Source organism: Anopheles marshallii, chromosome X (genome assembly GCF_943734725.1).
Source record: "Anopheles marshallii chromosome X, idAnoMarsDA_429_01, whole genome shotgun sequence".
In the NCBI taxonomy this organism is placed as follows: Eukaryota; Metazoa; Arthropoda; class Insecta; order Diptera; family Culicidae; genus Anopheles; species Anopheles marshallii.
Genome location: NC_071325.1, coordinates 10,901,649 through 10,972,650, shown reverse-complemented (window position 1 = coordinate 10,972,650; position 71,002 = coordinate 10,901,649). Strand labels below are relative to the sequence as shown.

At 44.6% G+C, this 71,002-nt stretch overlaps 7 protein-coding genes across 7 annotated transcripts; 3 read left to right on the top strand and 4 right to left on the bottom strand.

Annotated features, from left to right (window-relative positions):
* Positions 1–11,879: 11,879 nt before the first annotated feature.
* On the top strand, positions 11,880–15,425 carry LOC128714332 (sodium channel protein Nach). Its single transcript, XM_053809211.1, has 3 exons — positions 11,880–12,646; positions 14,187–14,690; positions 14,819–15,425. Exons 1-3 carry the CDS (start codon positions 11,880–11,882, stop codon positions 15,423–15,425), a joined length of 1,878 nt encoding a protein of 625 aa, XP_053665186.1.
* A 2,079-nt stretch (positions 15,426–17,504) lies between these two features.
* Positions 17,505–18,366, bottom strand: LOC128707032 (ras-related protein Rab-40C). The gene is made up of 2 exons (XM_053801981.1): positions 18,240–18,366; positions 17,505–18,166 (listed from the first exon to the last, which is right to left on the bottom strand). The coding sequence occupies exons 1-2, from the start codon at positions 18,364–18,366 to the stop codon at positions 17,505–17,507; spliced, it is 789 nt and encodes a 262-aa protein (XP_053657956.1).
* A 3,574-nt stretch (positions 18,367–21,940) lies between these two features.
* Positions 21,941–23,472, top strand: LOC128708238 (casein kinase I-like). The gene is made up of 2 exons (XM_053803201.1): positions 21,941–22,764; positions 23,301–23,472. Exons 1-2 carry the CDS (start codon positions 21,941–21,943, stop codon positions 23,470–23,472), a joined length of 996 nt encoding a protein of 331 aa, XP_053659176.1.
* A 6,132-nt stretch (positions 23,473–29,604) lies between these two features.
* LOC128707808 (nose resistant to fluoxetine protein 6) lies at positions 29,605–35,780 on the bottom strand. Its single transcript, XM_053802769.1, has 10 exons — positions 35,393–35,780; positions 32,185–32,331; positions 31,866–32,113; positions 31,452–31,740; positions 31,206–31,390; positions 30,621–31,144; positions 30,415–30,541; positions 30,145–30,334; positions 29,919–30,067; positions 29,605–29,835 (listed from the first exon to the last, which is right to left on the bottom strand). Exons 1-10 carry the CDS (start codon positions 35,778–35,780, stop codon positions 29,605–29,607), a joined length of 2,478 nt encoding a protein of 825 aa, XP_053658744.1.
* A 5,503-nt stretch (positions 35,781–41,283) lies between these two features.
* LOC128712208 (MAP kinase-activating death domain protein) lies at positions 41,284–56,984 on the bottom strand. Its single transcript, XM_053807107.1, has 16 exons — positions 56,838–56,984; positions 56,418–56,764; positions 55,485–56,345; positions 55,282–55,408; positions 53,755–55,203; positions 53,484–53,543; positions 52,485–53,267; positions 52,206–52,409; positions 51,887–52,126; positions 51,046–51,180; positions 50,231–50,737; positions 49,886–50,158; positions 49,640–49,807; positions 42,811–42,883; positions 42,695–42,741; positions 41,284–42,057 (listed from the first exon to the last, which is right to left on the bottom strand). Exons 1-16 carry the CDS (start codon positions 56,982–56,984, stop codon positions 41,284–41,286), a joined length of 6,195 nt encoding a protein of 2,064 aa, XP_053663082.1.
* Positions 56,985–60,799: 3,815 nt separating this feature from the next.
* On the bottom strand, positions 60,800–65,266 carry LOC128709556 (integrator complex subunit 6). The gene has a single exon (XM_053804566.1). The coding sequence runs from the start codon at positions 65,264–65,266 to the stop codon at positions 60,800–60,802; it is 4,467 nt and encodes a 1,488-aa protein (XP_053660541.1).
* A 3,718-nt stretch (positions 65,267–68,984) lies between these two features.
* On the top strand, positions 68,985–70,571 carry LOC128712186 (T-complex protein 11-like protein 2). Its single transcript, XM_053807085.1, has 2 exons — positions 68,985–69,001; positions 69,095–70,571. The coding sequence occupies exons 1-2, from the start codon at positions 68,985–68,987 to the stop codon at positions 70,569–70,571; spliced, it is 1,494 nt and encodes a 497-aa protein (XP_053663060.1).
* Positions 70,572–71,002: the final 431 nt, after the last annotated feature.

Below are 71,002 nucleotides of genomic sequence, written 5' to 3'. Positions count from 1 at the left end.
GCACAGCACAGCCGAGTGGGTATAATAAATGCAGCATGGCCCACTCGCATGCTCTGGCAGACGCATTGCAAGAATCGCATCGCAGAATGGTAATTATCGCACTCGGTGCCTGTTGGTGAGCAGGTCGGGAGGGAGGGAAGAGGTAGCGATAGGGTAGAAACATGGAAGGTGTACACGAGACGTGTTTATGGAAAATTATCTGCGACTAATTGAAATAATGAGTCGCTGGTTGGGTTGGGAACTTCCCAAACAGGATTCCCGCCCAGGCCCCGTTGGAAAGAAAAAGCGTTCCGAGAAGCGCACGAAGCGCCCGGATGAAAACAGTGCGCTAACGAGGGAGCGCAAGCAATGACAGGATTAGTATAATAGAAATGCTAACGGATGCTGCAAAAGAAGTAGAATCTGGTGTTGCAAATTAGAGAAGAAACAAACATTCATCAGCGATCGGTGATTATTAAATTGATGGTGCAGATACGTAAGTGGAACACCTAAAGTACACTAATGATAATGAGTTAACGTTTCTTATATGTTGAACAGTTTATAACAATATGAATAATAGCTAAGCCACCAAAAATATTCATCAAAAAAGAGAATGGAAAGAAATAAAGCTGAAGAAATCAATATAATAAATAAACAAAACTAATATTTTTAATTATGAAAATAAATAATCGAATAAAGAAATGTTTTGTTGGTACAAAGGCAATAAGTACTATCAAACATTAAACAATACGAAAAAGTTTATTTTATACATTTTCTGATAATTACAGATTTCTCTGGTTTTTTAGTACAATAGTCATGATTTTTAGTGCAAGTGTCAGGATTTTTGAGTACAAGAGTCAGGATTTTTAGTACAAGAGTCAGGGTTTTTAGTACAAGTATTAGGATTTTTAGTACATGGATTAGAAGTAATAACTTCACAATCAATTAGTTTTATTGAACGTGAAAGCAATAGCTCGATCGTGGTTTTTGTTAAATAATTGACCTTTATTGTTCACTGTTTAACAAAAAAAAAAGAAAGTCTATTAGTACACAGTGACTACACCAACCAAAGATCAAAAATGTTTTATCTTCCGTCTTCCTACCGAATCGATGATTGTGACATAATGTACGGCTTAAACATACTTTACCTCAGCTTCAGGTCGGCTCGGTGCGGCATTGGGTATGTGACGAAATGGATCTAGTGTCGGCATCAAGTGTGAAATCCGGCCCGCTGAAATGGAACTGACGTTTATTATTTTTAACCAAACCGGCCAGTTTTGGTCCCGATTTCCACACATGCCGCCCCGTCATGGTCAGCCTGGCAAGGTATATGTTTTGCAAATTGTTTTATGTTTTGCAAATTGGGTTAATAAACAGGTACGAAAACGGCCACGGTGCAAACGCGACCCCGGCACGGTTACGCGGGAAGCGAAAACGGGTGCAAAAAGGTGTGTGGAGAGAGAACCAATTCTACCAAAACGAAGAGAACGAAAAAAAAAACGAGAGCACGGTTGCTGGGGAGAAGGGAGGGGAAGGGGGGAGAGAGAAAAAAAAACATGGCAAAATAAGCAACCCCAAACACGCCGAGAACCACGGAACCACGGTAGACGGAAGGAGACGCCAACCAACACTTATATTGGATAAATATGCTGATGACAGGCCACCGCCGGTGCCGTGGGAATACGTTGCGTAAGATCACCATCGTCGTCAACGATGCGATCCGCGAGATGCGATATAATGTTACGAAAAGAACATAAAACAACAGCGCAGACACACACATACACACATACGGACACACGGCAATGTCAGCGGGGATCGGAATTGACTTGTTTGCGATCCTAATTAGCGCGGGAGCGGCAGCATGCGCACACCTTTTTGCGAGGACTTTATGAAGCGCTGGACGGTGTTAGCCGCCACCAGACGGATCAGCTGAGATTATACTATCTTGATATCTTTTTTTATTTTTTGTATTGGCCCCGAGGACTTTCGTTGTAACTTGACTACAGAACGCCAAATGAACAGTACAAAATAAAAAAAACGAAAAGAAACCCGGCCCGGAAAAGCTGCACCGATGGGAAGACATGTCAATGTCGGTCACAGCGGTGTTGATGTGGACAATATCAATCAATCATCACAAAGTCTCAAGTGTCCGTTACTGTGTGTTAATAGTTGCCGCTACGTTGGAGGCCTAGCGCATCATGTTGTGAAACAATTTGTAATTAAACCTTTACCCACAATTGCAAGCGAAGCAGTTCCAGTGTGAAAATGTTGCGCTGTGTTCTTGTTCTTTATCGGCACAACAACCTCAACAGGTCTTCTTCTTCTTCTTCTTCATCATCAGCACAACAACTTCAAGAGGGCTCTACTAAAAGCCTGCCAATTTTGGCTTTCGGTGACTTAATTTACCTCGAAGCTTGATAGTTAGTCCTGCGCACGGGAGATTGGTCCGGATGGGATTTTGGTCCGATCCGTTCGTGTGAAGACCGGCGACGCTATCATCATGCCACCGGGCCGATTCAACGATCCCGCTACTAAAAATGAATAGTTCAAAATAAGTGACTCTTATGAATAACTTGTACGACACATAGTCCAAATCGAACAAGACAGCCTTAAGCTCGGAACTGGACCTCTAGAACTCGGTACTGGAAATCGGAGCAGAAATCCATTAAAAATGGAGATACAAATGGTAAAATATTTCATTGAGAAACTAGAATTCTAGAATATAGATTATACTATACGCAGATACCGGAGATTAGCTGAAGTTTCAATGTTTATATTCAATTTCTGGTAAGAGTCACTGAAAGAACCGACGCGATACCTGCAGCACTCTAGATGTAATTCCACGAATATTTCCAACGGCATCCCGGCTGGGTGTTGCTCAATGAATACTGTTTTCTACCATCATCTACACAATTTACCACCGCTTGTTGACGCCATGGCAACAGTTGGAAGGAAGCGTAAATACAGCTGCTCCGACTGTTGTTACCTCCCATACCCCAACCACCAAAACGAACTGATTGTTTCCAGCGGCAGATGAAGTTGTTCTCCCACGCAATACGATGCCACATCAGGACGAATTGAAACAAATGCCGCCTGCCAGCCAAAAAAAAAAGAAGGCAACGGAATGCAGACACCGAACAAAAGGACTTTCGCATCCATTCATAAAAAAAGGAAAACCAAAGCACCTCACATTCCAGAGCCGTAATCGACTGTAAAGGACCTGCCCGGGGGAAATAACACACAAGCCGGGCGGGATCAAGGATTGCTCGCAGCGTCCAATTCCTGGAGCTCGCTGGGTGATTTTCCGTCCAAGGCACCTTCGGCCGATCGATTGATCAGATGATGTCGATTGTGCGAAAACGTCAGAGATAGGGAATGTGCGTTTGGTCCCACTGGAGAGCCGTTAAAGCCATATCATCCAGCAACACCGCGTATGGTCTAGCCCGGTTTCGGGACACTGTGTAACAATGCCGGTCGGCCGAAGATGTTTAGCCGCACCGTGTGGAACTGCGCAGGACACTTTCGTTTCGGGTGGTGCCGTATTGTGCGGTGGTTGTGTTCTTGCTGTTCTTTGCCTATTCATAAATCGTCTGATGTTTCACTCGAGGTGTTCCCGTCCGGTGCGGCGGGATTGACCCAGTACAACAATTAACTTCCAGGTGCCCGGTCACCTCACGCACGCATTGTTCTCGTAAGTGGCTCACAATCTCAGCAAGGAAATCGCATTCCAAAAACAACACAAAGGGAGGTTAGGTTGCTGCAGTCCGTAAACCGGCCCCGGATCACAAATAAAACGTCTCATAAAAGTGAAATAAACGCGTTCGCCGCTGCTGCGCCCGGTACTGAGCTCCATGAGAAGAGGTGACCAAGAACAGCGGATAGAATGATAGTGAAGAAGATGTTGTGGAGAAATCGGTATATAACGATCCAACATACAAATAGAATGCAGAGATTACCGCTTTTAGTTGGGACTCAGATTGCACTTTAGACGTGGTGTGAATAAATTGTTGAAGCACACAGAAAAGGATAACTTTCTTAAAACTCTCACGCAACTGGCTAAATATTCCAATCACGCCAGACTATAGTTCTTTACAGCTGGTGGAATTCGTAGTGTAATTGATGTACTTAAACATTGCCCAAAGACTCACAGTGCTCAACAATTCTTCTGTAACGAGCCTCGCGTTCGACGGATCTCAATGCGGTAGAGAACACAAAGCGAATTCGACTGTCGACGTATTTCTGCCGAACAAAGGCAACAAAACTTCAATAAAGATCTAGAGCAACGAAGTTAGTATAACATCTGACGGATTAATGCCATACTACATGCACCAAGATGGGTTTAGTTGGAATATGATTTTGCTTCAAAACAAGTTATATTATTACCCTGGACAACTTCAAGACTTTAGACGTCGGACATCAAGAAGCGGAGTTGAAGGCGAGATACAGCTGATACGTTCGATTGATTTGCATTCGAAACCGATGATGTTGGTGGTATATGCACATTCATAAGTACGTCCCATCAGCACATACATGCTCACCTCTCCAGATCGCCATAATCGTTCCTTTTTTTCCATGTTCTCCCTTTATTGCAAAGCCTCTTCACACCTTTGGCCTGGGAACGCCAGGAGGAAGGAATGTAAAACAAAATTCAACAGCAATTTACCAAAAAAAAAAAAGGAACTATTTCCCATATGAAGGAAGAACACTCATGCAACACAATCGTGCAGCAAAGCAAAACAAAAATCAAATCTCCGCTCGCTGGACCACGCAAGCTAAGGTTTTTGTACACCTTTTTCGGTGCCTTTTTTTTCTCTTCTGGTTTTTTTCGGGTGTTGTCTTTTTGGGTGGTTAGTGTAGTGTTGTTTTGTAGTTGTTATTTCGTTACCTTTTTCGCTTCTTATCTTCGCCGGTGTGACACCGGTGCCTGGGCGAGCGCTCCGAAAGCATAAAGGGCCCAACACGATGGGCCCAACGAATAAAATAAGTCACCGAAAGTGGCCGGCAGTGCGCATCTTCTACGGGGTTCGCAGCCCAAAATGTCTATTTAGAGGCACGAGATGTTGAGACGGTGCGAGAGGTGGAAGCTAAAACGATGTACGCATGTATGCTTTGGTGACGAAAAGCGAGGGACGCGGGAAGCGAACGAACAAAACAATGCACACTGCCGTACGGATCCAGCAGGTCCGCGAAGGCGCTAGAACCTAGACGAACCTAGCTATGAGAGATGACCCGCGCATTGCGAGGGACCGATCGACGCTTTTCTTTTAATTTATTTTCTTTCCCACCCACCAACCCCCCTCCCCCCCCCCGACTGGCCGCTTGGTGGGTGCGATTCAAACCGCCGTGCGGACAGGTCGCTCGGTGGAGTTCGGCGCACGAACTCCGTAACTCCCAGCTTCTCACAGCATTCCACCAAGTGGACCGGAAACAAAAGCATTCTTGAATGGTGGTTCTCGTACCCTAACGACGTTTTAGCCCTCATCGTCTGTGTAGTGCCATGTGTACCCTTCTCCTGCCTATGCAGTGTGTTCTGAAGTTTGTAGATCAAAGATTAGCGGTCTCGAACCAACCAAACAACAAAAAAAAGACAAAACGATCTGTTGTAGCCTAACTAAACTAGTTTGCTTCTCTTATATACCTGCGCCACCGAAAGTGTCGCAGTTTGTTCATTTGCTTTAATGTGTGCGTACGTGTATTTCGGGCTCCACTCCCCCGGGTACGAGGAGAGCTGCGGCAAGTCACCAGCGCAGCGCCACAGGATACGCCCGGCCTGATGGGAGGCTACCGGGACGAGTCATCTCTCGGTCCGTGCGTTCTGCCCACGTCTTCGTCGTCGTCTAGAGATACCCCCCGGGGATTCTATCAACAGCGCGCTGATTTATGAATCACCCAAGCTGGGTCAGCGTGCGAAGGGGTGGGGGCGAGATGGGGCCCGTGCGGGGGTGCCAAGACAGGCTCGCAACACCACATCAACCACCCGGGCACGTCGGAATCTGCATCTGCAACAGGACGTTCGGGGCACACAGAAAGCTCCGGGACGAACCGAATACAAAAAAAAAAGGGACGCGAAGGCCTCTTACAGCCTGACGCAGGCCACTGCCAAGCCACCGTATGCTACCGGGAGACTGGACTGGACGAAAAGGATCGTCCGGATGGGTCGTGATGAGCAGTGTTGGCTGCAGCAACAGGCAAACCGGACGTCAAACGTCTACCGCTGACACCGCAGCCGGGTTTTTGGCGTGGATCCCTGAGGAGCTTCTGGGGCCGAAAATACGACCCTTGCAGCAAATGTTATCCTACACGGTACAGCAACGGTACTAACGAGTTCTGCTGCCCGGGCGCAAGATAGGTGGTCAGATAAATCCTTGGTGTTGAATACGCTCTGCACGGTGCTCGGCACCTCGCGCCGAAATGCTCTCACGTACCGCCCTTCCCCCAGGGGCGTGCGTGTGTGTTTGTATGTGTTTTATCAGATATGGCGACTTTTGCCTTTTGTGGCTATCTTCGCCGTCGTGTTGCTCGGGTGTACGTCACACCCCGTTCCCCACCAGGCCCCGAAAAGACCCCTTTGCCGGCAGGGCTCGGAGGTGGAAAATGAGAAGTAGATAGATTATCGTATTACCTACCACAAACCAGACACTTCATTACGTACCCGCAAACAGACAGAGTGCTGTGCGCGTCATATAGGCTGGTGAGGCTGTACCTGTCACAACGGCAACCAGCAAAGCGACCGAGAGAGATAGGAAGCACGGAGGAAAAAATACCAGGGCGTAAACGCAGAAGAGAAGGAGTCTATTTGAACACTTTCAAACGTCAAAAAGCGATGAATCAACTTGTAGTGTGCTAGATTGGGTGATTGAAGATGGACCTTACGTACAACGCTACTCGCCAACAAGCACAAACTACTAATATTTAAGTCACTTTAATCGACCAGGCAAGACAACTACCGCTCGTAATGCCGTAGTGCTAACTAAAAGGTTGCCAAGGGGTTGGGAAATGTTCGAGAAAAGCTGAAAACTGCGAGTCGAAACAACGTGTTCGTACAACTTGACGCTGGGTGAAAGACGGGGAAAGGGTTTTGGGCAGGCAGTGAGACAAGTTGGACACCAAACAAGGCCACCGTCGTCCGATCCAGTTACCCGTGGCTGATCCCAACGATCCGTTCCGTCTATGAATATTAATAACCACCCCGAATCGGTACTATTTCATAAACATCTCCTACCGCCCCGAAAACACCAGGGCCGAAACAAATGGAGGAGGCGGGAACGGTACAGACACGAAGCTCTCACAGCAGCGGTGGCAAGATGTGTGCGATGGGGGCTTAAGATATTCACGCGTCTCGTACCTACTCCAGGCACATCGCAGTGCCGGGTGTTATGTGTCAAGCGTGTGGAAGATGGGGTAGAATTACCGTCTGCCTTTCCGGTGGAAGTGCTGACGTCTGGAGATGCGTCAGATCCGTTGGGTCAATATACCGCGGCACCGGCTTGCGACAATTATCCGGCACTGCCGGTGCGGAGGTTCGGCAGGTGTGATCCAATTCATCGAACCCCAGCCGCTAGGGTGGAACTGAAGCGCGCCGAGCCTTCAAAGCGGCACAACTGTTTACCCGGAGCACCGTGGTGCCGCAATTGCGTCACGCGCGAAGTGCAATTTGCGCAAATGGTCAGTACTCCCGGCTGGGATTTGGTACGATGTGGTTCGGCACTGCCATGCGTTCCGTGACCGGGACGGAGGGGGCCCGTCTGCAAACAGACGCACGACCTAGAGACAACATCCTCCATGTTTGGAGGTACCTCATTGCGCGCATGACATTCTCGCTGCGTGGGGCATCGCGGAATGTCCGATGGTCTAGATCACTCGTGAGGAGCATTCCGGCGTAAAAACAAAAGATGATATTTGCCTTCATTCCACATTCCACGGTCCCCGGAACACCAGAATTCGTTTGCCGAATGTAAGTCATTCTGTCGACTTCAAAAACACCTCCTGCGCTGCACTCAGTCATGCTCCGGTGCATGATAAATTTAAGCATTTTATTACACTTAATATACCGTTGTGCTGTGCCTATTGGTTGCCCGGTATCAGCCCGAGCCGAAAATCAATCGCAGCAGACATAAATTTTGCGCTGCCTAGTCCTTTATTTCGGCGGCTTCGGCCGTGCTTTTGAAGGACGGCCGGTGCCAGTTGGCGTGCGAAACGCAACCGGCAAACGCTTACCAGCCCGAAATTGGCGCCGAAAAATATGGGGCCCTACCGTCTTTACGACCGTAACCAACAAAAAAAAACACCAAACGCTTCTATACCCGACCACGACGCATTCGGGTTCGTCGCCAGCATTCGCCAAGCGATGATTCACCGTGGTGGAGAATTTGCTTGTGGCCCCAACACGTTGTCGTTTTGCCACAAATTCCCTCCGGGCAGCGCAACCGAACGACCGAGCGGGAAGGTGCAATCCTTAAAGGGTTAGGTTGTCTTAGTAAGCACGTCATGGCGAAAAAAAAAATCCTTACCTTTCAGATTTGGAGCTCTGGGGTTTTCGTTTCTTTTTTTCCCCCTCTCCACCGCGATCAGTAAAGAACGGCATCTTCTAATGAATGGTTTCGTTCAAGGTTCGACAAACCGCAGCAGTGGCAGCTTTTTCGTTTTGCTGTTTTACTTCCATTTCCTCTTGATCCAACACCTAACTATAACCATTTTGAGCGTGCCTTTGGGTGCCTTTTCTTGCTATTTTGCATGGCTTTTTGCTGTTTAAAGACACCAGTGACTGCTCCTTCGGAAGCGACCAGTTTCGTTTAGGCAGCAATCGGTTCCTGTCTTTATGTTGCGTTTTTCTTTTGTTTGTTTTATGTTGAATATCTTATGTGCTCGAGCCCTGGATGATGGTCAAATCGTTCTTCAGCGCGTTCTAATTTAATAGTGATTCTTATTTTGAACCATCTTGTCCTTGCACGTCCTTTTTTGTGCACGGAATCGTCAATTTCTCTCAAAACTATACGGATGGTGGTTAATATTGGGCCCCAAAACAGAAGAGCCCCATGCACATAATTACTTGCAACAGGTCAGAAAGTCTAAACTAATAGCTTAAAACGCTCTTTATTGAGTTTTCTGCCGATAGCTTAGAAGATTTCAATAGTGTTGGCTGGACGTGAGTTTTTTGTGAATGATTTTTTTCACATTATAGAGTCCAAACACTCATTATAAAAATTGACCACCTGGTTACGCTAAAGCAAAAACTATCATATCTGTATCAGTATCAATGCGAAAAGATTACTAATCGAACATTACTCTAAATTTCCACTGTGATGTCACATCAAGCAATTGTACAATAAAGACAATAAAGAAATACTTAACTAACTAACTCAATAGCGTTAGCACGATTCACGTACCATGCGGAAACTGTTTGTAAACAAAATAAGTGTCATGTACTTGTCATGAGCCAGCCGAACTAGATGTCACCTAGTGTTGCTGAATATAGTGGTTTAGGTTAGCGGACCGCACACTAGGTGGCGCTAGAAGCGAAATTGGGTTAGCGATTCCAAGCAGCGATCAGGACCAGCAGAGTGGGGAATGGAAATCGACCAGGACAGGACCAGTTTTTGAGCCACACCCACTACTTCTAAATTTTTTAGTAATTTTTTATACCTAATTTTAAACAAATAGTTTTGCAGCTTTGCTTATAATTGAAAATAATCCGCCAAGTGCTGAACACCTTCCAATGATCATGTGAAACGAATCTCTCTTGGATCGGCAATCTACAGCCAAGATTAATTACCTACATTTCGTACTTGGGGTACGTCATTACGACCGAAGACTCATAGGAAAAATACGACAATAACTTTAATGAATCACGCATTGAATCACCGCTGTACAAGGCCAACTGCGTTTAGTTCAATTTCTTGTCAGCATGTGGACACTGAACTGCTAAACTTAGCTTGGGTTAAAGCTATTTCAAAACATGATTTAAAATTTTAACATTGTGAAAACGAAGGTTGTGAAGATGGAAACGAACATACCTTCCTGCAGATCTATACGGTCAACATTGATGTCACGTTGCGTACCGGTCTGTTTGCTCTTCGTACAGATGCAGAAGTACCGCTAGGGTTGTAGATTGAAGATGAACAGTGATCAGCAGTACTACTACCGTCGGCGAGCGAATGACTAATAAACATTGGGAAATCCATCGAATTACTCAGCCACCAACGGCTCGGTGCGTAACCGGTTGGTCCGTACCGTGCACTGGCACTGACAGCCTGATAGAATCGTGACAATTGTCCGATTCTGTTGCACCGTGTTGCGTTGCATTGGCTAGCCACCCGTCTAATAAAGCTTACCGGTGGCAAGACCAATAAAACCATTAAGGCTATGTACCGTTCTGGTGCGTGTGAGTCGTTCAGGGAAGGAGTCCTGCTTCAACAAAACAGTTGTGTTCGATTTTCGATTAAAACAGTTCCCTACCGTTCAAGGTTATTCCATTCATGTTTAGTTTGTTTTCCATTGTAGAGAATATATCTACCAAAGTTTAAGAAATTTCAGCATCGATACAGATCTTCAAATTCGTTTGTATGTTAGATCCGGTCACGCAGTGTAGTTGATAAAGCACGAGGAAATAACAACGCAGGATCCGAGTTCAAATCTCGAATGCGGTTAAGAGGAAACTCTTTTTATAGACAATAATAACTTTTCAACTATCTCGATGGCTCAAATCAAAAGCAAAATCTCAAAGAGATTTACGAAGCTATTAGTGTAAAAGAAAAGAATAGAAATTCCTGATGTCCACCAGAGGGGTTCAAATAGCTTTCCATCCATCAACGCCTAAAGGTATGCTATTCTCATTGCACTTGGATGTATGTACGGTGGATATCGGAACTAAATATCACACAAAGCGCTCATAATTTAGATGACTGTTGATGAAACTAATACCCAACGATACATTTCGTTTAATAGTGAATAAATCATGAAGAAAAGTCAAAGCGGAAGACCGATTGCGATTCTTGTACTAGCTCCACTAAGAGATATTTAGTAGGAGTTGCGAGATGTGACGACATATGTATGTTTCCAGTCAATGAAGACCTTGGCCGCCATGGACAATTTATAAAAAAAAGTAATATTTTATGTTATATAAAAATGAATAGATAAGTTAAGAATGAAGTTTGAGTCAACTCATGCTGGAAAATGAGTATGACCTACAGGTACTGGGCGTCTCCACGCATGTCAACCAGTAAAGCTTTTACCACCTGTTAGTACAGGAAGAAGTAGTAGTGGCGATACATGTGCACAGAACATTTTAATAAGGTCAAATCGATCGTAATCCACCAGATTGTAACTCATTTACGATACGATCCATGAAGTTTATGTATGACATGTATTCTATGCACGTCAACTGGGAGGTCGCAGGACCCAACGTCAAGGCTAGCTCGGTGAGAAAGGAAGCTTATTAAAGCTTCTACCTTTACCCTTTTTGGGAATAGATGAATTCTGGGAGAAATACGAGAGCGCTAAGAGAGTTATTTGTTCCACCAACTTTAAAAACATGGTTGCGAGAGAATCGAGTTTGAAGTTTGGATCTCTACTCTACAACATTTCGGAACTCGCGAAAGCGTTTGTCACCAAACGTTTAGATAGCTTTTCCCTCACTATTAAAGTTACCAATTCTGCCATTGAATCGAATAATTTCTCCACACGTATTGTGGTGAGTGTAATGTATTGATTTTGTCGGAAGTTTGCCAGCACATTCTGTCACCTGCGGGTGCACGTACGTGACTAATTGGATCCGATAAGCCGACGGATAGCTTCAATTAGCCATCCTCACTAATGACACACAATCACGCCAGACGTTGTGTTAGAATCACGACGCCGTATGTCCGTGCGCAACGCTAGTATCAGCTCGTCCGTCCGTCGGTATGGAGCAAACCAAGCACAGCAATCAACCGCCGGTTCCGGACCATGGCCGTCCCCACGGCAAGCGGCTCACCAAGACGATGAAAGCGATCAAGAAGGGCAAATCGAGGACGGCGCCGAACGGTAAGTCGAAAGCGACCTTCAACACGTTGCGCCTGTTCCGGCGCAGCTTCATATTCCAAACGAAGGAGTTCTTCGACAACTCGACGCTGCACGGTGTCCGGTACATCGCCGAGGAGGGCCGCCCGTTCTTTGAGCGATTCATGTGGTTTTGCTTCGTTGCGTTCGGCTTCATCGCGGCGGTGGTGATCATCTTCAGCTTGTGGGAAAAGTTTCAAACGAATCCCACCATCACCGGGCTGGATACGGACTTTCACAACCAGCAGGTCATCTTTCCGACCGTGCTGGTGTGTCCGACCGCACCGTACGACGAGGAAGCGGTACGGAGGGAGGCGTACCAGACGCTCGGCGGGTACGAGGAGGGCAGTGAAGTGTACGAACCGTTCCTGAAGCTGCTGACCCAGCTGTCGTACGACAACATACGCGAGGTTGCCGCAATGCTGAGCGACATGCCGTCCACGCCGGCGCTCCGCACAACCAACCTGCGTGAGCTGGTGTTCCGGGTGGCGGTACGCTGTAACGATACGTTCGCGTCCTGTCGCTACAAGGACGAGGATATTGAATGCTGCGAAATGTTCAAACCGATGTACACCGAGCACGGGTTCTGTTATGCGTTCAACGCACGCTACACCAATAACAAGCAGGTGGAGTAAGTAGTCCTCATACGCTAATGCTGGTGTCAATGTATGTAACGCCTGAAAGGCTGCAGTTGTTAAATTTACATCATCCATTGATGTCAAGCTCTATTCGGCTGTAGCGTCATTTTTTCACGTAACATCTTCATTTTAACACCTGCTCCGAAGGTCGAAGTAAAGAACTTCACTTACTTACTTATCCGGCGTTACAACCTTGCTTCGCGGTCTTGGCCTGCTGCAGGAGTCCTCTAAAATGGTCACGGTCAAGTGCCGTCGTCTGCCCATCCATAATCCCGGTCTTCCTGGTGGACTCCTTTTCCATTTAGGTCTACCACGCTCCTCTGTCCATGTGGACTAAAAGGACTTTATGGGCTGGGTCGTCCGGTGTTATTCTCATAACATGAACAGCCTACTGGAACCTGGAGAGTCTAATCCGCTGTATGACAGTAATTGTGCCGTAAAGCTTATAGAGCTCGTCATTGCAGTGGCTCCTCCATTGTCCTTCCACACATACGGGGCCAAAAATCCTTCTGAGCATCTTCCTCTCGAACTAAGGCTAAGAGGGTTTTGTCAGGTTTGAACGAAGGCCATGTCTCCGAGGGGTATGTGAGTACTTGAACTATATAAGTTCTATATAAACCCAGCTTTGTCCGTCGCGAAAGGTGTTTTGAGAAGAGAAGTTTTCTCAGGCTGTAAAAAGACCTAGAGGCAGTCAGCATCCTAGCACGTACCTCAACACCAGTGGTTTGGTGTTTGCCTCGTTAACTTCCAACCCGAGGTTTTCTACCGTCTGCTCAATCCTTTGCGAAACATCGGCGTAGATGAGACGTAAACCAATGATGTAGATGCCATCAGGATGTGGATTAACTTATAGAAGATGGTCCCCGAAGTTTCCACCTCCAAGTCGCGGATGGCCCTCTCTAGCGCTAGTTTAAAGAGTAGACAAGCTAACCCATCTCCTAGGCACAGACCCGTTGGTTGTAGCAAAGAGTCCTGAGAGTTTTCCATCCACCATCACCTGGCATGTGACGTAGATCATTGTCATTCGTACTAGTCTGGTAAGTTTGTCCGGGATGCCAAAAGAGCTCTTTAAAAGTAAAGATCTTTAATAGAGTCAAAATTGATATACACCTCTATCAAAGACAGATAAAACCCCTTCAGAACCCTGAGCGATATTTGGAGGTTGGATATCATCAAAATCTTATCTTCAAAAAGGTTTAGTGGCTTATCCACCCCTCTAATGACGAGGTCTCTTAAATAAATCTTCGAGGCACTAGAGTCATAGCGCAGGAGGTCAACACCACAAAAATTAGAATTGAGGCTTTTTCTCAAAGTTTTCGCTCTTTCTTAGCGGGTCTCTCAACATTAAGAAGTCTTGTCGAAGAAATGGATAATATATCCCAAAATTATTAATTACTTTGTTTCTAACCATGTGTTACCCAGTTTTCCCAGTGTGAATAACCTCATTGCATACATCAGCGACATCCTCACCTTGCTGAGTGTTTCTTCTCCACTGCAGTCAACTAATCCCAAATTTTACTGCACCCTGCCCAGAATACTCAACACCGAGGTGTACGTGCTGTTCGAGACGGACAAGAAATGGGCGCTAACGTTCGAACCGCTCCGGGAGAGCAACATCTTTGTGCACTCGTACAACGAAATATCCGGCTGGGACTTTCAGCCCCAGGTCATGTGGGACATCGACTCGAAGGTGGAGTTTCTGATCTCGATGAAGCAAACGTACACGACCGAGGACGCGCAGCAGCTATCGATCGGCCAGCGGAAGTGTATCTTTCCCGAGGAGGAGAAGCTCCAGTACTACCAGGATGCGTACACGTTTTCCGGCTGCATGAAGGAGTGTCGGATATCGAAAAGCTTGAAGCACTGCAAGTGTGTGCCACCGTTCTATGCACCGGTGCGTTCGATACCGAGCTGCCTTTCCGGTAGCTTCCAGTGTTTGAGCGAGTACACGGAGAACATTACCAGCATCTTCAGCTGTCAGGATTGTGAGCTCGGTTGCTTGAACACCGTGTACGATATTGAGAAGTACTCGAAGATGTGAGTAGCACCGCGTAGTACACCGTAACTCTTTCACTTTCTCTCTCTCTCTCTTTTCTCCCCCTTTCTCCTTCTATCTCTCTTTTCCCCTTTCTCATTCTCTCTCTCTCTCTCTCTTAATCCTACAGCATGAAAACGGAAGAGGAGCAGCAGGAAGCACAGGTAACGATCGAGTATCTCACCTGGCCGATCATCCGGTACAAACGAGAAGTACTGTTCGGTTGGGTCGATCTCCTGGTGTCGTTCGGTGGTATTGCCGGTCTCTTTTTAGGCTTCAGCTTACTGTCCGGTGTAGAGATCCTGTACTTCTTCACCATGCGCGCATTCTGTATGCTGTACAAAAACCGGGACGAGCTGGAAGCGATCGAGAAGGAACAGCTCATCAAGTCGATGAGTCGCCACGAGTTGGGTCTCAAACCGATCGCTGCTCCATCGACGCCCACCGTGCCGGTATATGACACCCTGGACGTGCCACCGTCAGCCGACAAGCAGCAGGTGTTTGTGAAACTCATCACCAACGATTACAAAGCGGCCCAGCAGTATCTCACCGCGGATGCTTCCTACCCGGGGTTGAACCGACACCGACTCAACCAGCTGAACGGTCAAAGCCAACGGAAGCAGAACATGTTTCTGCTCGGTCACGGCAACTACGCAAACCATGCCAAGCACGCGGAGAAAAAGACAATCCACTACAGTGACGGTAGCAACTACATCTACGATGGATATTTACCATAAAAACACTGGCGCTTTCCAGCGTGTGTGCGTGCTGTCTGCTTCTTTCAAAACACGAGCGCAAACTTATTCGCTACTTGAGTTTTTTTGTTTGTTTTTTAATAATTCATTCACAAGTTTTGTATTGTACATTGCTACTTAAAGAAATAAAAACACCTCATAAATAAATTGAAATCATAGCTCTTACGCTCGAATCTCGATCGTATTATGCGTGTTCCGTCTTCCAGTGTTCCGATACCCCTTCAAGGGTTATCAAGGGTTACCACACTAGGGTGATTATTTGTTTTTATCTTTTGTATATTCCGTTTCCTGTTTTTATCGTCTCCTTTTTCAATTCTACTTTGCTGACGTTTGTGCGTCGATTCATTTTTACGTTTTGTTTTGCACTCCTCAATTAGGCAGAATAAAAAACCATATTAGATTGTACTTGTTTCTTAGCTTTACATGAGTACTTGTAGTTTTGTTATTAACCATCGTGGGTTGTATTATCAGTTGGTTGTTGTTATTTCATTTCTTCTCTTTTCCAAGTTTTGTGTCATATTTTTCACTGTACCTAACACTTTTTTCCAAATATATACGATATTTAATACTAGCAGAAAGAAAAAACACTTATTTGCGGTGGTTGGCTTGGTTTTAATCCCTTCGTTTTCGCTTTGTGATTTTGGTTTTTGTTATTTTTGTTCCTTTAGATTCATATACAACATTTTGAATGTTGCACGGATTCTAGGGAATATGTTTTTACTCATGGAATCTAACCAACACACATACAACTAGTATGATGCAACCATTTTCTATCCCTTTTCTATAAAGTAAAAAGTTCGTAGAAAAAGAGTTACACACCACGTTCACGTTCTACCACATTCTCGCAAATTCTACCAATCCCGTTTTTTTTCGCTTTCACACTTTTTGCGCATCTTTGCATTGTGCTGACGACTTTAGCGACTGTTACTAAAGCTAGTTAATATCTGAACGCCATTTGCAAACGAATATATACGTTAAGTGACGATGTACACGAGCTTCCATTTCGTGTTCTCGCGGTTGTTTGCTTATCCCATTTTCCTTTTGCTCATATTGAAATAGATGATTTAGTTCCGTAACCTAAAACTCAAATGACTCGGTGTGGGGTTAACTCGTAAAAAAACAACAACAAAAAAGCACAATGTCTAAACTCTTTTGCATTCCGTATCATGCCAGAAACGCTTGTGACATCAGTCTATAGTAGATCTGGCGCGCATTTCCACGTAATCACACATTAAACATTTATCGGTAATCACACATTTCCTGCTGCTGCGTCCGAAGAGGTCCTCAACAAATCGGTCACCCGAAAACGTCTGACGTCTCTTAAGTGTGTGCGGGTCATATCTTTTACTCATGCACTTTTAATCATATCATACGTATTTGTAATTATTAGGTTAATAAAATTAGTATTTGGTTCATTTGCTTGTCTTGAGCCCACAGATCGCACTAGAAGAGTACGGTGAGGGGGATTGAAGGGCGTTGAGGATGTGTTGTACGTTTAATCTATATATGAGAATTTCCGTGTCACACTTAGTAATCAGTTTTTAATTAAATACATATACACATACACATTACCTTCATCCGACTTGAGGGAAGATAATGGTACTACCACTGCCCCTGCACTGTACTCATCCGTTTTGACCATTTGGGGGAAGATTTTTAGATAGCGTAATGACGGTGATGATAGGTGGTTACAGAGTTTCGGGCAGCTTATTGTTGCACTGATCCGCGCAACCGATTAGTTTTTAGTTAATTCGCTTCGTCGTTAGAGACAAAACAAAAAAAACCACGCGAATGTGTGTATGTGGCAGCATCACTTTTGCGTGTGAGGTAATTAGTGTTAGTTTGAAATACTTCTGAGACTATCGTGCCGAATGTTTAAAATAAAAAACAATACAAACGGAGGACCTTTTACAATCTACGAAAAAATAAACAAAAACGATATTGTGCTCTCTGACTCTGTTGCGGCCCCATCTCTCGCTCCTACCGAGCTCGACCGTGTAGGGGCAAAATGAATCCACCGACCGAAACCCAACGCGCGCGCGGCGGGCTTAAGAATGACAATCAAGAAATTACGCACCCGTTACGGACGTTATGCTTCAGATGGTATGTGGTGGTGGATTTGCTTTTGAGATTCTTCGCGATCGACGCGGAATTGTTCAGCACCGTGTTCAAGCACTGGGACGAGGTGAGCGCGTACGATCGCAGATACGACTTTACGGACGGTGGCAGCGGAAGGCTATCGATGGTATATACATTCGTCCGCCGGCAGATACTCCTGCAGCACAGCTCCTGCAACGAAAGTACTTTGTTCGTGCGCCAGATCCGCTCCATCCCGTTGCGATGCAACGCCATCCGGGCGAGCTCGCAGAACGATTCGCGTATGTTGAAATCGCACAGGGGTGATATCTCGAAGCAGGCCATCTTGTTGCGCGATGCGTACAGTTCCGCCTGTTTCGCGGCGACCTGTCGCTTGAAGGCGAGATGTAACCGGTTCCCGACCAGCACCTTCGGTACACCCGGTGCGTGTTCTTCGACCTCCTTTAGCCACCGGTTCAGTCCGTCGAAGCTCCACTTGTTCGTGATGTCGTACACGAGTATAATGCCCTGAGCGCCACGGGAATAGGAGCGAATGATTGTACAGAACCGTCCCTGACCGGATGTGTCCCATATCTGTAGCTTCACGCGTTTACCATCCAGCAGGATAGTGGTCGTTTTATGTGCCGCTGTTGTGGCGAAAGAAAGCAATAAAAACAACCATCAATTTGAATTGAAATGAAGAATCGTGGGCAAACTTACTGCCACTTCCGCTGCAGAATGGGCTTTCCGTGGAGCCATCGTCTAGCCCAGAAAGAATCTCCTGCTTGCCAACGTCACTATCACCGACAAGGAGTACCTTCAGCAGATAATCGTATTCCTTCGCCATCGTTTCCACGTAGATTCGTGATTTATGGGGAGGGATGTCTGAAGTGAAATGAAAGTTTGCTAGGAAAAATGGTTCACGAGCTTGTAAGCAGGATACTTACCAAACAAACCTTTCCGCACGTAAAACCACCATCGTTCTTCGCCTACCAACTATTAAGTCATACTGAAGGTGATAGAAGACGCGTTTCGGGGGAGGTTAATAATCGTCCGACTGTCTGTTTACCTTCTGGCCGGATGTCATTGACCGATGCGCTTTTACTACCGTACTCCAACCTCACAGATGCGCCTCACAATTTAGCCTTTCCGGAAGGTCACGCACACACTATGAACCAACTTTGCCTTGTCCGTGTGGAACGATACGTTGTCTTTCATATCCGTGGATCGCCCTGCCACTCACTGTCCTCCATCAACTCTGCCCTGGACAAGCACGCTAACCCTCGGAAAATAAAAGTGAAAGGACACTCCAGATGCAGGACGCGTCACAAGTATCGTTAATGTTTTTTTGCACGTTTCTTTCTTTACTCCATCTTTTCACCACATACTACGCTGATTATACTTCCTTCTTTTTTTACTGTTTGTTTTAACCCACCAAAGCCTAGTCAGCTAAAATTTATAATTTCGTCCAATAATTGCAGAGTGCAGAAGCATTTAAGATGGTTTTTGTGTCAAAATTACACGGGCTGCATTTTGTTTACTGCAGTCTGTTTTTAATAGACACCACAGGGATGCGCATAATACGGAACACATGAAGGAACGACACATCGTTTTTTTTATTATTTGCGAAATGCTGAACATGAACAAAGGAAAATGAAAATAACACGAGCCGTCATTGAGGTTTGAGTCAAAACGTCAAATTGTACGATGGTTCCGTTTTGCTTTTTGCTGCTGTTTACAGTGCCGTTGACGAGCGAAAACGGTTTTTCTTAAATTTTATATGAAAATCACTGCTATTGAAAAACTTCAGGTGAACAAACTACAACGTTTTCATAGAATTTTTAATTTGTAAACTAATCGTTCATCACAAAATATAATATTTTTTTGATAAAAACGGGGAAATTATGAGTGCAAACAAGCTGCTTAAAGGACAGGTAGTGATTTTGATCTAGATCAATTTTCAACTTGAGCCAAGGTGAATAGGGCGCAAAATGGTCGAGCACGAACCAAACGTTAATTCCTCATTATAAGTTATTCTACGAATGTGCAACCACATGCTAGGCACTCAAAGCAGAGGCACAAGAAGTAAATTCAAAACATATCGCAATAATTCTATTAGAAAAACGAAAATTACGATTTTATTTAGGGCGCATCTATCCACTGTATATCTCGAAAATTATCGCATGTATCAAGAAAATTTTCACACGCTTTTTTTGATATGCTATAAAAGTTGTGACATTTCATGCGAAGCCATAAAGGTGTGCCTGCAGTAAAGAGAAGGACAAAAAACATCTAAGCGAAATACCTTCGCACAAACGCATACGAAGATTCTCAAAGTAATCGAAGTTTTATAGGGTCGCCATATTGACACTTCGCCAATGTGGGTATTTGTCGTTTAATTTTTCGCTAGATGTACAACTCGGTTAGGCTGTTCGTGTGTCCGTTTTGATGCCGTGAACCATGAACCAGTTTGAATAATGAATAATTTCAGTGTCCGATAACGTACCTCGAGTGTTCGTCCATTTCCTATAGCGCATAGGAAAACGGACTGCTGTGTCGCTAAAGTGTGGGAGCCATCGAAAGCAAAGCAAAAGAAAAAGATTGCTACACACATTACTTCTCTATTTTATGTTCGTTAGCGACGAATGGTAGAGTGAGAACACGCAAATAGATCGGTGGTCAAACGAACAAACAAACGACTGTATTATGAAAAGTTAGTTAAAGGAGGATTTACAGTGCTCCCCGTTGGCTTGTGTTTTGCCTGTAAAAAAAGTAAGTTCACCAATGGTCCTGTGCAAAGAAATATCCAAATGCTACCAGCAGCGGACTGTTCTTCAGATGGAAATCAATGAGCGATATTGAGGCAGGGTTGTCAAACTCGGTTTAGCAAATCAAGTATATTTTCTAACCATCTAGAAAAATACACACAACTGGAACGAACAAAAAAGTTACTGTTGGCACTAGAGTTGGGTCGCGAATGAACTAAACCTGTACAGTTCGACCAATTCTGTTCTGTGCCGTAAGTTCATGACTTTTTAGTAAACAGACGTAAATCGTTTTTTTTTTACATAGAATTAAATACAGCATAGCAGGCAAATATATTCTTTATTCATTGACTGTAGACCAAAAACGACTACAAAAACATGACAATGAATGTGCTGTTAGGTTCAATTTATATGTACTTTAGTTTAGAATCTTCTATTACTCCAGGTTGCCGCATTTCTCCTCGTATTTCTGTTTGTTAAAATACTTTTGCATACCGAAATTAAAGACTATTATACTACTCAATGCGCAGTTTGACAGACCTGATTTCGATGAAGCACTATTCATTCATTCATTCATTCTAGGGGCTTAAAGAGATTTTGAAAGAAGCACCACATTACAAAGAAAACTGCTAAAAAGGGTACGAATAGATGTCTGCTTGGCAAAGGCGTAGTGACATCGCCAACCTCACGTCCCGATGTGTATGCATGTGTTAGGTGTGTGAACACGTTTGACCCGATTGTCATGGTAGCTTGGAACATAGCATAGAGAAGGAATAGAGCAGGAATTATGGTGTGTTTCATCAATTAACAACTGTGTATCGATTTGTGCATTAATTGTTGTAAGAAAATCTTCACTGCTAAAGCGTAGATATATTGCGCACGGGTATTTATTTGTGCATCAAACTCTACACGAACGGTACACTGTGGATTGTGTGTATATGTGTGAGTGAAATACGGTCGTAGCAATGAGAAAGGTTCCTCTGTAGTGGTGTAGATAATGTTGGTATGAGAAAATGGCAACGCTGACGGAAAAAGACTGACGATACGGTGGAAAATATTTCTAAAACTTGTTTTTTTGCCATCCAGTAACCACATCGCAAGACATGAAGATTACGCGTACTTTAGTTAGTTTCTTTCAACAAGCAGTATAGTGTCAAAATTCAGTGTTTATGCAGAAGGGCTGCAAATTTAATAACATTCGTGGTAGGAAGTGATGTTGAAATTTATAAAACTGTGTCAATAAATTTTCATTCCAACTTGTAGCTTCATCTAAAGTATCTATATTCTAACACTATCTATCTAACATTCTTCTACAGCATTGAACTGTACGTTAAACGATACAGCAGCGTTTCTCGTGGAGCCACCAATCAATCAGTTTCGCAGCCTCGACCGTCGGATCACATCTACAACTATAGACCAACCCCAAGGGTAGATCGTCTTATAGGGACTTCATCCTAGAAACATTACTCGCCAGCAATCAAATCCGCATCAATCCATACAATCAAGTGTATCGAGGTATAGAACACTGTATTCTACTGCTCCGTTGCGCTTTACCCTGTAAGGAAGACCGTTCAAAGCACATCTGCAGTTCTTTCCCACCATACTTCCTACGTTGTTTGAGAGAGTGAAACAGGAAACGGAACTTAACATTGCAAAATGAATGATTTCATCGTAGCGGGCAAGTATCGCATCATCCGCAAGATCGGATCGGGCTCCTTCGGTGATATCTATCTCGGTATCAACATCACGAATGGCGAGGAGGTGGCACTGAAGGTGGAGAGTATACTGGCTCGCCATCCGCAGCTCACATATGAGTACAAACTGTACAAAGTGCTCACCGGTGGTGTGGGCATACCACACATCCGTTACTTCGGCCAGGAACGCAGCTACCACGTACTGGTAATGGATTTGCTCGGTCCCTCGCTGGAAGATTTGTTCAACTTCTGCAGTCGACATTTCACAATCAAGACCGTGCTGATGCTGGTGGACCAGATGATCGGACGGCTTGAGTACCTGCACATGAAAAACTTCATCCACCGCGATATTAAGCCGGACAACTTCCTGATGGGTATCGGACGACATTGCAACAAGCTGTTCCTGATCGACTTCGGTCTGGCGAAGAAATATCGGGATTTCCGTTCCCGCATCCACATCACGTACCGGGAGGACAAGAACCTGACCGGTACCGCACGTTACGCGTCAATCAACGCGCATCTTGGCATCGAGCAGAGCCGCCGCGACGATATGGAGTCGCTTGGGTACGTGATGATGTACTTCAACCGGGGTTCGTTGCCGTGGCAGGGGCTCAAAGCGACCAACAAGAAGCAGAAGTATGAGAAGATCTCGGAGAAAAAGATGTCCACCCCGATCGAGGTGCTGTGCAAGGGCTTTCCGGCGGAGTTCGCTATGTATCTGAACTACTGTCGCAGTTTGCGCTTTGAGGAAGGTCCTGACTACATGTATCTGAGGCAGCTCTTCAGGTTAGTCGATTGTTTGGTTTTGCATGCAATAGGCTGTGGTCGACCCTGTAGCAGATACGGTTTCTCACTAGAACTGATTATATGGTCAATTTTAATTACATCTAGTAGGCCAGTGATGGCAGACATAATCTCATCTTAGTAGGCCATTACACCAAGAAGAATATTTTGCGTGTCCATTAGTTTGCTGCCTTGTAGTGTTCTAATTTCTCTGTATATCCTTCATCACTTCCTTTGGATTTAGTTTCAAATTTAATTTCAGTATGATCTTAACTGTCTACATCACGTAGATGCCTTCGTGTTATATTATTTTTTCTGGTCGTCTAATTAGAATCACTCGGTTTTCGCGGTAATATATGAACTTTCTGTATCCTATACTTGGTGCCGACATTACAGTCTAGTATGGCCAATATTACTAATATTTATCAAGAAAACATAGAAAATAATTCAACTTCTCAAATGGAAATCATGTTCAGCAAACCTTCTTGACCGGACAACTTGTCCCTCGTTTTTTCTTTGGTTTTGTGTCTTCATTTCAGAATTCTGTTCCGCACCCTTAACCATCAGTACGACTACACATTTGACTGGACAATAATGAAACAGCGGGCGATGCAGCAAGGCAGCAACAACCCGCCTGCAGTTACATCCGGCGAAAACAAACGAGAGGAGCGGCGTGATAAAGATAAACTGTCCAGCGATACGGATGAATAGGAATTTTGAATGATTGGAAGTGGGTAAGTATCATCATCGTTGCGGAACTCCCCTTGCCCCCTCCCACGCCCCTTCCCACACTCCTCATCTACCCCCGCAACATGTATAGGGTGAGAAGATGCAATTTGTTTCTAAACGCAAAAGACGTACGCATGATACGTGATTCAGTCACGGTGGAATAGAAGGCGCATTAGTAACAGAGAGAAAGAGAGAGAGAGAGGGCGAGTGCATGCGAAAAAGAGGGAGAAAAAAGAAGTTAGTTTATACGGAGAAAACTCGATTAGGTAAGGTGTCACAACTAGTGTTAGAGAGTTAAATTACTTCCCAACTAGGTATGTAACAACCCTTTGATGAAGTGTAGGGTGATATGAACTGAAGTGTGGAGGGGAGGGGGACGAAAACAAAATATTGAAAATTCAACCCACATTAACACGAGAAGAAAACACACAAAAACAAGCGGGGAAGAGGAAGTGCCGGGTGAGACAGGGCAAGAAATGGCATAGGACATATCGGCCTTTAGTATCTCGTTCCGTAAACTGTTAGTGGAATAGTGGAATCCATCCACAACACTACGGAGTATACCTGTCGGCAAACACAAGCAGAAGAACGCATGTAATGGGCGACGAGGTTCATTTGTCTGATTGTTGCTACTAACTCGCTAACTATTTCCGGTACTTGTCCGCGGGTTAAACTTGGTCAATATTGTTTGGTGAAGCAAGGACATACTTACAACTCGCAAAACTCCCTCAAATTGACAAGAATGATCTAGTTTTGCATATTAGATTTAGTTACAACTTTAGAAAGCTCTGGACGTCCTGGCAACGTCATTATGGTAGCTTTTTTTTATAGTTTTTTTTTGTGTTCGAATGAACTTTATGTGGTACATTGTGAAAAGAAAGAACGAGAAAGTCATCAACATTTGTAATCTTTAGGGTTCTTTCGCGCTAGTTCAGTGGGATAAGTTAACAACAGTGAGAAAACAATGTGAAGTTCAGGCAATAGTTAATTTAAGCATATTGTCATCTATGTTGTATGATTTTTGTAACGTTTATGTATTTTTGCTAAATACTATGCACTGATGGGAAGATTGGGCCCAAGGTTACAGTAAAATATTGTCAAGTGTACAGTAAAAAAATTGTCATATGTTATTCAATGGTATGCTAAATTCCGTACGCTGCGATTGCTCAGCGTTGTGTCCATTTTATCCATTTTCCCCTCTATGGATACTTACTAGATATGTTTGGAGCACGCCCGCATTGTACACTTGGGGCACGACCGCGCAATCCGAATACAATTATGTGTTGAAAATTGTTTAACCCTGTTCCTGGCAACCGGCTACCCGTGTAGCCCAGGCGTTGTTATTCGCTTATAACTTTTTTTCTACGAATCGTTGCTATTCAAAACTTGGAATATATATGAAATTCGTGGTAGTTTTCAAGGAAATGTATGTGTTGCATTTTTATAAAATTATTTAATCACTGTTTTTTTGGTTGCCAATGATAAGGTGTAGAAGAACAGAACCACATTTCAATCGGACCGAAATGTTTCACATAAACAGAAATACATTTCACTAACAAAGGTGTAGTTTTAAAATTTAAAAATATAATTTTGTCAATTTATTTAATCACAATTTTTTTCATAAAAAAAACATGTGGATGCTTCAATATGAAGGCAGACATGTGGATCTAACAGAGCGCAGCCATGTTGATAGGCCAGAATAAAAAGAAAACGAAACGGCCAAATGAGGTATTAACGGTGATCGTTTGAAAGCTCTCAACGACATTTCAATTCAACGCAAGACAAAAGTAGGCCGAAGAGAGATAACAACAGGGAAGGAGAAAGTGAAGTTGATGAGTTTATGAAAAGGCCTACTATGATCAAAACCGTTGTTACAGCCAAACTACACACACAGTTTGGCAAGTCGACAGATTATGGCACAGTCTGCGCCTGTTGTCAATCCCATACAAAAATTTGTCTGATGCGATTTGACGCGGTTTGGTACGTGTAGTTTGAACAGCGTCAGGCTCAGATCAAAACAATGTTACGAATGATGTGTTAATAAATGTTTAAAGAGTAGATTGCACCAAACTTTGACTAATTTGGAGTACCAATGTATAATGAATATAAAACATCAACAAGCTCAACGTCAAAGCCATTTCAACGGATGATATCAAGCTGTTTGACGCGGTTTGTCCAGACACGATTGGGTTGTCTGGGAACCAAAGATTATAGCGACGCCTGCTGTCAAACTGTGGGTGTAGTTTGGCTGTTATACGTTCATTCCTAAGCCAGCGACGTACAACTGTCCCTGCAGCGCACGAATTTCAGCATACCTTTGATCGTCCGAAGTAAAGCAGCTAATCCTTTTTAAGGGACTGCAAGGATCGGTTTAACCGTTCTATAAAACGCCCCATGATTTGTATCTGTGTATAAGCTGTTGACGATTTTTGATGCGTTCTGGTTTTTGTTTAGAATCGAAATAAAAAGCTACGCATGCAAACGGTCGTACGAAGAGTCTTTCTTAGATTAAACCCTAATTATGCAGCAATAGCGAATTTTGTCAATTAATGCCATTTATTCCTACTTGTCTTATATTTTTCTTCATTCTATAAATTTTTGGTTCGAGGTTGCATATGTCAAGGTTAGAGTCCGTTTATGGTTATTTTGAGCTTTGTCTTGCTGAATCGTAAAACGGTTCCACTTAACCGATCAAAATTTTGAAACAGAGTGGGGTTGGTTTTTGAGAAGTTTTGTAAGATTATGCGGAATAGCACCAACGCATAATGTTAGTGATCTCGATTGCTCTCCAAACATTTTCCCCATTACTGTTTCGTTACATTTACAAACCAACACGTCAAGGGGTTGTAAGTGCAAGGGAGATAAACCCCTGATATAGCTTTACACGGCTTCGACACGACATACAAATGAAATATTTCAAAACAACATCGACTTGCAGAAAGCAGTACGGCCAGGCCGTCCTTCTTGAAAAAAAAACAACAACAACAACAAATCTTACCTTAGCTTTACTGGCCCGAAATGCGACTTATGTTTGCGAAACCAAACGAAAAGCGATCAGTACAGTCTCATTACATCCAATGTACAAGACAACGTAAACACCGCCACACAACGCGACGAGCAAACAATGAACCTCTGAGTCATGCCCTTATTCCTCTTCCCTGGGGACCGTAACGTAGTGAGCGCGACCGTCATAAGGCAGAGTAGGGTTAGGAAACGTTAAAAAGGGGGGTCGCAAAACAGCAACAAAGCAAATTAAACACAGCACATAACAGTACTACCATTGACCCTAGCCGAGTGTTAGCAGAATGTCCTAGGCAATCAAGATTCGATATGACAAGCAAAGATAGAGCGTATATAACACAAGCAAAGAAGCTAGTTAGCGAACCCGTCTACACATGGCCTCACGGAAAGCGAAAGTATCGAAGTTATTCTGGATATGTGTGTTTCAGAAGTTTCCATTGTGCGTTGGACGGACCGAACGATGTTTTTAGTTGGAAGGATAAACAGAATTTTGCATGGCGGATGCTGAACCTTTTTTTTTTTTGCTATTATACTTTGTAGTTTATATATTTTACAACCGTTAAGAGGAGCGAGAGAGAGAGAGAGAGAGAGAGAGTAAAAACAAAGCAAAACTTGCTGCACGGAAAGCGCAAATAGTGAAACCAATAATAAATCCCAACTCATTTCGCCGGGAGAGGAAGTCGAAACATGTTAAGGCGATGTGGGGAAGCACTTACAGTAAGAACGTTAGCGCGGTTGTGCTTAAGAAGAAGAGTGGGTGAGATCGAATAGATCCAAAAGAGCCCGCGACCGTATAGGGAATGGAAACAGAACAGTATGATGAGGGAACATTGTCCGGTGGACGTGATCGGATTAATGCACGAGAACAGATGTCTAGATGCAGAAAAATTCCATCGGTTTCACATCCGATTTTGTTTGCCCTTTGGTGTAGCCGTGTCGTGTGTCGAACACGCACGCCTGCCTCTAATAATCTAATCTACCCAGCTTCTAGCCCATTTGTTGAACGCGAAACGCACCGTTGCGTTGCGACAGTATCATCCACCCTCTCTTTCCTCGACTATATTTTGTCTCTCATTCGTTCTATGTTCACTATGACAACTTTGGTCAGGCCTTTTCATGGCTGGCTATTCTGTGGCCCGAGGTCGGGGTCCAGTCGCATTAAGAAATGAGACCGACTTTACCCGGAAAACCTAATGCGCTCATTACTTTTTTGTTGTTGTCATCTACATTTTGTACATCTTAAAAGATTATCACGTGACAAAATCGATCAAAGAAGCGAAAATGAGTGATTAAAATGCTTAGATCAATAAAGCTTACAGGAAGCAATTGAAGTAAACAGTAACTATGAATTTGAAACCTTTTTTCCCCAACATACACAAACACACACAATATAAAATCCCTTTCTGTTTTATTTTTGTTCAATTTCCTTCCAAATTTATCGTATCAGTTTGCCAAAAAAAAAAATATGAATTTGTAAATGACAAAACAAAATAAAACACAAAATCATCCAACACATACCTAAGGTTATATACTTAGATTTATTGCGAAAAAAAACACAAAACGATAGCCAGGAGCCAACAGGAGACGAGATCGACAAACACGCGATTATGCATGTAAATGTTTTCGCGAGAAACAAAAATAAATTCAATTCAATTATGCATGACGGATTTATATAAAATATAAAGATTACAAAAAAAAACTAAACTCACAGGCTCCGATGTGTTACAATCTGTTATTGATTTTGTCGTTAACGTACTGTGCTCTCTTTAATATTGTTTTACAGCGAAGCAACAACGGAAAATAGCTAAATATTCACTGTGAATGTGATAAAGCAGTGGTATCACCCGACGGGGAGTTTGAGGGAGATGAAGAACGCTTGCCGTTCCATCTATTTCACTTGCACTAGCAATCGTTCTCATGGATTTGATAGTGTGCGTTTGCGATACCCACTGTATTAGAAGCTCTGCTATCACGCTCAATGATAACATCCGAAAGCGGGGCTATATGCACGCTGGTGGGGATTTAATTGGTCTAGGACAGGGGCCGGCACACCTGTCACGAATATTGCTAGATAGTAGACACAATTTTTGAAGCTGCGGGCCAGACACTCCAAACGAGGTTTTGTAAACATGAAGTAGGTGATGTCGTAAAGCCTTCGCTAACATTTTCTTATAAATTAACCAAGCGTATTGGTTCTACTAGGGTGCGCTTACGGCACTTTTGTTTTTTGTAAATTATGATTGCAAATTGTCCGCAATGCTTTTATCATGTTTTATACTGTTTTCACATTCCTTTTTTGCTTGATTCGTCAACAAAAATTGTCTCCTTTATCGCATGCGTTCTGGTCTTCACACTGAGGCAACCATAAGCTGTCAGACCGGCCAAGAAATAATTGGAAATGAAGAAATGAAAATATTAGAAAATAATTAGAAATGAAGAAATAATTGGAAAAATTGGAGATGAAAAAAAAGACACATTTGATGCCGATGATGTGTCACAGATATGTTTTGTTATTAGTATCGTGGTGGCGATATGTTGTGATATTTTTGAGGTCTTTTAAACCTTTCTACAGGAACAGGTAATATGTTCATCCCACCACTCCTCCTCTTCTGACGGTGGTCGGATTGTGAAATTTATCGTATGACCCACCACTAATTGGACGCTCGCATCCTAGTGTAAGATACGCAGAATGGGCCAGTACGATGCGAGCTCTCAAGGCTGTTTATCGGGTTTTTGCAACAGAACTAGAGTTTGGGTTTTCCATTCGGGTAGGAAAATTCCTGTTGTCGTCGGAAAATTCATCACGATATTTAGGGTGGTATCCTCTCTAGCAGCACATTTGAGGTTAAGTGCCTTGAGGATTTCGATAAGCATTGTAACTGCTATCGGATCGGAATGAAAGGTTCCGTCCCATTCCATAGCAAAATGTGCGGAAAATAACTAATCAATATTTTATCAGTTTTTCGGAGATCAAGTAAAGAAAAGAAAGGCCACAGAAGCTCACCAGTGGAGGCGCCTAATACCTGACGAAGGTGTATAGTACGGTATTTGTCATCGAGAAAGTAAGAAGATCATTTGCAACATAAATATCACCTAACCATTTAATTTACTATTGTCACACGCAAAACGATTAGACCTACTGTTTTCATTCTCGTCCATCGTACCTGCCTTTAGCGGTTCGTCGACGCTGGCAGTCTTTGCCGCACACTTCGCGTGTCTGTTGCTGCTAAACAGCATCTTCTTTACGTTGATGAACGGTGTCTCAAACAGAACCGTCAGCAGGAACGACGACAAAAACACGACCAGATACTCGTTGGTGTTAAACTGCAAGTAGAAGAGCAAAGGCCAATGAGCTGGTTTAGGTCGGTTACGAATCGCGAATGCTATGTGTTTCCCCCTCAACATACGATAACTGCCGGCCAGAACTCGAAAAACTGTGGCGTCCGTGTGCGTCCAACGTTGTAGAAGAAGATGGGAAACTGTGTCAGGTAGATGGCGTACGATATTTTGGTGGTGATGCGGAAACCACGCCACGAGAACATATCTATCACCCAGTCTGGAACAAGAAACGGAAAAGCGTGTGTGAAAGGAACGCGTGCTAGCTTGATGGCGTTAGCGGCAATGGTAACATACTGCGGTAGCCTAGATGTGCGGTGAAGACGGTCCAAGCGAAGAAGAGACACCATGCTATCGGGGAGAATGCGGCATAGCTGGCCGCATGCAGCGGGTTGTAAACGTAATGCATCGAGCCCATCGGCGCCGGTCCGAAAAAGGCGATTGCAATCGAAAGCGTACTGACGTACCATCCAATTTTCATTTGTTTCTTGGGGTGGAAGAGGGGGGAAAAAAGCATAACGTTGCAACCGTGAAACAGACATCAGCTGTCAGAGAACAATGACTTACCTCGGTAAGTTTCATCGTTTTGTACTTGGAGCAAGCGTATCCTAGCATCACACCCATAAGATAGACGGTAACGCGATAGTACGGCAGTGTGTACATAAAGTCTGCAGTTTCAAACAGTTGCTTCACCCTAGAACGAGCGACAGAACAGCATGCGAACGATCAGATCAAACTAGCTGATATGGGGCTATTAGCAACACGACACCTACGACGTTCCAAAGTAGACGTAGTTAGCCAACCGTAAGCTGTACGTCACGTAGAACCGATGGACGGTGGTGACGAGGGCGATCGCCAGCAGACCAATCATGCCACGCCGGGGCCACCTCCACACGCAGTAGATGAACAGCGGTGCGACGAAAAACAGCTCCGTGTCAATGCCGACGTGGTGCGTGTGCGTCAGGCACATGTTCTTGAAGCCGAAGTAGTTGTGGATGAAGAGCATGTTGCGCCACCAGTACTGCTTGCAGATGTCCCCATGGTTCGTCACGACCAGGTTCCAGAGCGGACCGTTGCTCAGAAACGGTAGGATGAATGTGCAGAACAGGATGAGGGCACCGAGCGGCGGTACGATGCGCAACAATCGTCCGACGTACTCCCGGTGCAGCCGCACCTTCTGACCCTTCTGCAGCCGCTCGATGAAGGAGAACGTGGTCAGGAAGCCGCTGAACATGATGAACGGATCGGTGAAGATGGCTGCCGCCCGTCCAATAACGGTCCACGGTTGGCCCAACACCTGGAAACAAATCAATAACTAAGCAACTGCTGCACCAGTGCCAGGGGTCCGGGACGCTTACCTCGCTCATTTCAGTCCGATTGACGTACGGGTTGAAGAAGAGTGCCATCGATTTGTGGGCAATCAGCAGTAACATCGCGTTCAGGAAACGGATTCCGTGGACACAGGCGATATCGTTTCGCTCCTCCTTGAAGCTCAGTATCGATCGGGTGTTTTTGATGAGCGAAAACACCGTGAACCATTCCACTGTAGAGAAATGAATCGATTAGCAACGGGGATGATACCGACCGTACAATGGTAAACTCACCTTTGTTCTGGAACTTTACATCGTACAGAGTTGATGCGAGCACTAGCAACCCGTACAGCAGGAAGCCGTACCATACGAGCATAGTCCGGTCGGTGAAATACTCGCGCCAGATGTAGTGCTTCGTCTGGCAGAGGGCCGGATGCACCTTCACCTCCGTCTCGAGCCCGGTATCGCTGACGTACTGGCGCAGAAATTCTCCGAGCGATAGCTGGATGTCCTGAGCGGTACAACCGGCAGGTACACAGAGTGCCCAGTGTACCGTCGAGAACCGGGGAACACGGTGACCAGGCTACGGCGAGTAAACATCCATTAGTCGAACACTCGATTCCCGCGAGCCTCACCATCAGCTCATTAGGTAGCTCTGCGCTTCCTGACATAAAAGTACATCCAGCGTCCAGAAGAGATCTTACTTACATCATTCAAATTGCTCTTCAGCATACCGTGCGCCTGGACCAAATCGAACAGATGCTTCAGCACCTGGGTGTTGGGCTTTATCGTCGGCTGTACCTCTGCCATGCAATAGCGGCCTCGGATCGTCTCACTTGGCACGCTACCATCGGTGTGCAGTGTTTGCTGAATGTTGAGACACTGGTCGAAGTCACCGTACTGGTTGATATTGCCATTCAGTATGCCCTGCCCTACCTTAGCGCTAGCATCGTGCACTGGACGAGAGCAGGAAGACAAACGGTAACGGGGCAAGCATTTATCGGACATTTGGATAGGTTCTACTTACTTCGAAGCGCCCACAGATGGGATGCTGCATACGAGCGAAAAAACAACGCTGCTTGACGCTTGCACTGCTCAGACACTCGGTCACTGTAGGCAGGGTTAAAGGGCACATTGATGCTAAACATCTTCCTGTTCAATGAGGTGATGTAACCTGGTAGATGGCAATAGATATATTTTTAGGGCAGCAGTACGATTAGCATTCTGGAGAAGAATGCGAGAGAGTCAAAGCCAAGAGTTCCAGGCCAATTCTCTAGGTAATGTCGTATATCTTAATTGTGACATTTCATTTGAGCTTTGCGAACTACGATAAATCGGCAGCTAGAGCAGACACCTCATTAGAGAATATCTCCTAGACAAGATATCTTCAAGGTTTTTACCCCCTAGACATAAGGCATAAGACTTCTGTTCGGTTGACAACCTAAAGTACAACTTTGGACATCGTGTAACGAAATTTGTAACTCCAGCAGACAATTTCACTTCTATACGATATCTCGAAACAAACATCACCTACTCGCTGTGTGTGTGGGTCTTATACCTACATTACGCCAGTGCGTAAAACGTTCGATTCGCACGGTGTTGGTGTTGGTCCCGGTATTGGTTCATTTATTTGGGGATCGCACGGGAACGAACGCATCGGCTCGTCCGATCGGCTGGGCGAGCTTCGGCAATCGTAACACGCACACGGTATGCATTTTAATATCGTTATTGTCCTCGTGATCGTTTCGCTATCGCGGGTATCAAATCAGAATGTGTATGCATGGTGTTGTGCCCACGCGACGTTACACAGGCGGCCACCGACACCAACAGCGCAATTACATAAAAAAACGACACCGTAGTAATCCTCCCGGCTTTTAGCACGCGTGCAGTTTGCAGGTTACATCATGTACGCCAAAAGTGCGATCGAAGCCAATCGCAATAGCAGTACAGTGAGGCGACGTTTCCACCTCCATTGCGATCGTCTTTAGCCCGGGGTTTGCAAAACATTATGTTCCCGGTGGTAAACAGGTGCGCTTTTTGTTGTTGTTGGTTTAATACGTCCAATAGCCCTGACAAATGTTGGGTTACAATCTGGGCATGGGTGTTAGCAGCGAAACGGATAGTCCATAAAATTTCTAGATTACTAACCACCCTTCCCTCCGTCCCCCAAACACCCCACTCCACCTGTCATCTGGCATACAACACACGAATCTAGAAAGGAGTTCCACTAACGAAAAATTAGATTCAGATCCGGATGCCATCTCATCTAGGCCTCATTAAAACGGCACGTTACAGCGCCAATACATCGTGTGGGATATTTTTTCCACATCCGTTAAATTTGCTTCGTTTTCCTCCACCGTTAGACCCCAGGGTCAAGATATCGGTTTGATGTACGCCACACGTACGCACCCACCACATGCAGCAATGGTCGCAACGATGGCTTCCCTTACCCGGGCGCTAGCACCGCAGTTAATCGCAAACGGAGCTCGCTCGCTTACAGTGTCACGGCCGCGCGTTAATAAGCCTAAGAAAAATTTAGTGCGTGTACTTGATCTTTAGCGTTTAGCGCGTACTTGAGGCACTGTGCGCGCGCAGGCCGTACCGAAGGTCAGACACGATACGGCTATCTGCTGCGTTAGCGGCGTGGGAAGATTACGTCTAAACTGCGAACTATGGTATGGTACGATAGGCTGATTAATAGCTTTGATCTCACTGCCCAGCATCCTCATGAACGAAGAACAGAAGAAGAAGGTAGGCGAAAGCCAAGCTCCAGGCTGTCTGGACTGTTCCGGTATAATACACGCATGCTACTAAGTCTTCTTCTAACACCGGTGACGTATCGTCACGTTTCAACTACCCCACGCGAGAGAGAGAGAGGTCAAGATCTTTAATGTACGTTCCAGATTATATATCACGTGCATTGCCGCTTGTGAAGAAGTAAGCACGAGACTCGAAAAACTTGGAGCTCTGGCAGTAAAAGATGACATTTTGGGCCGTATGTAAACGAAACACCTTCTCTGCTACCATAAATTCGCTGCCTTTTTGCCTGCATACATCCTAATCAAACACCTTAAAAAACTTTATTACTCTACAGCACACTCTGTCGCCCGGATGGAATTCGAACTACGGCCTTCGGCGTATCAGTCCGCGCAACGTAGCACGAGACCGTGCGGCCTATCCGCCTGCAGTAAGATCTGGTTAATATACATTCTTGCGTGTTGCATCAGGCTCTCGAAAACGAGCGCCAAAGCACTGCTGCCATCATCAAACGTACAGAGCGACAGAAAAAAAACAAGGTATGTACCTTCGTTCACAGTACTTCAGTAGGCTTTTTACTTCATGCAAACGTTTTGCTGCATAGGAGCAACCGCATAGCTTTATAGAGCCAGGGCAACCCGATGCTATCATAACACCACCAATCGTGTCACCACGCGTTTGATGCACTTTTCATTTTTACTTCAGGGCGAACGTGACATTGCCCCCCACCCTTTTCCACGACATAATCTGCCCTTTCCTCACACACGGCCTGGAAAAGGAAAAATGGACTGTGCGGAATGTGTTGGTACGTTAGGGTGACGCGTGAAAGGGGGGGGGGGGTACAAACAACTTCTTTTAGCTGACACCTGCTACGGGGAACCTGCAGTTTGCATGAAGTGTGCCGCAGTATCCTCCCTGCGTACAGTATTGTTATCATAACGTTTCGCTTATGTTTTGCTGCTAGCTTATGTTGATGGCAACGATAAAAAAAAAAACTTCCGCTCAAACGAGAATTGGGTGAAAGACACACACACACACACGGTTGTCTTGTTGCAATTGTTTGCAAGTCAGTAACGGTACCATCTTGCACAAATGTTTTTCGTCGACTTATTATTATGATATAACTCTGCAACCTCTTGGTCGGTTTTGGTCTACGATGGTCTAATAGCCTCTTCCGTGACTTAAATATGACACACTTTTGACAAGATGTTAGAAGTTAAGATGTTGCACCTCAATCGGTTTTGCGGAAAGATCAACTTCAGATTCCTTTTTTTTTGAGGAGATGTTGATTTCCGGTTCCTAGCAGCTGTGATTGAACATTGTTGATGGGATGGAAAATCGGTTGATTGATCGAAGAGAATGGCACACTACCTCTTCGGCATTGGAGTATGCTATCTACCGCGCATCGTTACAATAAGACCAAAGTACTCCCAATTAATTTGTGCATGGTTGGTTTGCCGCGCAACGTTATCGCTCACCTGCCTCCGTAGCACTTATCTCCTCTCTGGTTGGTATACCGTCATCCAGTGAGCGGTCTGCCAGATCCAACATATAATCCGCCATGTCGGTCAGATTAGACTGGAGCGTAGGAGCGCTATCGTTTGCAGAGATCAGCAGTCTGTCCCAGTCAACCGGTAGATGTTCGTCGATCGGTGCCTGATCGTCTGTTTTCGCCACGGTTCGATCGCGCAACAGACATCCCTCCGTCCAGGATGGGTAGATCGTGTCAAGCAGGGTTGCCATTTTTAGCCGGTGGCTTACACCGGCCAGACAGTGCCCATCACTGCCCGCTGGGCACAGTAATAATATCCACTGGGCAAGTAAGGCTATCTGCCATCTGGAGGATCTTGGACCAGCGCAGGACATTCTTGAAACGAACAAACACTTTCACCCGCGCGCACACACACACGCACTCACTTACGCTTCTTGCACGTGGTATAAACACTTTCCCTGCTAGGCGTTTGTAGTTATTATGGACGTGAGGGTTTTGTTGCACCTTGCTTGCCGCGGCACATTGCAGATAGATCGTACCTAAACGCCCGGTAGTTTGTTTGTTTGTTTGCTTGCGAATGACCCACTTAGGCACCGACTTGCAGACGTACTGATCGTGTTCTCGCCACTAGAATATCGTGGTCACCTCGTGCTCTGCAACAGAACCGCCCGCGTGTGAACGTTACCGGATGAAGGTTACTTTGCGACTGGCACCTCGCACATGGATACCATGTGACTACATAGTACTAGTGCGTGTGTATTTTTTTGTTTTTTGCACTGCACTCGCACGGTGTATTACCTTGCTGCTCCCTCGATTAAAGCACTACCTGCCGCCTCTTAGTCACTCTCTCGCTCTCTTTTACATTCCGTTTCCCTTTCTTTTTGACTTTTTGGCTAAAGGTGTGATGCAGGCTGGTCGCATGTGAGCAAGCGGAAGGTAGCAGCGAATGCGTGAAAGAGAATCAAACTTACAGTTTGCCGTTCTTACAGCTTAGCCGTTCAACATAAAGTGTCCATTGCAACTTTCACATTGGCGTAACATAGAATAAGTTGTTCAGATGGCTAAATTATTGATGATTCTATACCCATCTCGATGAAAGACTTCGAACTATTGATTTGGAATTAGGGAAAAAGAATTTTAAGTATGCAGGTGAAACGGCGGCGAAATATGGAACGATATAACATTCGATGGATTCCCCGTAGTTTCGGATTATATTGACCCAAGTTCCTCCGAGTTATCGTTTGATTCCATACTTAGCAGCTATTTCGATACAATGCCAACACAATTTATGTCTGATCCGATTCGCATCAACCAAACTGCAGGTGGAATTAAAGCCGTGTACCCAAGCTTGTGGATCGTTTGTTTCACTCTTCCTTAATAACTCGATAACACTGCAAAGATCCTACCTAAATCTCTTCCATCATACAAAGAGCTGCCATATAACCTTTATTGCCCTTCATTACAAAAGGCGTTACAAAGCAGTCAGTGTCCAAACACGACGTAAATAAAAGTAAACAGAAGGTGATTACGATCAAGGATCAGGAGGATATATGGTTGGGTTCAGATGATGAAGATTTGGGACACGTTGTAAACGATGATGCTATCCCAATCGTCAGCATTGACCAACATATGCAGCCAGTTTGGCAAAACTTGTAATCTAAAAGTAAAATGCTTAAAAATCTGTAGCTTGCTGTTTTTTTTTCTTTATTAAGTTCAAAAGAAAAATGGAAGTTAAAATGTTGTAGTTTTTTTTTTGCAAAATAAAAAAATTAACTGGTTATTGAAGGGGGGGGGGGGGGGGGGGGGGGGGGGGGGTTTAACAAAATGTTACGTAATAAATTGAGGGGGGTTCATTCCAGCGTTACGTTTTGTTACAATGAGGGGGGGGTTCCAAAATTCTCAATTTTTGCGTTACGTAATAATTGAATGGTCCCTTATGATTATGTAATTATGTAATGTGAAAGTTGTTTTATTGAAATGGACATGTAGAGGCGCCGGGTTGCCTCTTGGTGGGTTTTCTTTTGTCGAATAATTTGAAGGTTTTGAAGGTAACACCTTTCTTTCGTTACTTCACTAGTAACTTTATTTACTTGACAATCACCTGAGCTGTAGCGAACAGGACACTTTATCTTGAACGGCTAAGCTTGTGTTCAAGTCGTGGACTGTTGTGTAGTTCAAACAGAGCATTGTGTTGCAGATGGAAACGCTTGTTTTCTACACTGTTAAACCCTGTATTACCAGGTATCATAAATCACAACCGGTGCGAAACGATGCGTCAAGAAGCCTGTTTAAATAAACAGTTCAATAGGGCCTGGTGGCGAATCAGCCCCGTTTGTCCACTAACTACGAGATCAAATGTTTGCTTTGTTCGTTATTCCCTCGTTTGTTTGAGAAGATTCCCTAATTAAGCTTCAACACCCATTAAAGGTACAACAGGTAATGGGCAGGCTGATTTTGGACAAATTTCACACCCTGTTTGGCATTCTAGTTTATGTGTCTGGGTAACTATGTGCAGAGTCAATTAATATCTTCACTAAATATATATAAAGGTTAGAATCTTAGGTGTGTCCGCTGAGTTCTTGAAATTTTGGGGCAATTAGTATGGGTAAACGTTTGGTCGGAGCAAGTGCGTCAAGACACTATTTGTTGCTTACATTTTTCTTTCCACAAACAAAACCCACCAACCCCACCATTAGTTGCCTTGGATTGCTTAGTTTGACGGCGGACAAAGGCGGTGATCAGGTCTGCAATCTATGCTTAAAACTCTGCTCACGTATCTGCGGCATGGATGTGCCAGCGTCCACTAGCAAAGTGTGTGTGTGTGTGTGCGTATTGGCTAAACCCTTTGGAGTTAACTTGGACGTGCAACGAACGTGGAAACGGAACTTCGTAGTGCCATAAATTTGTATGATAAACAAATCGTCACTTCTACCCTATCCCTAAATACTTTGAAGCGTTTCTTTGACAGTTTTTTTTTCTTCTCTTCCCCCCTGTTTTGTCGTGTGATTAACGTCACTGGGCATGCCGTTGGTTTGGATGATAGATTCTGGACATTCGTATTCTCCGGGCATACCCGCAAAGAAGGGGAAATACTGTTCTCGGCCCCAAGTTCAGAACCGAATACCCAAATACGAACGAGCAAGAGCACATGCATCGCATGACTGTTGAAAGATCGGCAAAGATCGCACTAAGGTTCAACACAATGTAACAAGTGTGAATGTACGATTGTACTACGCATTACACAGAGAATTTGAACGCTTTATATCGAGAGATTGTTGCCAAAAAGACATTCAAATGGTTTAAAATCCTAATCCTAACCATGTTTCCAAACTACACCACATTCCCAGAAACGATCCAGCTGCTGCTAACAAACAGCAACATCAGAAGTGTTCTTTCCCTGGAGAACTTGATGGGGATCGAAGTGAAGAGTACGGATTTCCTGCCGAGAGTTTTCGCCTTTGGCAAGAAGTACTTCGAGAAAAAGAGTCTTTAATGCATTCCAGATTGGCTAAAGATAAACACTGTACTAAACAAGACTGAATCTCTGAATGTTCCTCACATGTGAACTTAGCAGGTAAATTCTTAAGATGGAAGAGTCCTTGTTGTAGGATGTTTTGGTAACCATGTTTGAATAATGTTATAGTCAATACGCAGGGCATTGCAATTCTTCTTCTTCTTCTTCTTCTTGGCTTACTGAGGGCTGAGCACGTCGTGTAGACATGTCCAGGTTGACGAGCACCTTTCTGGTAGGGCATGAGTCCGGCATCCTCATCACGTGTCCCAACCATCGTATCCTTCCGGCTTTGACTACCGTCAGGATATCAGCTCCGCCAAATAGCATTCTTCTTCTCCACACGCCCTGCTCGCACACACCGCCAAAGATAGTCGGTAGCTCCTGCGGTTCGAAAATAGCGAGTGCATTGGCGTCCTGCGTCAGCATAGTCCAGGACTCGTACCCGTAAAAGACTACCGGATCAGTGTGCGATATATCGTGCATTTCGTGTGTTGCTGGAGTCTTCTGCATCGTAGGAGTTTGTGGAGGCTGTAGTTGATACGATTTCTCTGAACAATGCGCCTTCGGAATTATTTCGGTCTGTTTAGGTTGTTGTTCGAAGTTACGATCGTACCAAGGTAGCAGAACTCCTCTTCCACCTCGAGATCGTCGCCGTCAACTGATACTCTACTTCCGACTCGGGCTCTATCACGATCAGAGCCTCCGGCAAACAGGTACTTCGTCTTCGTCGCATTGATTGCAATCAAATCCTATCAGCCTCGCGCTTCAGTTGGGAGTACGCCTGGCACACCGCCGCAGATATTCATCGATGTCATCCGCGAAGTATAGGAATTTGAGAGATCGGATGAAAATCGTGCCCAGGATATCAAAGACCACGCTTCGCATGACCGCTTCCAGAGTGTTATTAAGCAGTAAACATGAGCGTTCATCCCCTTGCCTTAGACCCCGGTGAGATTCAAAAGATTCTTACAGCATGTTCGATACCCTCACCTTGCTCTGCACCCCGTCCATAGTGGCCCTCAACAGCCGTACCAGCTTTCCAGGGAATCTGTACTGCTGCATGGTGTTCCATAGCTCGGTCCAATCTATGGCATCGTAACATCAAAATTCTATAAACTTGAGTAAATAAATTCTGAAACGGTAACACAAGAAGTTGAAGAAACCGTAAGCTTGTTTAAAGCACCTACGACTCCCTTGGGGTCTTATCTGCTACGTCTAATCGTTCCTGTCCAGTGCGTTGTTCAGATACTTCCTGGGTGGCAACAACAAGTGTCTCACCTGCCGAAGGTAACAGTTAGCAGCAGTTCGGTGTTACATGCATCGAAAAGATAGTATCGGGTAGTAAGTCATATGCACACTGGAAGCGGCAGGTCTATGCGTCCCCATATATTGGATGCCTTTATTGTTGATTTTCCCTTCCCCAACCATCGGTTTTTTCATTTGGGTTTTGCTTCACCTGTGACTCCTGAAGGTATGTATTGCTCTTGTGGTCGCTAACGCGTACAGGGTTTGCTATCACACTGGCGGATCTACTACGCTACTGCGCCTACGGGGCACACACCTTTATCCGGGCGAACTATTACAGGATATTCATATTGAGGGCGGGGTTTACGATACCAGGCGCCGCACATGATATATTGTTTAAAGCTATAAGATTCAACATAAACGCAACTGATGTGTCTCTGGGTCCTTGTGTTTACATTGGCGATATTATGCGTCATTTAAATAGAAGAACGTCCTACGGGGTATTTTTTTCGTTTTATATGCTTTGTTTTTAACCTGAGGCGAAATTAGGGTATACGAATTTATCGTACTAGCTGCTGTCTGCTGTGCTATATACAGGTCGCACGCTGTGTGTATAGTTCAGACTGAGATGCCAACCTGACCATCCGTACATTCTATGTTACTATCACCGCTAGTGCTAACTTACCCTATCCGGGGCCCAACCAAATCTGTCTGCTTAACATTTGTGCACAAACAAAGCGCTTCGTAAATGGAACGAAATGTAGTCGACAACATTAACAATTAAACATATGCGACAATTCAGCGCGTACAGGCGAAAATGCTGAACTAATTCACCTTGAAGCGAGACCCGCTCGTTATCCTACCTGAAGATGTGTATTAATTAAAGCTTATTTTAACAGCACGCGACACCTTTTCAGTTTAACTATATAGATCTCTCTCTCTTCTCTTAAGTTTTTCCTTGCACCAATAGAAGACACAGTGTATATTTGGGTTTTCTTGCCGTACTGGTCTTAATCGTTGTATTGTGGTGCGTTGCATTAGACAACACACATTTTTTGTGAGCCATTAAGCCATCAGATGGAGCCATCGAGGCATCCGCAATTTGCTAAACTACTGCTTTAATGCTCGAACGGTACATTACCACCTGCGTCCGTCGACTGCTTCTGCAGCGAACGGAAGGGAAACGGTTTGGTGGCAGCCTGTCGGGCGGAGGCGGAAGGTTCGATTGCGGAGTACTGCCGCTGCAGCGGTTGCTGGTGACCGGACGCGCTGCTGACCGAATCGGATCGCTGAGAAAGGCTAGTGCGCGGTGGAATTGCTGGCGGTGGACCCCGGTTCGGCACTAGCACCGGTGCCTTGGTCAACGGTGGACTACTAGAAACGGAACTGGATGTGGTGACCTTTGGGCGGGCTGGAATCGAGGGCGGCTTCACCGTCCCGGGGATCGACGGTGCCTTGTCCACGCCCGCTACGTCCTGCTGGGATGTGTTGGAGTGTTTGCGCTGATTCTGGGGTTGGTTCGGTTGCGATTGGAACGTTGGCGGTGGGTGCGACGGAGGCTGCTGTACCGGCTGCTGGATGGTCGGTGCCGTTTGCTTCGGGCTGATCGGTTTACCGACCACGGTTTTCAGCTTCGGCGAGCTTTGTTGCGGAAGATGTATCTGCTGAATTTTTTGCGATTGATGCTGTTGTTGCAGCTGCTGCTGGGGCTGTGACTGCGGCTGAACAGCTTTCCCCGATGGTGATAATCCCACGCTAGCTGGTACCGCGGGTCCGGACGACATTCCCTTTCCAGATGCCGATCCCTGCGTGCCGTGCTGTTGCTTGGTTTGCTCCTGACCGGCGGCGATGTATGAGAATACGCACAGCACAGCATAGCATATTTGATCCGCCTGCAATGAATGTTCGGGGAGGGGTGTAGTCATTAGTTTAGTTTACCCAGAACAGTGGGCATACTGGATCACAAAAGATGCGTGCCATAGGCTAAAGGTGTAATAGCAGGTAGTCAACTCGTTGTTGTATTACATCATACCGATAAGGCTTTCAACCCATCACAACAACGAGTTGACATTAGACTGCCTCTTAATAATTGGACATTAGCATTGATGTTTTATGACCTAATCAGCGCGTAGAACCGGATTGTGGTGGCGCGGATGCAGTCAAGATGTGCTTCGGATCACCCGCTTATTAAACAGGTTCCATAATAGTTTGCTGCACTGTCTAATATATGACTTTTTTTTCTGCAGTATCTAAACCAGCTCAGCCACCTTTTTGTTACGCATCATTCGTTGCGTGTTCATTGAGTGGACAAAGCTATTACTCATCTATCACATTTGATACCTAGTTTCTAGCTACAAGTAGTACCAGGCGATGGCCTACACATTAGCAGTAAAAGTTAAATTTGCAATAAGGTGAAGCAGTTGCTTCTCCTAATGTATAATACCCGGCATCGCATCATTTGACAACAAGCTCAGTTGAAGCTCAAACCTGAGAATAAATAACCCAAAGCACAGCAGCAGCAATACTTACCATCGCAGATTTGTATTTACGCTGAATGATAAGTCTCGTTTTGGGATCTACAATAGGACAGAAACAGATGTTGCTATTAGTTGGAAGATATACGACGAACAAACTAAATTTCTTACTGTATTCCTCCAAAATAAACACTCCTCCTTTCTGCGTGAAGCACTTCCGTATGTGGTTCAGTCGGATGAAGAACTATTACCAATTTCGACAAAAGGTATTTTGGAAGGTGCGGTGGCGGCAAACCGTTAACAACGTCAAACGGATCAAGAGCAGGTTCCGTTGAATGGAGAGAACGGGAAAAGCATATTAACAACACATGTTAATCCGATACGAGCAGGTGCTTCTGCTGATAACTGGTATGTAGCTGTGTGTGTGTTTGTATGTGTGTGTAAGTGTGTGAAGGTTCGTATGTGGTGTGGTGAGTGTAATGTATTGTGCGCTATCTAACTTCAATCGGGTAGAGTAGTAAGTTCGGTACAGTGCAGTCAGTCATAAACGTCCAATCGATTGCATTTGAATTGTTACCGGTCTAGTGATGGGCCAATTTTGAGATTAGCCAAAGGTAAGTTGCAGAGCTATCATTGCGCAACATTTCAAACACAACCTGATGTCCCCATGGGGAACAGTGAACGGAGATTTTCTGTATGGTGTGTATGTATGTATGCGTTGTATGTAAAGGCAAACATGTACATATGGGGAGAAAAGAACGATATCAATTTGTAGATAAAGGAAAAAGCATTGTTATCGGCAGCGTATTTGCATTATCCGCTAATAAAGACTATATCTTTGGAGGAACAAAACAAAGAGTCTAATGATTGGCTCTGTTGTAATACGACACGGTTTTTACTCAAAAACAAAAACGATAAAAACAAAGCATACAACTACCAAAACTGCTACCATCAGCATTCTAGTTTCTAAAACTTGGAAGCAAAATATTGAACCACGAGCACGAGAGAGAAACGAAAAACACACGAAACCAATATCGCCAAATCGAAACAAAACGAAAACATAAACTAAAAGAAAGGAAACGCAACTGCGATCGTAACAAGGTCGGAGATATCCTCCGATTTGGCCTACGGAACTACCGGCAAAATGAGCGTTGTAGTGAATTGGTAATGGAGCTGAGTTGTTGTGTGTATGGTTCGTAACATAACTAGCTTTATGCTACCAGTGTGAGGTAATGGAAACGAATAAAAGCTTCATACAAGACCAAGATGTACAACGAAAAAGAAAAAAACGATGAAAAGAACGAACCGAAAACAAACAACAAGAAATTGGCATGAAACAGAAATTGCGCTTAAAACCAAAGGTACCAAAACGTAACTTCCAATTGTTGTTTGCGTTGTTTTTGTGTTTTTTTTTATAGGAGAGTGGCGACGCACATTAAAGCGCGTCTAATAGCGATGAAGGTGATAACGCTAAGTGTCTATGTATACATCTATGCATATATCGAACATATTTATGAGCAAAAGAAGATGCGCTTTTTTATATTAAATTTGCCTACGAACATAAAGATCAATTACACCATTCGATAAAACACATGTCCATATTGCGAAACTGGGAACATATTATCATATACAAACAAATTTACTTGTGAGATGGTCTTCGAAAACGATCGGCACTAGAAAATTAAAAGCTTTTGTGTGTGTGTGTATGTTTTTTTTTCTTTATTTTCTTTTAGCTGTTTAGCTCGAAAACACTAAACATAAAATGTTGGCACATATTAAGATATACGGACCGATAGTAATAAAAAAATATTGGCACACTCATTTTCGGTTTTCTAACTTAGTAAACAAGAACGACAAAATAAAACGTTAGAGAGAAACAAACAAAAGCTGCTTTAAACGAATAAACTGCACTGTAGAGATGTTTTACAAACGGAAAAAAACACAATTTCTGCATGGATAAGATGACATTACACTGATGAGCTAAGATAATAAAACGAAATGGCATTATAATTTTTTTCTTTCACCCTTTACTGCGTGAAAAATATACAGATTTTTTGTTCCAAAACAAATAGAAAAAAAGTAACCGAAACCGATAAAACACTAATTTGCAAATGTTACAATCGTAAACCAACCAATTCGCATTCGTTTTAATAGGGAGAGCAAACACTTGTAACAGGATTTATTGCATGTTTAGGAAAAAAATATCGGGATGTGCATGCGATAATACCATTACCAGAAACGCAAGATAAAAAACGGAAACAATAGTGTTTTTTTTTGTTTATGTGAGTGTGTGGTTCTAATGAAACTTAATATAAAAGGCTCTATTTTAAACCAGATTTACTTGCTAGGCTTACTAAGCTCGTTTCATAATGCAACTAGTAGAGAAACGGTGTAGAGGGGGAGGAAATTCAGGGTTGTGAAGGGTGGGGTGAGGGGAAGGAGGAAAAGCTGACTAAGAATGTAAAAGAAAACCACCTCGTAAAGAAACAAATCGTCCTTAAACATCAAACAGTTGTAACAATGTAGCGCTCGGCGGTTGAACGTTTTTGGTGGTGCCGAAACAAGTAAATTTTTATTATTATTTTTTGTTGTGTTTTCGCACTGTCAATTTTCTAGAAAGATGATTTTGGATTAAAATGTAAGTTGTGGCGGAAATATTTTGAGGGAACGGTATAAATTTACCATAATAATTGTTACATCGACGTTCAAAAAAAATAACCGTGAGCAACAGAAGCAAAGTAATACAGAAATGCATGGTTTTCGGAAAATTCCACGTTTCGGGGAACAATGGGAGTGAAAACTCGGTATAATAAATAAAATAAAACAATAAAACAAAACGCATACGTATGAAATGCACTAATCAAATCGAGTGTGGAGCTGATAGGGGGATAAGATAACAGCAAAGTAAAGCTTCTTAAGTAAGCTTTATGTAGTAGTAGTAGTAGTAGTAGTAGTGGTAGTAGCTTATTCGACAGGTGGTCAATGTATCATCCAGCATAATATACTGTGACAGACGTGTGTCATGTGTGTTATTTTTTAATTTCTATAGGAACAGCCAGGCCGTATTGCTAGATGTGTGTCGTGTGTTAGTTGAAGAACAAAACTAAAGAAGGAAAAAAACACAAAAAAAACGTTTGAGCTAGTCTCGTGGTGTGAAAGAGAAATAGTGTGGTTAAGGGGGGTAGGGAAGAATCTGGGAAAAGAAAAAGTAGAGGAATCAAACTTATAAATAATGAAGCAGTAACAGAAAATGAATATACATCGTACATATAAACAGCAACAATCAGATAATTGCCTACATCGTTAATTTTGGGTGAAGAGGGAAGGGGCGGGGGAGGGGGGTTTGGGACAAGGAATTTAAGTTTTGGAGAGTATTTTCCTTTTTTTGTTGCTTTTGGCGTGTACATTGTGAGTGAATAGTGTAGCGAAGGGTTTGTTTTTTTTTTTTGTAGCAAATGTCTCACTTATTACATAATTAGGTTAAAATAGAAAAAAATGTAACTGTACCTCAAAATCCTTTCCAGCAAATGAGTATTAGTAAATGTTTGAAAATGATCCGGATTTTTTTTTGTTTTTTTTTGCAACGTGTTTCATGTTTTTTTAGTTGTACGTATGACATTTCATTTTATTTGTACGATGACGATCAAGGTTTTCAGTATTTTTTTTAAATGTTTCAAACATTGTTCGTTTCATTTCATAGTTATCGAAATCATCATTAAATGATTCGACAGAGGTAAAAAAGGGGTAGGAATAAAAGAGAAAGGTAAGAAAATCATGATTAGTGAAGTTCGACAATAATTGCTCTAGTTTGGTTGTTTTTAATGTATTATTTCAGTTATTCGGTTTGTTTAAACAAGGGCAATATGTACTCTATGATGATGATAAACTATAAAAAAAAACCTATTGCTGTTTTGGGGAGAGAGGAAGAAAATCAGTACAACTGTACTGTTCTGCTACTATGCTAGCTACTGGTCCTCTTGTATTTTTTTTCCTGTCTGCAGTAGTTCAAGCTAAATCGTTCGTCCAATAGAGCAGGAGAGCAGGGGGACAGAAATGATATTCATGAAAAATGCAGTTTTATTCAACCGAAGATACTCTTTGAAACAGTTGGACAGCGGTTTAAAGGCAAAACGATTAAAGAACAGATGGAAAAAGGACAATGAAACAGAAATAAATTAGAAAACAAACGCAAAGGTTACGCAACAAAAACACAGTAGAGATTCATGTAACTAAAAAAAAAACGAATCCGCATACACTCAAGGACCATCTCAAAAGTCTTTGTAATTTGTATTCCTCTCATTTTTAGCGTAAACAAATGACTCTAATGCTTTGGTACGTTTTGCATTTTTTTGTTGTTGTTGGGAACGCAGAGGAAAAACGTGTTATTTCGATAAACAAATAATGCGGAAAAACAAGGTGCTAAAGGGCAGAGAATAATTCGCGCGTAAGAAGAACCTTCCGAAATATTGGCAAAATTTTCTATCCATCGTTTATCGAACTCCGGTGTCGTGAAGTGTTTTGTGGCGCGGGTAGCTTCGTATGAAAAAAAAAAGATTATAACCAATATCCAAAACCAAAGTATCAAGAAAAAGACAAACGGACAACCAGAAAACCGTACTCCAAACGTTTGTTCAAACTTTTGAGAGAAAAAAAAAACACAGCGAGAGATAAAAAAATGGCGATTATTACAGCGACAGATGGAGACGATGCAATGACCAATGACCAAAAACAAACTTCAAGAAATGTCTTTCATGCGTGTTATTGTTAAACACGGTTAAGAATAGTGAATGCTGAACAATGTTTTCATAGCTCTGAAGCAAAAGGAACTCTGAATTCTGAAATCTCTCGAAGTCCACACAAAACTGTCCGGACCAGTTGAATGTAATTGTCTTAAAATTGTATCCCAACAAAGCATTAGGGCGATACAAGATTGTTTAACAGAACCAAATAAAAACACCACTGTATGTTATATTATCTTGCAGATCTCGTTTGTAGCATTCCAGTTTGCGATGAACCGAAAAGATTTAATAGCAAAGTTGCAGATTGTAAAAGAAAAAATACTTGACCGCTAAAATCAATCAATCCAAATATCAACAAAAATAGATACCCAATAAACATATCTTGTAAGGATCTTAAACAAAGACAAACGAGATCAGACATACCAAAAAAAAAAAGAAAAGGTTAACGAATCACAATTATCTTGGTTGAGTGTGCGTGCTTAGTAAGAGTAGCCCAAAATGCACTAGCTGTCATAAACAAATGCAAGTAAGCGGCGAGTAAGAGACTGGTGATGCGTATATATAAGTAAATGTAAGCAAAACAATATGATCAGTTCTCTCTCTCTCTCTCTCTCTCTCTATCTCCTCCTGCCATCTCCTGTCACGCTTTCTGCACCTTCTGCGCTTCACATCTGCTCCTTTACTTTAGAGAAATAGGACGCCACTCCTGGGGGGATGGAGGAAATACTTGGGATATACACATTAGCACACAACTAGTGTGGAGAGAGACCATAAATGACTACCTCGATACTGAGACTGCCGTCCAAGGTACAGTTGTGATAGATACTAAGGATAGTAGAGCACAAATGAAGGGTCTGTAAAGTTTGGCATTAACCGTCACACGGAACGATTGGAAACACACACACAGCTTGGGCGCAGCGACTGACTAAAAGCTATAGTATAACATCCGAATGTTCATTCGTCTCACACAAGTGAAGATCTGGTTTTGTAGTATAGTTACATGGAGGAATTCTCATGGTAGTAAGTGAACTAGATTAATGGTAAAGAACGTAAAACATGCGCAATAAGAGTTGGAATATCAATGCTATAGTTATATGGAACCGAAAATGAAAGAGGGAAAACAAATCAAGTCGGTAAAACATAGAATATATAACGTTAACATCTACACGCAAGTTTTGTGCTTATTATATCGTTCGAGTTATGGGAGAATAGATAAACTTGTTTGTCAAGAAAATTATACGCAATAAGGTACACACGAGCATGGGTGAATGGTACTGGAGTAGTTCGTAACACGTAGTTACTTCATTTGGTTCGCACCGCGACGTGAGGGGTATGCACAAGACGTTTCTGATTCGCCTTGCCAGAGAGACGGTCCTTTGATACGTCAGACAGTAGATCAACTTTTATCGCTTAAGATCCGTACCTGGGCGTAGAAACGTAAACTCATAACCGAACGGATAACCGAAATCCAAAACCAAAACCGTGTCAGTACGCAAGCAAACTCAATCGAAACTCAACCAGTAAATGAAACTCTAAAACCAAAAACCAATGAGACAGCGAAAAACTGAACTTAAATGAAACGTAACAAGTGAAGAATTTTTGCATATTTTGGGAAACCTTTAGTTTTACTGCACGCTTTTGCAATGTTCCTATCTCCAGGCTTTATCCAGTCCAAGTGTGCAGTCCCTTGTGAGGTTCAACTTCAACTTCTGAATAATCCCACCGAAATGAGATGACGCTTGAAACAGTCCTAAACCTATTTGCTTTATGTGATATCAAGGTCTGACTCGCAAGACCTCGAGATGTCAACATTCGTCAAGCTCCTGGGCGATCCCTCTAGTACTATTCTAATGCATAGAGCTGTTTATTCCAATACCAGTACAGGTGATCAAGTACAGATGTTGCACAACGTATATAGCAATGTACTGCTTCGGTAAGGTTCGCGGGATGTTTCGGGTGTGTTATGATGGATGTTACTAATCATACTGTTTTGGATAACAAGCGACACTAGCTGTCGGCTATCGGTTGGGGGTTTCCTCAGCGATAAACACAACACTCGACATTCACAAAACGACGGATCTGACGATCCGTTTCATTTTGCATGGTACGAGTACGGGTATGATGCATGTAATTGGTATACATTTATAAAAAAGAGAATGGATGAACGGAAACGAGATCAAACGAAACGGTACAAGCTAAGAAAGAACATACAATTCGGGTGTGGCTAACAGGTTGAACTATGCGAGCAACATTCGGCTTACCTTGCTATTGGCAAACAGCAGTCCGACGCCCTCAAGGCACACCTGCAGCAAACCTCCCTCGCCAGTCGTCATGTCCTGTACCGGGAACTCACCTCCCAACTCTGGCGCCTGGCCAGCGCAGCCGCTGCGTTCCATCGACTCCTTGATACAATTGTACAACTCCTTGCACTGTGCGCCCCCCGCATGTGGAATAATTCGAAGTTAATTCGAGGAACGTCCGGTACGTCACCAGGGCGCCGAACTTACCTTCCGGGTGTAGTACTTGTGGAGCTGGGTTTGGCCACCGTTACGCTGCCACAGGCAGAGTACCTTCGTTTTCGGCGAATACGTCATGTTGACGAGCCGTTCGAACCACCATCGTTCGGTGATGCTGCCATTGACCGAACGCAGCACCAGTCCGTCGTCACGCACTTCAATAAACCGGAGCGAACCGCTCGCATCGATACCCTGATGTACGGTGAAACTTTGTCGATGCAGTAACCGGGATCCGAGCGGCTTCAGGTCGATGTCGTTACCATGCTGGCAATGGAACGGAGCAGTTAAAGTACGCCACACACTGTTTGAGTGGTCATTTATAACGCTTCTACCTACCAGATTATTGATCTGATCCAGCAGCAGGTTCACTTCCTGCGAGTAGATGAAGCCTATATGGCTTTTGCCGAGCAACCGACGCACTTTCTTCTTTATTTCCAGCTTGTGCACATTCAGCATGACCAGAATTGCGGTAAGATTGTACAGCATTGTTGATAGAAGCCGATCCTCGTCGTGCTCTAGCCGCTTGCGTTCGGACTCGGACAATGCCTTGTAACGCTCCATCATCTCTCCAGGGCCTTGGTCCATCCCGATCATGTCGCGCTCCTGACTCACCGCGTCCAGGAACGCATCCTCCCAGAACTGCATCTGATCCCAAATGCTGGACCGATCCTTTCCCAGCAGACCCTCGAACAGATACACCCGGGGCGCATCCGGTGAAGGTGACCCGGACGAGGGAATCAAACTACCACCGGTGTAGCGGAAGCCGGCACTTAGTGACGACTTGCCGGAGAATATACCGCCGGCCATCTTTTTCGCGTCTTTCAGTGTGGAACTTTTCGGAAACTGTAAGTAAAATAAGCGAGATGCCCGTGAATAAAGTAGTCTGTAGGTGGGCCTCAAGACCCTCAACCTCAAGAGCCTGAAATTCCCCGATTTCCTGGTAATTTTTAAAATAGTTTTTTAACCAAATTAGTTCGTTTTGTTTTTCGCTTAGTAGACATGCATTTCCACAAGACACGCACACACACGCACACGCTCACGAAGATAACAAACACAAACACGCAAAAGAGTTGGTTGGAACGGAAGATAGCAAATGAAAACTGTGAAGAATTGCCCGTCTCGCCACGAACACGTCCACAATCGATACTTACCTTCTCGTACTCGGTATCCGACACAGTCGACCGGCAAGAAATGGAGGTGGCCAAAAAGTCACCGGATTGCTGTTGCGGCAAAACGTCACTAGCGACAGATAATGTCCCAGATGAATCTTGCATCGCAATGCTACCCTGTGGTGTAGAGGTGAGGAGACATAGATTTCAAGCGTACACATATAGATGTAGAGAACTTAAGGTTAGACCAACGGTTAGTGAGCAACAGGGACCAATCGGACCATAGTAGTATTGGGTTTTTTTCTGGTCTAAAACAAAACAAAAAAACTTTACACAGAGCGTAATGAAACAGAAAATTAACTATCCAAAACACACACAAACGTACTTTCAGGGCATTCGTTTCAAATCGGTTTATACAATAATACAATAAAAAAAAAATACAACAACAGTTAATGCTTCTTGAAAAAACCAAGATGTACTACGCTTCGTTCACTAAGGCAAGTACGGCTAAATACTGCGGTTGCGAGCCGCACTTCTCACACTGCTGAGCTGAGGTTGCGCCATCTCACCAAAACCTCCAGAACACTTTAATTAGCATGGTGTCAGTTTTCGACAGACAAGATCAGATCCTACAGCAAAACTTAAACAGGAAAAAAACTGCAGTTGGAATCTTGTTCTGAATATCTTTTACACAGCAATAGCAAACTATTTGTACAGCATCTTGTTGTATCAGTCGAATGCTACGCCAGATGCGTGTTCACATTGTTTAGCCAATGTACAACTAAAACCAAAAGTGTTGTGTCGATAACAAATAGATAAAACGAACGTAGTGAGCAGTGAAGGAAAACATAGTAGCGAATTGCCTTGCCAATGTTCTACCCACCTCAGAGTCAAACGACGTCAACTTGTTAAACAGCACGTTGCGTTTAAGCGACAGCATGTCTTTGAACATCTCGGACGTCGATTGATTATCCTGTTCGTTCTCCGACGGATGCCGTGTTAAGGTGACGTGGTCCGTGTTTGCGTTGGAGCTTTTGCGCGAACTACCCAACATCCAGTCGGACAGCTCCGAAGGGCTTTGCGGTGACCGGAGATTCTCTCGACTGCCCATCGGGCTGACGCTCTGGTGCAGAAAAATAAAGCAAGGGTGAAATAGGCGTGTTGCACGACTGGTGCAATTGCTAACGCATCGCTCCGCATACCTGGCTGGATAGTAAACTGGCGGACATATCAGAACCTGCACCTTCGGTTAGGTCCTTGCTCCAGTAATGCGTGTGTGCGATTTCCATCATCTGAAAGACGGACGCCATCCCGCCGAGACCAAAGTTGCCTATCGTGTGCTCCAAACCGTGCGTGATGGCCACTAAACACTTTAGCGTTCCCTTGTACACCGCTTTCGAGACACACTGATAAGATGGAGATCATTGATTTAACCACGTGAAAGCAGCGGTGGAAGGTTTTGCTGGGAAACCCATACTTACGACATCGTCTATGTGATCATCAGGTCCGATTTTTCGCTCGAGCGTCCTGTTGAGTTTCCCCAACACCAGCATACGATACGATTCATCCTCCATCAGCTTCTTGAGACGATTCAGCTTCAACCATCCAACACCCTCACCGGCCAACACCTGATTTACCAGATCTTTGAGGAAGGTTTGATTTTCCGAGTTACTTGTCGACCGTTCGGCGTTCTGTATCCGCTGGATCTCCTCTTTCGTTTGCTTCGGACCAGAGTGTTTGATGAGCGGGTTGCGCTCAACCAAACCCTTCCGCCCGGGGAACGGATCGAACGATAGCTTCTCCTTCATTTTGATCTGCTGTTGCTGTAGCATGGTGGTGCCACGCTGCGAATCGCCACCCTGCTGTTGATGGTGTTGCGGTTGCTGATGTTGCTGCTGCTGGTGGTGCTGCTGTTGGTTTTTCTGCTTGCTGCCGAACAGGTCGGAAAACATGGAGGATGTAGATTGGGCGATGCCGTTAAAATCGCTGGTGATCGAGGAAAACAGTGACTGGTTGGTGGTGGCCACCGTGTTCGACGTCGGGGAATTTAGCGACTGCGGACCGGAGTAGGGTCCAGTACCCTGCTGCAGTAAACCCTTCTTCGCTGCCACTTCTTTCGCCGATTTGGTGAGATCACCAATGGTGGATTTGCCAACGTACGTTAGATCTTCGATCGTATTCTTGCTGACGCCAGCCGCCTGCTTGGATGCTTCGAGCGCCTGTTTCGAAGCCTCCTCGGCGGCCTTCTTTGCCTGCAACGTAAGCTGAAAGCAGATGCGATGCACATTACACACACTATGCAAGTTAAAACACACAACACAACAAAAGCTCAACAAAAGATCAAGCACACTAACTGTCAATTGGTGACGCCTCAACGAAGGCGATCGAGTGGTTTTTTGGCGTTATTCGCTAAGGAACCGGCTTTATTATTGCTAGCAACTGAATCATAATAGAGAATAAAACAAACAAACCAAACACACCTGCTCAAGGGGAGCTAGAATCTTGAGATCTTCTTCTATTTCCTTCGCCTGCACTTTGAACTGAACACAATCCATAAATGTAGAATTTTGAAGAGAAATGACAATAAAGAGGGACAGCGTGCAACACAACGAAGGGTAAAGAAAGACAGAAAGAAGGAGAGTTAGAGAGAGGAAATTGACGTTAAATCATATACAATCGAAGTACTCCTTCAAACGGAGACGATTAGATATACAGCAAGTGTACAGTGACGTATGATGTCTACCCGCCTACCTTATCCATCTGAGCCAACAGCCCGTCCTGGCTGCTTTGTCGCGTCGTTTCCCTAACCAGCTCCTTCGCCTGTGTCGTCAGCACCTCGAACAGTGAGCCTTGCGAGCTCTGGCGTTGCGAACCAGCCGACCCAAGTGACGGTGGGTGGCTGCCAGATCCGGTCGACCCCGAGCTGGATGTGCGTGCGAGCAAATTTGCGCCGCTCTGCTGGCGTGCAAAGTTGGGCGATATAGGGGGCGGTATCTTACACAGCTTCCCGCTACGTTTAGCTCCCGCCACGGCCTCGTGCGATCCACCGCTATCCTTCGATACGATCGTTTTCGGTGTGGTGGTTGAGTTCGAGTCGGACTCATTCTCGAAACTACCGTGCTCGCGCTCCGGCTTCACTACCAGATGCACCTCATTGCGTGTCTTGGGGTTGAATTCAAACTCGGAATCCCGGTTGAAGCTGGGCGAGCTAAGGTCCGACTGGCTGGAAGATGTCGATTCGGCAGAGTCCGGTTGCTCCGCACCGCTCGGTTCCCGCGGCTGGGGCTGCATTCCTTCCGGAAAGCGCAACGAGCTGGGCGGTCGATAGACGAGATGGGGGTCTAGGTTCGACGACAGGTTCTTTGGTGCGACATGATGATGATGATGGTGTTGATTGGCGTACACCTCGTGCAGACTGGGCGACAGGTCGGATGATACGATTTCCGACACAAAGTCGCTCAGCGACGAGTACGACGAGCTGGTACTGTCCGCACCATCCGAGTCGGAACCACTCTCATCCGTCGGTTGACTCTCGAGGCGCAGCATGCGCTTGAGTGCCACACTTAGCGAACTACCCTCGTCCCACACCTGAAAGCGGATAGGGTTGAGTGCGTGTGCGTACCATTTCGGCTTATCGCCGACCTGCGCTGGATCCAGCACACCCGTTTGCACGCGAAGAAACGCTACATTGGAGGGCGTCAGTGACCACTCCGCCAACCACTCGACCGCCTGCGTGCGTGCGAAGCGATTCAGAAACGCGGACGTACGGGGCCGGGAACGCAGGAAGCTGTTAATCTGAAACGCGACCACCGGGCGCGGGTACAGCCGCAAGATCCGTGTGTGCTCGGTGAAGTTGGCGAGCGTGTTTTGCGAGTTAAAGAAGCGCACCATCGCAACGCGCGTTGCAACATCGACCGAGTCGACGTCGGCACCAAAAATCAGCGGATTGGCAGTGGACGGCTGCCCGACGGGACTCGGCTGTTGGGAAGCAACGGTTGAACCCGGTGCACCTGCCGAAGGTGGGGCACCAGCGGATGATGTACCGCCATGGTTCGATCCATGCGATCCAGACGATTGAGGTGCCTGCAGTGCTAGACCGGTGGTAGCATTCGAGCTACTGAAGCTATCGCGCCCGTTAGCAGCTTGCTGGCGATTCGGCATTGATGATGCTTGGTTCCCGGTTGTCATAGAGTTGAGGGCCTTATTTGCACAACAAATGAAACAACAATCATCAGACATCGGAACAACAGGTAAAGCTTCAGAATAGAATTCAGATACCTGCTTGAGGTGGTTCTTCAGTATACCGCCTTCCGGTTCCGGTAGCATTGGTATGGTCTCCATATCACCGGAAGCCGGCGTTAACTTGTTCGAATCTAGATCAACGAGCCAAATATCGTCCGGTAAGCTGTGGGGTAGAATGGAAGTAAATATAGCTAGCTCATGAAGCTACACCTGCATCATTTGCGCGAGCCTGCTCCTACCGAAAATTTTTCTTGTACATCAAAAAGGTCGCTGGCAGTCCGATAATGTAAGGCGTGGGTGCAAGCAACAACTGCTCAGCGCTGCCCATACACGTTGGTAAGAGTGGAATCACCGGGAACATGTACTCCAGCGGGTAGATCAGATGCACGAACGCCATCACGGACATCGAGAGCGCGTTGTAGTTGCGCGACTGTATGATGACCTTGTGCTCCAGCAGTATTAGCGTCAGCACCCGCAGACATGTATCGACCCCCAGCAGCTCCAGCGGCAGATGCAGCGGAAAGTCGACCAGCGTGAAGCGCGTGTGGTCCGGTAGTGCGAACACGAGCGGTTGATAGAGTGCAGCGGACAGGACGTCTACCTCCACGCGCGTTGAACCCGGCACCGGTACCGGCGCTGACAGTAGCCGCAGGATCCAGGTCTCGATCTCCTGCACATCGTGCAGTATGACCGAGCTGGTCGACTCGGACGCTTGATTCGTCAGGACGTTCCAGACACTATCGCGCACCGATGGCCGCGCGGCGCCAACCCGTTTCGGGCTGCACGAATCGTTACACGCATCGATGAGCCGTTTCAGAATGAACAAACATTCGCGAAATATCGTTAAAAATGGATGGTGCGACAGTATGCAGAGCGATGTCAGCGAGTGGTTGCGGACTTTCGATCGCTTGCGGGAAGCGCGTGGTGAGGGCGAATGGCTACCACCGGACTCTGAGTCTCCGGACGGTCCGACCACCCCCAACAGTGATTGATGGGTAGTTCCGTAGTTGGTGCTAGCGTTCGGTGGATCCGAGTCACGCCTGCTCGGACAATCCCGGTCGGAGGAGTCGCTCGGCGCTATGTTGCTGCTCCGATAGTCGCTGTGGGTGCATCAATTGACATCAATTAAACCAATCAGTAAGCTACAGTCAACTCGCGAACTAGCGCATTACCTCGAAAAGGCAGAGTCGGAACTCTTCTCCATGCTCTTGCGCCAGGACTCGCGGCGCAGGGAAGAATTGGGTGGCTGTTTACTATTCGCTGTGCCCGAACCGACACTCACGCGGGGTAGTGATTTTTCAATTGGACGATAAAAATTCACACAGATACCGTACCGCGTCTTGCCCGAATCCTTATCGGTGAGGGTGAACACAAAGGATGTCGTATCCCGAATGGCGGATCCCGTCCGCCGGGAACCAACACTAACGCATCCCTCCGGCTGACAAAAGTACACCATGTCCAGTGGCAGCGGGAAGTCATCATGGTCCATCGGTGGGTAGCGTCGCAACAGTTCGGGCAGCTGTTACAAATAGAACCAAGCACGCACGCACCCGTTAGCTGGCGGGGACAATCGTGCGCAGCGTATTACCAACCTGCACGGACGATTGGCTGGCAGAACCAGAAGCCGTCCCGACGTTGCCAGTCCCGGAGCGCGCCACATGCGTCGTACGCGCCCCAACAATTGCCAGATAGTCGATCAATCGTGGGCATAGCGAGTCACGTTGCTGCTGTTCGGCCATGGTGAACGTGAGATCACGGGCTCCTGCTGACGTCAGACGTGCGCAAAGGGTAGTGAATCTCCCCCACAGGAGCTGCTAATGCACAGGCAGATAAGCGCCTCCTGCTAGATTCGCAGTGCCGTGCGTCGGTTGTGCTGGAAGGTCGCTAAATTTATGTGAAGAGGCATCTATGCCGTGTGCACTGTAATCGACGATATGTTTTATCCGAAAGACAAAAAAAGAAAATGGGGAGATATACGTAATGTAAGTCGGCTTTGACGTGACGACCTACATGGTCATCTGTTAGTTCGCATTTATCAGCACACCATCGGGCTATTCTTTGCACTTAATTGCTTCATTTATCCCCATCTAAAAATATACTACCTGTCTGCTTCCTTTTGGCATTATAACCTCAGAAGCTCTTTGCATCTCTTTTGATATCATCGTACCACGTCTAGAATCGAAGCTGTAGTAGAGGCAATTTGTTCTTTCTTTTTGCTCTATTACCCCTATGTACTCTAGCTCAGAGTGGAGTTCGACAGCATTGGTGGCGTTCACAACCATTGTTAGGTAATAAAGTGCCACGTAGTGTGTGCCCTGCACGGTTATGTGAAGGACAAACTCTTTGTAATCGTTAGATTATGATAGTTAGTCTGTGTCACATTTCCAGTACTAGTTTCTTAATGTCTCTGATGAATTCTCAGATACCTTTAGATGTCTTGTATTTGAAACAAACGAGAATTCTTGCATAATGAGACAATACAATATTCGACATCTTCTTACACATGGTGAGTTCTCCATCAAGCGAAAACGGCTTCTTTTATAAAGACCTCAGGTGGATTATTGTACAATCGAAACTTTTTTACCCTGAGGCCCGTCCGCCCTTTTACGGCTATAAAAAAACCCATAACCTCATCTGAGATGCTCTTCTCTCAAATGGTTCTACAACGATGAATGCCCGAATCGTTTATTGCGGAAGCGTTCAAGGAAGAAGAACAAGTTTAGCAGAATTTTCCAGGGTCATTCTCTCCACGAACACAAGAGAAAATCGTGCAACAAACAACTGAACTAGCTCGCAAGAATTTTCTGTTTCCCCGAGTTATCAAACAATACCGTCAGTATTCCGATTCTAAGCTCTCGAAGAATTCGTTCGTTCTGCCATTTTGGTTTTATTCGAATCAAAGGGCACTGGATGACCATCTTTTCCGACATTTCCGACACATCTGTCTACAACTTGTTGAAGGTACGCAGCAAACCAAGTTGCGAAAACACAGATAGCATCGCGTACAGGTTCCCGAGAGATTTCGCTCCGCGTTTAGTGCTGATGAAGTGTATTGGATACGCGATTATCGATTACGGGAAACTCCATGCAATGACGTCGGTCAGCTAAGGTACAGTGCAAAAATCGATAAAATATAGAACAATGTCATCCACGTGGTATCAATGCCCACGCAAACAAGCGAATCAACCAATCGGTTATTAAAGCTCTCAGCCAGCCGATGGACATCGATCCATCGTACTGCGAATGCTGAATAATGCAAGGTGAACTTCGACAAATGCTCGTAACGCAGAAATAGATGGCTTAGCAACCACCAGATACATGGAAGATGTATACATGTATGTTAAATTCAGTTTTGATAATGATACTGCACATACATATCACGAGGAGCAGTGCCTTTTTTTCAGGTATAGATATGCAACGCTCCGATTGTAGGACGCGGGAGCGTAATTTGACCACGTTAGCCAACATTGCAACAGTTTTCCTTTTCCACTAAAAGTGCCACAAAACACGCTCACCTTGATAACACTTTGACCACATGGGATGGTTCTGCTCGGATAGCCGAGTAATATGTAATGTGTGCACAGGAAGACCTTGTAACTAAGCGTGCAGAACTACTGGAGATGTACAGGATGCCTCAACGACCGTAATCTTGCCTGCCTACAAGTATTGCGTTCTTGACACATGCTTTACGATTTCACCAGCCCCAAGGTTAGACGGGGCATATGATACTGAAATTTTCACATCCACTAGACAGCCCAGCAGAATTTGTCGCCTTTTCTCACTTTTCTTCTCTCTCTCTCGCTCTATACATATATGTATGTACAAAATTTATTTGTTTCCCCCCTTCGCCCTTTCTATGGCTATGGTAGAAGCAACGCCTTCCGAGCGGGCCTATTTGACTGCACTGTTCGAGTTTTCGTTGTTGACTGATGGCTGTTTTTCACACATTTGGGCTGGAAAATGGGTACGCCATCAACCTTTTTTTTTCTCCCGATAAGCAACCAACCTACCCCATCGTGTATCCCGCTCTAGTGCATTGAACGCAAAGGTATGCTGTGTCTCTCGCCCGCTGGCTGATAACGAAACGGGCGCAGGCGCTACCAATTTTCTTCGCCTTTCGTATACGAACCCCGTTATGCTTCCGGGGAATAGACGCTAGAGGGAGCTAGCACTGAACAACTTCCCACAAAACTTTTCTCTACTATACGGCCACACTGGCAAAACGTATTAACACAGCCGATGCTCTATGGTAATTCCGGTCGGAATGACACACATCGAAGCTGTTCATTGTTAACATGTGATTCAATATAGGGTAAAATTACAGCCTATAATTTTATCTAAAAATGTTTCTTGTTTTTTATATAAAAAATATGTTTAATCTTAAACTAATTTACACTTTAGAACATAGTATAATGTTTTAACAATAACGATAAATGTTGCGATTATCTTGAACTTCTTCCATAAAATTTTCGAAAAAAAATTATGATTTAATATTACAGCTAATCATTGATCTTGCACATTGCTGCTAGTCATTAGATCTTTCGCTTCGCAAATTGGATCGGAACATCGGCTTATACCGAAATCACCTACAAGTATGTCCTGCTCAATTCTCCATCTCCAACACATCCAAACAACAACTTTACATACACACCAGCTAATGCGCTGGCGCAATATGAACCAAGTACTTGTCCAGATAATAAACTTCCGAAACGGAAACAGAATCCAAGAGATTTACACAGAAAAAAATCAAACTTTCTCCCCGAGTGTTGCAAGATTAGAGCCAATCCCCAGAACAACACAGGACTTCAAGCTGTTCAAAAATTTGATCAAAGCTACCTGCAAAAAGCTACCAATCAAACGAGAAACTTATTTTGTGTGCTGTAAGCCTCTAATCCGTATGAATTTATTAAAAGAATCTCAAGTATTTCGATACTCTTTTTTTCAACGATCCGATTGAAAGTATCCTAAGTATTCTTCAAACCAAAGGGAATAAAACAATGATTAGCGTATTGTGAAATAGATTAGTTTCTTGTCTATTTGTTATTTACGTATTCCTGCGGACCCTTAATACAGCTTAACAATCATCAGAATGTTAAAATAAAAAAAAAATATAATAATATAACTACACTTAACCAAAAGGACGTACTTAATTCGGAGGGTGTTTACCAAAAACTTAACATTTACACTATATTGCTTCATGATCGGTTCCATAATAACGCTAGTGGTCTGGAATTACAGATATAGGACTAACTACATCCATACTGCAAAGGAAAAGACATGACCGATATTGGTTACGAAATGAACTTGGATCATTAGAAGAGAAGAAAAAAACCCGAAGGTAAAAAATAACTCTGCGTGTACGGAATATTTTCAAACATAAGATGTATTACATTAAAATGAAATAGTACAATTTGCGTTACGGGATTTTTTCGCTATCGGGGGATCATTGACTAAAGACCAAGCGGTCCTATCCAGAATGACAAAACAAATTAAAAAAAGTAATATGGAAAAAAAAAGATTTCGATAAGAGGGTAAACGTCTGTCAGCACTAGTCCTACGTGTTTGGGTACGATACATGCACCACCTCGGCAAAGTGATGATTATTGTGACTAAAGTCGGTGGTCCCGTATGCGCTACCGATGCTGTTGTTGAGATACGCCGCACCTGGTGGGGTCGTACTGCGAAACGTCTCACTGCTGTAAACCGTCGCACCGGTATCGTTCACAAGGTACAGATTGTCCGGCGTCAGTGCGTTTTCCTGCTCGTCCTCCAGGCCATCGCTATTACCGTAGATGTAGAAGGAATTGGCACCATCGGGCTCCTGTTTCGACCGTGCCCGTTTTACACCCCCCGGTATCGACCGTCCAGTATGCTGCGCCCACCATTCCTGTATGCACTCAACCATCCGATGGCGCCGGAACCGACGCGCCTCATGCACGCACATATCCACGAAGTGTTTCTGCGTCATACGGCTACCCTGTATGAGTTCGAGGTGCTTCAGCAGCTCGGTGTAATCGCGCCCCGGTCGCCGTATGTCACGGAACACGATCGAACGCGTCTTCAGGTTCGTCTCCTCAATCTGTTCCAGCTCTTGTTCATCTTCGACGCATGAGTAAAGGGCAAAGTTGTAATCCCAATTGAGCGTTGGCTGTACCGCGTTGTCGCCACCATTCACGGCCGTCGATACGAGCCCGTTCGCCAGCACCATGACCGGTTCCGGTTCCGATGCAGAACCTCCCACCGGGCGTGCTGGTTTTGTGCCGTCCTGTGCCGCCGTACTGCTGTTGGTGTTGGTGGACCGTTCCATTGTATCGTCGTCGAAATTGCTATCCTTGTCGCGATCGTTGTCGCCACCGTTGTGACATGTTTTCAGGATGTTGGAAATTTTCATCACATCCGTCATGTCACCGCCGGCATCGATACCCCATTGTGAAACTGGCGGATGGCGTGGTGTTTGCCGTTGGTCAGCCGGTTGCTGTTGCTGTTTGGGCACCTTCATCACGTCCGTCATGCCGTTGTTCGTGTCGTGGCTCCACTGTGAAGCTAACGGATGGCGTGCTGTTGGACGCTGATCGTGCGATTGCAGCTGCTGTTGTTGCAGTGGTTTCCAAGGTGTTAAGGTATGCTCTTCTGCTAAAGACGGTTGTTGCTGAATATGTGTTTCACCTAAATTATGCTCTAAATCACGGACTTGTTCAGACTTTACAGGCTCCGTCGGTTGCATGGCTTGATGCGCGTGCTTTATCTCCGGACTTTGGCGAACTGCGTCCTGACCGCTTGGTTGCAACTCTGCCTCATAATCTACAGATATTGATTCGTCTCGATCACATTCCTCCGCTAACGTACTCGAGGGTAATACGGTATTTTCCGGTTGTATCCTTACTTTTGTACTTTGCTCTATTTCCTTTACATTTGTTTCTTCAGCCGTCTCGTGACTCGTTTCTACATATCCATCCACCTTCGCGCCTTCCTGTCGCTGTGGAACATTCAACGACAATTGCTCTTCTGTTGTCAAACATTTCGGCACTGAAGCGGGACTTGTTCCCAATCCCAGTGGTTTAATATCTTCTGCTGTTTGATCAATGTGTTCTATTTTACATTCCTTTTGTTCAGTAAGCTCGATGAGCAGTTTACCACCAACACCACCGTCTGTTGGAACTAATCGAACCTTATTGGTATGTTCCACGGTTTGTTCTTCTGGCCGTACGTTAGACTCAACCTTCTCTATACTCTCCTGCTTTGCTGCATCTATAAGTTCCGCATCATAATCGCTTTGCTCTGATGCATTTCTTTCCGCAGTCTGCTGCAACGAGCCTTTCTTCACCGGGGTTTGCTGTCGTTGTTGTTGCTGAACACCGTCGTCTGACTCTATCACGCTCGTCTCCGGACGCACCGATGACATTAAATCTGCCTGTTCATGCGTTTGCTTTTTCGAAGGTGCTGAGGATAATGACGTTATCGTTTCATCTGACCGTTGCTGCTCTTTATCGTCGACGGATTGAGTATCATCGATTGCGGGGGAATCTGCAGAATGTATTACCTTCACTTCGCCTATCGTTACTGTTGCCGCATCCTCACAGGCAATTGTCATCAACTGCATACGGCATGGCATACTTGGGTTTTGTGTTACAGATCCACTGCCAAATCCAACGACGCCTACCTTTTCAGACTGCTTGCTCGGACTGCTCGCGGTGCTCGATTCTGCAGATGAACGTGTAATTTCCGATGAACTTCCAGAACCTACTATATCCAGAAGATTTTCTCGCATGGGCAAACTTTGCAGCGTGCTGAGGCCATTCGCTTCAGTCGATTCCTCCGGTACATCTAGAGCCATAACCAAACATCCTTCGGTATCTTCCTCGATGTCGCTACCACTGCTAAACTCGGAACTATTTTCATCGTCAGTTAGCAGTTCATTCATATTTACATCATCTCCGCTCAGCGAACCGGACGAACTGCTGGCCATATCCATTGCTGACCGTTTGAACACATAATCCTTACGTATTGGGCCAGCCTTCCGTTTCCGGCTCATGCGCGTCACCGTGTTCTGCTCGATGCTCTTCTTCATGTGGCTGGTCGGATGCGGTCCGGGCAAACCGCTCGCCTTCATCGGTGCTAAATCGTTTAGATCCGCCTCGTCCACCATGACCATGTTCTTATCCTTCTTGTACGGATTACCAAACATGTGCTGCCTGACATTCGTCGGTTCGAGTTCGCGCAGTGGCGTTTCTTTGTTCTTCAAATACTCCTGATAGTTGCCCATATCCGAGATCGGCAAACAATGGCCGGAATCTTTCGTGAACACGTTGATCCCGCTCGTCGGTAGATGGAAAAAGTTTTCCCTCATCCGTGCTATTTCATCAATCAGGTCCCGGCGCGGAATGTCGTACGGATTGCGGTAATTTTTCGTCGCCGCCGTCTGTATGATGGACGGTACGACGATCGTGTAGCTGTCAAAGTTTGCAATCTCCATGTGCATTTTGGTGAACGTATCTTTCAGCATTGGGTGCGTGACGATGTCGCGCTTCATCTGCTGGTTGCCGCACAGTTTTGCCGTCTCCAACTGATGGTATGCTGGTTTCGGTTGCTTCAGCTGCTTCAACACCCGCAGGCAGAGATTTTCTTGGTCTAGCTTGGCCGTATTTTTCATTTGCTTCAGGTAGTTGGCGACCGCCGGACAGAGGTAACTGTCCAAATTTTCTGGCAATATGTACTGCACCAACTGGTAGGGCACGTTCGGTGTGGTGGCGAGTGCACGGCGCAAAAATGGACAATAGTATTGCGGGATCGTTTTGACATAGTTGGTAAATTTGTACACCCAATCGTTTGGCGGATTTAGATTAAATTTGTGAAACAAATCATTGATCAACGGCAGCAGCATTTGGTAGTTGTACGGCAGTACGTACAGATGCACGATCGGTACGGTACTGTTTGGTTTCAAATATCCAAACGGCATCTCACCCTGCATCCCGGTCGACACAATCAATGGCCATACCTTGTTCGATTCCTTCTTGGACAAAATCTGCAGCGTTAACGGACAAGCCTCCAGCTCATACTTGTCGATCGGAAAATTCCGAAGTACCTGAGGTTCATCGCAGCTGGGCGAAATTATCTTTATCTTCGGATGTGCATCGCGCGGAGGCAGATTCGTTAGCTTCGGATCCGGCCAATACGGTTCCGGGATTGGCCAGTACCCCACCGGGAACGTTTTCTGTGATGGGTGCTGCTTCGGTACATAGATCATACGCTTAGTCGATTGAAACTGTAAATCGGTAGTACTGCTGTCGCCGTTGTTAGAAATCAGCTGATCAAAATGTATCACCACGCCGGGTTGAACTTTCTGTACTAAACTTTCGATACACTGGTTCAATACGTAGTGCGACTTTATTTTATATGACCGACCGCCCGTCACTTCGCACATTTTCTCGATCATTGAATCGTCGTGCGGTACTTTACCGTCCACACGTTCTTCCACCCGATTACCCGGCATACGCAGCACGAGTGAGAACAGCCGTTGATCCCAACGAAACGGTTCCTTCGTTAGCTTCGTACCCGGCATCTGGGCGTGTAGTGGAAGTATAATCTCTTGGTGTACTCCGTTACGGAACGCATATTTCCCACCATCCGTTAGCACGATGATTACGGACGGTTCCAGATAGAACGGACATCGACCCTGTCCGTAAGTATCAATGCCAGATTGCATGCGGTTCAGGTTTAGCAGATCAAACGCGTTCTTCAACGCTTCGCCCATTGACGTGAGTCCGTTGCTCTGTAAATTCTTCAGCTCGTTCATGAATGTGGCGTGATTTTCCTTCCAGCCCGCCTTTACGTTGTTGGGTGGATCTTCGAACGTTAGCAGCATATACCGATCCCCCATACAATCCTGCGACCGTTGACGAAACTTGAGGAACGTTTCGACGGCACCTTTTGCGATGTCTAGGTAGGTCTTCTGCACACCGTTGACCAGTGCGCGCTGGCACATGGAGGCGGAGGTGTCGACCAGGAACACGATTATCGTCATGTTTAGCTTTCTGCACGCACGCTATCCAGCAGTTGTATTTAGCTAATAACTTGATAATGGATCAACCCGGACGACATGCCGCTACATTAAAACCGATACGCCACGGGAATCGCTGTTCGGAACCTAGCTCTTTGTAGGTTTGTGTGTCGATGTGTGTTTGTGTATATACGGTGGAAAAGAGAGAAGAATGATAAGTTTAGTTTTATTATTACACAATTTCTAAACAAGCGCGCCGAAAGCTCTAACAATCTGCAAAACATACCGTTTGTAAGTTCCGTTGTTTTTCTTGTTCCAGAGATATCGGCTTTTGTAGCACCATGCGGTATATAAACTCCTTTCTAAAAGTGTCGTTGAGCAGGCTGAGCGGAGAATTGATTGTGTTGATTGTTGATTCGTTTGAGGATTAGCAAAATGTGCATCTCTAATGTGAAAAGAGGGAAAATCCAGAAATGATTTACGTTCAAGTTGTTTCTATTAGATCAGTTACATTCAATAGTTGGATGATCCTGGAGAATTATGGGATAAAGTCTTTCACCTTCAATAATTAGTGTTCGAATCAAGAAAAAATGATTACCGTTAAATCAACTGCATTCAAACTTGACTGGAATATCCCTCACATCACCTCTGGAACTCTGATGTAGTTGAAATTGCAACTTAACATACAAATATTAACATATCACTACATCATACATCACAACTTGTTGAAGCCTCATTGAAGATACCGAGAGGCTCAAACGCCCTACCGAATCATCACTCTGCTATTCGCAATAAACAGTAACGATCGTTTCACAGAAAACCCATTCCCTCACGTTCATTGGCACAAACACCAACGCGATTGGTCAATAATTGCATGAAACCAACCAAGCAGATGGGATATGTTTCACAACGGCGGCTATTATTCCCTTACTGGTGAAACTGCAACATTCGTAGAGTGCGCAAAACCGCACCGCTCCGTATATCAAGCAATTTCTTCATCGCTCACTGTAAATGTGTCTGTGGGTGTTTGTGTACGTGAACAGCAACATCTGTACAGGAGCGTATGTATGCGTGCACGGGCCTGATTTAAAGGTGAGAACAAATATTGCCTTCCTCTCGTGACACTGTTCTGGAGGATTTGGTCGCAACATTTTTACCACAATGAAAACTTTTTCCCATTTGCTTAAGTTAACCTTTTATGAATTAAACATTGCCAGAAAATATATGCAGTTTGATAATCAGCACAATAACTCTTGGCAGCTTATAAACTTACCCTATTTTCCTCAGCCATATTATTGTGTGCGATGTTCGCGACTCATTGCTCTTCCACCAGCTTTTAACACGCCAAAGTTACGCGTTTCTCATAGTACGTGTCAAAATGATGCCCGGTCAACTGCTCGAATCAATTTACTGACGGGCTGCAAAAGCCCCCTTCCCCCTCCACTCACAAAGTGCTCGACTTAGAAGCGATTTCACATGAAAAGGAAATGTTTTAAAAAGCAGACATTATTAAGCGGTTGTTAAGAGCGCGTGCGGGAGAATGACGTTATTAAGCAAACGTCATCAGATTGTGCGGGAGAATCATCTGTTCGACTGGGTATTGGTTATCTCATTTTCGATCTCATTCTAGCTAAATTGGAAACCTGTATTGTTTGAACTTAAAGAGTTGAATGAAAATATTCTTGCATCGCTTTTTCGATCTGGATCTGGATCTGGATTAAACATTAAATTATGTGTACTCGGTTATATACCAAACTACGAAAAGTACACAAAAGTATTACCTTTTGCACATATGCATCAAAAATCAACCGAACTTCGAGCGCTGGACAAGTAGACAGACCAGACGGATTCGATTCCGAATGAACCTAACTGCCTGTGTCTCCTTCTAACCGATATACCTTGATTGTTCATGCTTCCTTGGCTTCCATATTTCCAGAAACACGGTGTGACGCCATTAATGATCTTCTATAGCTCCGTTCGCTCCTTAGGGAACTCGCTCGCCAAGTGAGGTGAGTATGACGGTGAGGTGAGCTTACGAGAATGAGAGAGTGAGATTTCAAACATGTGTGCGTGTGAAATGTCCAACACACGATGTCTCTGGTTTCGGAGAGTCCGCCATTAAATTGAATAATACCTGAAACGCTTTTGTACTTGCGATGTCCGCTTGATGTGTCTAATTCCTTTCTAAACGGGGATGAATGTTGTCTTCAGGTGGATTAAATTTGCCACAACTCCAATACATTCCAATTCTTTTAACTTCAAGACAACAAGTTTCTATAACCGTAAATGAAATAATCATCTTTCGGTTTAATCTTTCATTCGTGGACTTGTAACGTATTGTAGACACCCTTTTTACAGTTTTATAATGTAAAATTTTGGTTTAGTTTTGTACGAAACAAATTTCTATAATTTTCTTTCTACATATTTCTAATAAAATAAAAATATTAATTTCATCACACCTTCACTTGCATTTGACTCTAACTATCTCGGTTTTTCATCCACCAGATGTCAAAACTTTTGTTTCCGGAGAACCCGCGTTTTTGTCCCACTGTGTTTTCCTATATAAGCAGGGACGGAGCCATTGAAAGTGTTAGTTTCAAACAATCGCTTGAACAAAAAAGACTTGTGGCGTAGTGTGTACGTGTGGGTTCAACCAAGTGTTTAGCAGGTAAGAAAGTAATCTGATGAGCCTTTGTTTGGCACAAAAAGACATAGCGTACTCGGGAGTGAATTTACCAATGGTGTTCGAACTTGTTGTTTTAGATGCTAACCAAGCTAAAAATTTCACTTTTTCGTCCAGTGCTAATGAGTTGTTCATGTTTTCTGTACTGTGCACTGTCGCCCTTCGAAGTTAGTGCCTCTCTTACTTGTTTGTTTTCGTGTTGCGCAGCTAAATACGCATTATTTCAAATGCATCTCTTGTGCTGCTGGACACGCACGTCAATATTTGAAAATAGTCGAAAATCCATTTTTTAATTACTTCCAAAGACCGTTTAACATCTTTGGTGTTGTTCGATAATCTTTAATTCGTACCTTTTTCTGCTGTTCCTCAGCGGAAACATCCAACAGTGTTTGATTTTGCTTCCTTATATTCCTTTTATGGAAATAAGTCAAGTACGGGGTAGCTATAGGAGTTATTCCATTGTCTCAACTCGTTCCCACAAATGTCTACGCGACTGAACATGATTACTTGGTAGCGTCATTTCGGTACAACAAGTATCAAATATTTCCCAATAAATATTATAAGTTTACGTTACGGTTTCCAAGCACAGATTGGCGAAAATATTTTTCCCACCAGAGGGTTCCACACAATGTAACATTTAAAAATAAACCACTTTCGATGTTGTAATCTCGAACGGTCTCATAATTGCAACACCCCTACCGAAAAAAGCAAAGCAATCGAAGTAGGCGCGCTTACTGCTGTAACGGATCGTTGCAGGCACAGTTAAAGTTTCTGTGGACGAACTCGAATAGGGAGCTTGTGAGTTATATAATGGAAAAATAAATGCAGTTTTGGTGTTTTCGACATCCTTACATGTTGCGTGGCTTACTTACATATTGATGAAGTTTTGATACTGCGATAACAGGGAAATTCAAATGTCTGCTCCAAACCGCAATCGTTTGTTTTATTGTAACAATTACAACAGTCCTATAAGGATAATATAACATATTTTCTTTATATGTTTCTCAGAATACACCATCTTCAAACGCTCAGAAGAAGACCGTTTACCTGGAAGACAAAATGCCTGATAACACGGGGTAAGTGATAATTGTCTTTGGATACGTTTGAATGTAGAGCAATATGCGAAAATGGCCACAATAGTAATGCTAAAATGTTCTAACTTCATTTAGACGCGATGCTCGCATGAAGAAGGAGGAACTTCCTACCGAGCAGGACAACAGGAAACAGATCATGGACATGTTGACCAAACTAATGAAAGCCACCAGCCTCAACGATAACAACGCGCAGGTGATTGGTTTCTTGATGCCCGCCACGGATAACGAACCGGAAAAGTTTGTTGAGCTGTCTGACTTGGAATGTTCGCTCGAAGACATGGCACTGGTGCATGAAATTGCCATCAACGACAAGTTTAAATTGAAGCCACCACAACCGAACACGCTGCTCTCCACGGTACAGACAACGATGCGCGATGCGTACTGGAATATGTTGCGTGCAGAGCTAACGCAGAGTCCACCGTGCTACACGATGGTGATCCAGCTACTACTGGATATAAAAGAAGCATTTAAAGCGTTGCTGACCGGCAACAATGATCGTGCTCTGCATGCCATTCTGAACGTGCTGAATGAGGACAATATTCGCCAGCTAGCCGATGAGCACGGCAGTGCCTTGCTGAAGCACAACGCAGAGTTCATCATCAAAATCATGGGCATGGCTTGCTGTCCAGCGCGTGACGCCGAGGTTGCAGCATTGAAGCGCAAAACAGATCCGTTCACACAGCTGCGCGGTATTATGGAAGTGCTGGATAATATGAAGCTTGATATGGCCAACTTTGTGCTGGCCAACACTCGGGCCCAGTTCGTGCGCTACTCAGTCGAGTACGAGCGCAAGAAATTTGGCGAATTGCAGTCCATCTGCAATAACCACTTCCCCGACACTATGGCCTGGTTGAAGCGTAATAAACCATCAAAAGTGGACAAACCATCAGTCGAAGGTGAGGAAGCGGCTGGTGGTCCATCCTTCCGGCAGGAAGCTCGCACGATTCAGCTGAACGATGTTCAGATGCCGGATTACTATATTCTTGCGTACCAGGAGTATCTTCAGCCGGACACAACGTACCCAATTCCAGAGCTGCTGAAGCTGGACCATGAGCGCATGGTGCAGCTGAAGGAGCGGGCTTTGCGCATATGTACATGCGCCACCGTAATACAGCTAACATATACGTTTTTTTGGAAGCCAGTCGACTTTCCGAAACGCCAAGATTTGGCTGCCAAGCTGGCCATCATCAGCATGGACTATCCTGCAAAGACCGACCTGAAGGATTTGCTGGAACACCTATGGCTGCAGGTGCGGATTAGCATTTTCAACCAGTGGGAAAAATCGCAGATCAATGCCGCGATGGGCGCGCTGCAGCTAAACATTCTATCCATCAACAGCACGATGCCGGTGTACAGCATCATTTGGCGTAAGCTGATGGTATATATGAAGGCGTTGATAATGAACGAAAAGGAGGAGAACGTGGCTTTCCCTGACCCTTTCCTCGACTATCGTTCGGAGACGGTACAGATTGCAGGACTTTTCAAACGGATCGTTGCGCATAACTTTGAGGTGTATGGCAACTTTTACCAAAAGTCTATGCAGGAATGTTAACTATTTAATTACTTTATTTTTTCCCATCCCAAATAATTATTCTTGAATGATTTGGAGATTGAAGATTACTTTACTAACACGTTAACAACACGTTACCGTAAGAATACGACCAACAACAAAGGAAACGAAGAATTTGCAGGCAAACTGTACGAGGAAATGAATATGTTTGCCTCTTTAGATTATTTTCTCTCTCTCTCTTAGTATTGATTTCAATAAACATATATATATCATTGCAGTGTATTAGTCGCACTGCCGGTTTGTTAACACCCGTTTCCTTGTAAGTATTATTAATTATTTGAAGATAAACTTCGGCAAGATGTGATGTAATGTATCTTAACACGGAAGAAGAGCTGATGTGATGATGCCTATATATGAATTAAATAAACGATGCGTTTAACATTGAAATACGGAAATTGTTTCTTTCTTTTAAC

Bases quoted from the DNA above. Each gene is read 5' to 3' on its own strand.
- LOC128707032 (XM_053801981.1), bottom strand. From the start codon at position 18,366: ATGGCGAAGGAATACGATTATCTGCTGAAGGTACTCCTTGTCGGTGAT. The intron at 18,167-18,239 runs GTAAGTTTGCCC...TCGCCACAACAG, and splicing joins ATTCTGCAGCGGAAGTGGCA to CGGCACATAAAACGACCACT.
- LOC128709556 (XM_053804566.1), bottom strand. From the start codon at position 65,266: ATGACGATAATCGTGTTCCTGGTCGACACCTCCGCCTCCATGTGCCAG.
- LOC128714332 (XM_053809211.1), top strand. From the start codon at position 11,880: ATGGAGCAAACCAAGCACAGCAATCAACCGCCGGTTCCGGACCATGGC. The intron at 12,647-14,186 runs GTAAGTAGTCCT...CACCCTGCCCAG, and splicing joins ACCAATAACAAGCAGGTGGA to AATACTCAACACCGAGGTGT. The intron at 14,691-14,818 runs GTGAGTAGCACC...TTAATCCTACAG, and splicing joins ATTGAGAAGTACTCGAAGAT to CATGAAAACGGAAGAGGAGC.
- LOC128708238 (XM_053803201.1), top strand. From the start codon at position 21,941: ATGAATGATTTCATCGTAGCGGGCAAGTATCGCATCATCCGCAAGATC. The intron at 22,765-23,300 runs GTTAGTCGATTG...TCTTCATTTCAG, and splicing joins TATCTGAGGCAGCTCTTCAG to AATTCTGTTCCGCACCCTTA.
- LOC128712208 (XM_053807107.1), bottom strand. From the start codon at position 56,984: ATGGCCGAACAGCAGCAACGTGACTCGCTATGCCCACGATTGATCGAC. The intron at 50,159-50,230 runs GTAGGTAGAAGC...TTCCATTGCCAG, and splicing joins TGGATCAGATCAATAATCTG to CATGGTAACGACATCGACCT. The intron at 42,742-42,810 runs GTAAGAAATTTA...GTCCTATTGTAG, and splicing joins GTTTATTTTGGAGGAATACA to ATCCCAAAACGAGACTTATC.
- LOC128707808 (XM_053802769.1), bottom strand. From the start codon at position 35,780: ATGTCCTGCGCTGGTCCAAGATCCTCCAGATGGCAGATAGCCTTACTT. The intron at 32,114-32,184 runs GTAAGTAGAACC...GCTCTCGTCCAG, and splicing joins CCATCTGTGGGCGCTTCGAA to TGCACGATGCTAGCGCTAAG. The intron at 31,145-31,205 runs GTAAGCGTCCCG...ATTTGTTTCCAG, and splicing joins ATCGGACTGAAATGAGCGAG to GTGTTGGGCCAACCGTGGAC.